General features: G+C 39.2%; 2 protein-coding genes across 2 annotated transcripts; one reads left to right on the top strand and one right to left on the bottom strand.

The window, feature by feature from the left end:
* Positions 1-26,468: 26,468 nt before the first annotated feature.
* LOC310923522 (F-box only protein 15-like) lies at positions 26,469-51,274 on the bottom strand. Its single transcript, XM_083885491.1, has 10 exons — positions 50,743-51,274; positions 47,302-47,415; positions 45,296-45,400; positions 41,531-41,764; positions 41,071-41,280; positions 39,150-39,279; positions 36,786-36,868; positions 35,498-35,643; positions 29,973-30,097; positions 26,469-26,765 (listed from the first exon to the last, which is right to left on the bottom strand). Exons 1-10 carry the CDS (start codon positions 50,760-50,762, stop codon positions 26,496-26,498), a joined length of 1,437 nt encoding a protein of 478 aa, XP_083741617.1. The 5' UTR covers positions 50,763-51,274; the 3' UTR covers positions 26,469-26,495.
* Positions 50,761-60,069, top strand: LOC310923521 (mitochondrial import inner membrane translocase subunit Tim21-like; the record flags this gene model as incomplete). The annotated part of the gene is made up of 7 exons (XM_083885490.1): positions 50,761-50,861; positions 52,663-52,850; positions 54,016-54,078; positions 54,179-54,276; positions 55,556-55,629; positions 57,414-57,519; positions 57,614-60,069. 7 exons carry the CDS (start codon positions 50,761-50,763, stop codon positions 57,704-57,706), a joined length of 723 nt encoding a protein of 240 aa, XP_083741616.1. The 3' UTR covers positions 57,707-60,069.
* Between the last annotated feature and the right edge of the window lie 12,020 nt (positions 60,070-72,089).

Below are 72,089 nucleotides of genomic sequence, written 5' to 3'. Positions count from 1 at the left end.
TGCACTAAAAGGTGTTTTAACTTACCTCAAATTCTTTGCACAATCGATCCACAATCATCTGAGTGCTCACTGAAGCTTAGCACTGTACTTTTTTCCATTGATTGCAAGTGGCCTGTTTGGTTCCCTAATATGTGTTACAGTGAACATTGTGCTCAGTAGAAAAGGCTATTTGTTGGCAGTGTCTAGCTATCCTAGAAACTGTAATACAGTCACAAGAGGGTATGCTGCTTCTGTGTTTCCTTTCAAATCCTGGGAAAGTATAAATGAAGAGTTTAAACTGAGCCCATGCCAGGCATCTACGAGATAGCAGGAAGAGCTTGAAAACCGATATGAAACAAGAATGATGAATTAATTACAATTAAATACCAAACTTGGAAATAATTGTCAAATCAGTTAGAAAACCTGATGAAGAAGGCATGAATGTAAAGGCCAAAGAGACAACTTCTCCTCCAAACAGTGGTAAACCCAGAGGCAGAGAACAGTCACTGTGGAGAAATAGATGTCTGCCATCACCACCAATGCCTGTGCTTCATTTACTAGTTTCAAATACTTTTCAAATACTTTAGCAAAATCTTTTTTTCCTTAGAAGGTAAGAAAAATAGTAGGTGCAAGTTAATAATTCACCTCCTGATAAGGAGTATATCCAAGTAGATAAAAGCCAAAAAGTCTTTGATTTGTATTGAATTGCAATTAATTTATAATGAAAAAATAGATTTGTGTGATTCTGTTATTGGTGACGAGAAGAAACAAGGTAAATATCAAATCTGTCTGAACTACAATATTTTTTAAACATTTAAACCATGTCCAAAAGAGAAAAGTAGACTTAAAAAAACCCTGTCTGTAAACAACAGCAACCATTTCAACATATATTTTAATATTCCTTCCAATGACATTACTTCCCCCAAATCAGTAAGCAAGTAAGCAACTGTGTAGCCTTTGGGGTAAGGTTTTTATTTGTTTTAAACAAAAAAGATTCAGTAGCCATTAATTCCTCTCAAATAAGAGGCTTCAGGAAACATTTTCTTTATAGATAAACCTAAGCAAAGAGTGGCCAGAATTCACTGCAATCAATGTTGTTCTTGGAACTATTTGAACTCAAACTATTTAAGGTAAAATTTGCATGCTACTTCAAATAAATAGACATAGCACCCTAGAATGACACCAATAACAAGAAAATAAAACAGCATGGTCTAAAAAATTGATTCAGGAGGGTTTGACGTACTTAGAAAGTGCACTGTTACCTTGTATCTTCCCTACCAACTGCAGTGATCTGCTGGATAATGAATCCAAGTGAAAAACGCTTCATTTATTTCTTGACTAGGAAATGCACAGTTGTCTTGAGTTCATGCAAAAACATTTTCAAAGAAAACCCCAATAAATTGGAATGTACGTTAGTCGTTCTTATTTCTAGCAGAACAAAATGAATTTCTGAGTTTAATTAAGCTTAAAAACACAATGGTTTAAAACAATCTACTCGTATTTCTCATGCTTCCTTCCTTCATCTCTCACAGCTTGTTTTGTGAGGCTAAGAAAATCCTACACTCAGAGAAGACAGAAAATTTGTAAATTATTGCTAACCTATAAGAGAGGCTATCTACAACTTCTTTCAAAAGATGCTAAGTGTTTTTCTCTGCTTTTTGCAAGGAAGATTTCCATTTCATTGTTTATTCCTAATGATACACAGGGCCTGCATCTGGCACTACAAAGATGCCAGACTGCATCCACAACACCTTCCTGGAACCACTGAGCACTAAGATTCAGGTCCCCAGCCAGCTCTCCAGTGAAGAATATGCATGTAACTTCAGAAAATAAGTAGTGCATTAACACTTCAACAAATGGCCTGTGTGCTTAGACATGGTGGGCACATGCTGTAAAATCAGATCACCAGTTCACTAGTATCATTTAAAAGTAGCAAACTCTTTTTATCTATATGCATATAGCCATGCTTGAAGGGCAAAGACAAAAAAAAAAAAAAAAAAAAAAAAAAAAAAATCACTGCAGTAGTCATGTATTTATTGTACTCACTATTTAGAGTAGGAAACTTTGGAAGACTTCAATTCCAAAGAAATTCAGGGTTTTGTTAACTTTCCTAAATTAAAGTATTTTTTCACACTTTTTTTTATTCCAGAATCAGAATTAAATTCACTAACTCAACACAGCATTCATTCTTCTTGAAACTGCAGATATTGCATACACTTATATTTCACCCTCGCTCTAGTTGCATATGTCACACAATTATCCACTACAATGAGAATGACAGAACACAAGTACAATATTCTACTGTGTGCAAACACTGAATAATACATGGCTTCATTGTTAATCCGCTGTAATGATGTTTTTGAGGATGTTTATTCTCATCTCTTTTCATCCATTCAGTGGTGTATGTATTGGTATCAGAGGACTCACAGGGGAGGCTTTAAATATCAGAGGAAATCAGGTCAGTGTCTTTCTCCTCAGAGAAGCCCTGAAATCAGAGGTGTTGCAAGTATTGCTTGAGAGACTCAAAAGAAATCTGCAACAGAAGGCAGTGATAGTGGATCCTCCACAGACAGCTCCCTGACAACAAAATGAGCTATTAAATGAATAGAACCAAATTCAGCTTTAGAAGCCCTACAGTGAAAATGGTTAGTGGGAGGGAGAATATTCTGTCAAATAATCATTACAGGCTTGCTCTAGCCTTCTGCTCTCTCTAAAGCTCACTCTTTTAGCCACTGTCAAGGGAGAAAAATAGAAGAAAAAAAGACTTCTCAAAGACAGCCTGCTGAAAAAGACTTGGACTATAGTCAAACAATTCATTCCATGACCACGACCCTAATGTCTTTAAATACACATCATCTCATTTTCATTTTCTTATTACCAGAAATTATTACTTTTGGAATAAATGCTGTGCAGGGATACAAATTCTGCCTTTGGCTGATGCATTCTAAGGCATTAGATTTGTGTCTTAAATGTCATGGCATAGCTTTACCAAAATGGTAACTTAGTTCAAAGAGTTCATTACAATTTAACAGGTATTATAGTAAAAGCTGAATAAACAAGCAACATTAGTACAGGGTACATCAGTATTGCATGATGAAATATTGTGATGCATGAACAAGGCACTACTAATAAGATCAGGAAATCTAGATATCGGATAAAGGGGTTTTGCCTTAGGCTGTTTAATAAAATACAAAACCCACGCTACACTCTTTAGCTCAAGTTTACATAAGCTGATAAAAAAAAACAACAAACCACACAGGAAAAGAACAAAATCAAGCAGCAGTAATGCAGTTCATGAAGGTCTGAGAGAAATTAGGAGAAAGTATTTACAGGCTCTAAGTATTATATGCTCTAAAATAAAAAAAAAGTGGGCTCTGTGATCAGGCCAGACTCACACTAAAATTCAGCCCAAAGCAATGTCTTGCAGGCAAGTCCTGCACTTCCACTCTTATTGGTGAGAACAGCTGAGAGTCTCACCTAAAACTTTAAAAGTGGCAATTCTGCAGTTCTTTTCCACCTCAGAAGGCAGTTCTGCCATACTGTCAAAGAAACTTCAAAGCTGTGTGTCTGTTTACACATCCCTTTCACACCAATGGTTCTCCTGCATTTGAGCAGTGCTTGACGATTCTAAACCCAGTAGAAATGCTGCCACCACAGTGACTACTTTACAAGGGCTGCAGGAGGTAACAATTTAGGATATGCAAGGCCATCAACTGATTGTTTTATATTTAGCTCCAGTAGGACATTGTAGCAACATGCTGAGTCACAGCAGTTACTTTCCAAGAAAGTACTTTCTTAACTGAACATTGTTATGCTTTCAAAAGTCATAATGTCTTTTTTAATAATCTTGTAAAAGAAAAAGTGGTTTCTTCTTTCAAAAACTACTTCCAACTGTGAGAATGTGTCATGAATTATAAATTCACTAGGGTAGCTGTAGCACAAAAACCAGCCCATATATATTCTTTCCATTCTTGTTTGAAAATTTATTACCAGCTTCTCCACAGGTACCTTCCAGCTTACTACCTGCTCTCCTGTTTCCCATAACTAAACCAAATTCACAAGACAGATATTTTGTGCCATGAAAAAAACTTCACCTTGCATGTTAGTTGAAGTAGAGCCTTTTTTTTTTGCAGCTCTGTAAGGGCTCATTGCAGTGGGCCAGGATTTTTCTAATTCCTTTTAACTTATCTAAAATGTAATATTCCATTCCAGTGATAAAAAGCTTAGTAAATCAATATAGACCAAGTGTTCATCCAAAAACACCCACACCCTGGAAGCTATTATTTTGGCATTATTTTTTTTTAACCTAGCCTTGACAATTTTGGAAATACCTCCCCAAAAACATTTCACAACTGATGTCTCACAAAAGCCCATGAGAAATTTGCATGTTGTGACTTTGGAATTAACAATGGATATAAATAGTACATGTCCATCACCTCTACATCTGCAGTATCCTGGCATGCCCAACTTGTCACTCAGAATGCCTTCACTTCTAATTAATTTTACTCAGACACAAAGCAAACTCATCTGGTCAAGTTCATAGAAGAAAAATACATGCATTTTTAAACAACCACCATATTGCTGGGCATGTAGAATATTTCTGTTAGAAATATTCTTTTAGAGGTTTAGAAACTTCAAATGAACTGTTACAACATGGGCTTCCACCTAATACAGAAAACAACAGAATACAGACGTTTCACAGAATTCAACCAGGGAATGTTGTCAGAGAGAGATTTTGAAAGCTCTGTCATGTCCTAATGCTGAAAAATGTGGATTTTCTCTCATTAGCCATTCAGGGGCTTCTTCCAGCCATCGGAGGTGCAATTAAAAGAAGGCTCTAGGGGGTAGGAGCAGGAGCAGGCAAACGGATGTGGCACATCTTTGAGGGCGTGGCACAACAGTCTGCAGAGACAGGGCAAGCAGGCAGGGTTGCAACCATCCTCCTGCTACCAGGGTATGTATTTTGTGTTGGAGCTTTGTTTGTTTTTAAGTTATTTTTTATTTTATTTTTTTCAGCAATGGTCTCCAAACAATCAAAAGCCATACCTTATAAAAGTATCAACCCAAACAGAACGCCCTAAGAAGGATGCATCTATCCAGATCCGTTCCTGTAAGGAGTGTTTGAGCCTGTCAGCAGCACCAGGGACAATGCAAAATATGCCTGCCTGGAGTGCAAGGTGAATGATTTTTCTGTTGGCTGAGCTTAAGGAGGAAGTAGAAAGACTAAGGGGAGTAGGGAAAGTGAAAGAGAAATAGACTGGTAGAGTTTCACCCTTCAATCCCTGAGAGAAGCCCACTAGGAGTCAGAGGACTCCCATGCCTCCTACTATCAGGCAGAAGGACGTGACCTAGTAGATGAAGGGGAGTAGAAATGGCTCCCTACTCACAGAGGTAACAAAAACTCCTCCTAGCCCCCATCACCTACCCAGGTGCACTTCAGAATATGTATAAGGCCCTGGATCCTGAGGGTCAGACAGATGACATTGAAGAAAATAATGGAGAGCCTCCCAATTACACTTCATCTGTCAGATGGATCACTACCTCTATAACTAACCTAACTGACTCCCTTCTGAGGGGAACAAAGGACCCTATATGCTGCCCAGACCCATCCCACAGGAAGGTCTGCTGCCTCCCTGGGGCCCAGGTACAGGATATTACTGAGAAACTTCCTGGGCTGATTTAGCCCTCTGATTATTACCAACTGCTGAAACTCCAGGCTGACAGCGATGAGACTGAAAAGAAGAGCACTAGGGCAATTAAAAGGGACTTTTGGGCACTGGGTTGAGCGGTTGATGGGGCAGGACCACAGGTGGTGTTCTGCTCCATTCCTTCAGTGGCAGGGAGAAATGACGAAAGGAACAAGAGAACCCACATTATCATCAAGTGGCTTAAGGGCTGGTGCCATCAGCAGAATTTGGGGTCTTTTGATCATGGGGCAATTTTTATAGCACCTAGCCTGAAGCTAGATGGGCTCCATCTATCTAGCTAGCTAGCTAGCTAGCTAGCTAGCTAGCTATCTATCCAGGGCAAAAGGATTCTAGCCCAAGAATTGGAAGGACAGGTTTAATTTAGGTTTAAGAGAGGACTTTAAACAAGGTTCAAAGGGGGAAGGATATGCAACTAGGTTCTCCAGAAACAAGCCCAAGGGTGGTAAGCCAGAGGCAGGGGTGAAATCAGCAGCCCAGCTGAAGTGCATGTACACTAATGCATGCAGTGTGGGTAACAAAGAAAAAGAGCTGGAAGCCATGGTACAGCAAGAAAGCTATGACACAGTCATCATCACAGGAACGGGGTGGGACAACTCACATAACTGGAGTGCTGCACTGGATGGCTGCAAGCTCTTCAGAAGAGACAGGAGAGGGGAAGAGATGGAGGGGTGGCTCTTTTTATTAGGGAAGCTCTCAATGCCATGAAAATTAAGATTAATGATGATGAGGTCAAGTGCCTATGGGTAAGAATTAAGGGGAAGGCCAACAAGGCTGACATCCTGGTGGGAATCTGTTACAGACCACCCAACCAGGATGAAGAGGTGGATGACTTATTCTACAAACAGCTGGAGGATGATTCAAGATCACCTTATTCTTGTAGGTGACCTTAACCTGCCAAATAGCTGCTGGGAACCCAACACAGAGAGAAGAGGCAGTCCAGGCGGTTCTTAGAGTGTGTGGAGGAGACCTTCTTGTCACAGTTGGTGAGCGAGCCTGCCGGGAGGGACTGCACCAGACCTGCTGTTTACAAACAGAGATGGACTGGTGGGACATGTGGTGGTTGGAGGCCATCTGGGGCACAGGAATCATGAAATTCTAGAACATTCAATATATGGTGAAACAAGGAGGGGCATCAATAAAACTTAGACACTGGACTTCTGGAGGGCAGACTTTGGCCTGTTCAAGAGACTTATTTGGAGAGTACCTTGGGAAGTAGCCCTTAAAAACAAAGGACTCCAGAAGAGATGGGTGTGCTTCAAAACAGAAATCTTGAAGGCACAGGAACAGACTGTTCCTATGAGGTGAAAGATGAACCAATGAGGAACCAACTGGCCTGGATGGGCAAGGAGCTTTTGAAGGAACTAAGGAAAAGAAAGAGGGTGTATCACCTTTGGAAGGAGGGTCAGGTATCTCAGGAAATGCTTAAGAGAGTTGCTAGGTCACGTAGGAAAAAAGAGAGGCAAAAGCCCAGTTAGAACTCAGCCTGGCCACTTCTGTGAAGGACAATAAAAAAATATTATTTTAAATACATTAATGAAAAAAGGAAGAGCAAGGACAACCTCCATTCTCTATTAGATGCAGGAGGGAATTTAGTAACCAAAGATGAGGAAAAGGAAGAGGTACTTAACACCTTCTTTGCCTCAATTTTCAACAGAGGCAGGTTGTCCCCAGGACAGGTGTCCACCTCGGCCGGTAGATGATGTCAGGGAGCAGAACAGTTCCCCTGTTACCCAGGAGAAGGCAGTCAGAGAACTGCTGAGCTGCTTGAGTGTTCATGAATCTAGGGGGCCAGATGGGATCTATCCTAGGGTGATGAGGGAGCTGGCAGATGAGCTGGCAAAGCCTCTTTCCATCATTTATCATCAGTCCTGGCTCACCAGGGAGGACCCAGATGACCAGAAGCTGGCCAGTGTGACACCCATCCACAAGAAGGGCCAGAAGGAGGATCCAGGAAACTACACACTTGTCGGCCTGACCTCGGTGCCCAGGAAGATTATGGAACAGATCATCTTGAGTGCCATCACATGGCACCTACAGGATGGCCAGGTGTCATGTGCCAATTATTAAAGTTATTAGAAATGCCTCTGCCCAAATTAAGGTGAAAATGAGACCATATGCCAGTGACAATAGTATGGATTTTATTTAATAGGAAATATGAGAGAGAGAGAGAAAAAGCAAGAGAAAAAAAATAGAAAAGAGGTGGTGGGGGGGGGGGCGGGATAGAAAGAGAGTGACAAAGACAGAATAAGGAAAATATCATCACTCTGTAGATCCAACGATTTTCCATTAATCCTCTCCAGATGGTCTTCCCCTTGGTGAAGATCCCCCCAAGAAGCATAGAATTAGATGGGTATATATACACTCAGGCCAGGTAGGAAAACCCAGGCACCACGCTGGGAAGGGGGAGTTTGTCATTGTCTCTTACAACAGACTCTGAGTTTGTTGTATCACACGCAGTTCTGTGGCACAAGGCTTCAGGAATGATTCTGGGGAAAGCTTTGGGGGGCCTCTGATGGATCATGATACCCCCTCAGCTGCTTCTCACATGAATGTCCCATGGATGTGGCCTTCCTGGGGTGGGGGTTTTACAGTAAGGGAGGATGGGTCATTGACTCTAACCAGAAGTTACACCCGCAACCTCTTCCCCCCATGCCTGTTTCAGGGGGAGGCAGTGTAAACCTGCCTTTTGTGGGCTGCGGTTTCCCCCACCCTAAACCAGACAGGAGAGAGTTTCTGTTGCATTTGGCTCTCTTGCAGATGCATTCCTTTCCCTCAGCCATGTTCATTTCTCCCCAAGCCTGAGATGAAGAGAAAACTCTTCATCTAATCTCAATAGTTTGACTTACAGTCCAAAGTTCTTCAAGGAGGTTTCTGTGGTTGTAGATTCTTTATACAGTTTTTGCTATAATGAGCAAAATTTTCTACCAATGTTTAAGGCATGAACTATTTCAGTCTCTGACACCGAGGGAATCAGACTCAGCCAGCATGGATTTAGGAGGGGGATATCATGCTTTAACCAACCTGATCTCCTTTTATGACCAGGTGGTCTGGATGTGGGAAAGGCTGTGGATGTTGTCTACCTGGACTCAAGCAAATCCTTTGACGCTGTCTCCCACAGCATACTCCTAGAAAAGCTGGCAGCCCACAGCTTGGACAGGAGCACTCTTTGCTGGGTTAAGAACTGGCTGGAGGGCCGGGCCCAGAGAGTGGTGGTGAATGGTGCTGCATCCAGCTGGGGACAGTCACCAGGGGTGTTCCTCAGGGGTCTGTGCTGGGGCCAGTTCTGTTTAATATCTTCACTGATGACCTGGATAAGAGGATTGAGTCCACCATCAGTAAATTTGCAGATGACACCAAGCTGAGAGCATGTGTCAATCTGTTGGAGGGCAAGAGGGCTCTTGTAAAGGGACCTGGACAGGCTGGAGAGATGTGCAGAGTCCAGTAAAATTAAGTTTAACAAGTCCAAGTGCCGAGTCCTGCACTTTGGCCACAACAACCCCTGCAGTGCTACACTGGGACAGAGTGACTGGATAGTGCCCAGGAGGAAAGGGACCTGGGGGTACTAGTGATAGCAGCTGAACATGAGCAGCAGTGTGCCCTGGTGGCCAGGAAGGCCAATGGCATCCTGGCCTGGATCAGGAATAGTGTGGCCAGCAGGAGCAGGGAGCTCATTCTTTCACTGTACTCGGCACTGGTGAGGCCACACCTTGAGTGCTGTGTCCAGTTCTGGCCCCTCAGTTTAGGAAGGACCTTGAGATGCTTGAAAGTGTCCAGAGGAGGCAACGAGGCTGGTGAGGGGCTTGGAACACAAACCCTGTGAGGAACGACTGAGGGAGCTGGGGTTATTTAGCCTGGAGAAAAGGAGATTCAGAGATGACCTTATCACTCTGTACAACTCCCTGAAAGGTGGCTGTAATCAGGTGGGGGTTGGTCTCTTCTCACAGGCAACAGCTGACAGAACGAGAGGACACAGCCTTAAGCTGTGGGAAGCTTACCCACGGGAAGTTTAGATTGGACATCAGGAAAAAAATTCCTCAGTGAAAGAGTAATTGGGCACTGGAATCATCTACCCTAGGAGGTGGTGGAGTCACCATCCCTGGACACATTTAGAACAAGACTGGACACGGCACTCAGTGCCATGGTTTAGTTGATCAGGAGGTGTCAGGTCTTAGGTTGGATCTGATGATCTCAAATGCCTTTTTGCAATGAAGTTCATTCTGTGATCACCAAAGAAAAGACAAAGCTTGTCATACTCACATTATAAAGTATGAGAGATTATAGTCAAAGTAACAAATAGTTAAATAGCAGCTACAGTATATTGCTTTGAGCAAAACTTTATAGAAAACAGGAAGTCTGTAAGAAAGTCTAGCTCTGCTAATATTCTCATTTAAAAATCAAAATTCGTTCCACTTTCCTCAGAGTAAAGTTTAGTATTTTCTTGAGGATACTTGGTGTTTATTTCCCACTCCAACTTTGTTAATGAGCTATATCTGATAAGACCAAAGTAAGCAACTGTAGCTTCTATATTATCAGCTGTGACTGGACTCAGATGTTTATAGAATCTGATTCAATAGGAATGTGCAAATACTATGGCACTGCAGAGCCTGGTTGCAGTACAGCTTTTTTTCTTTTGCCAAAGACTGGGTCTCCAGTGAACCTCAGGTCCAGCTTAAAGCTTTCAAATACTCCCAGAAGTGACTACAGATTAAAATACAACACAGACAAGCACTATCCAATGAACTGTGCAGATCATGGCTGTAATTTCAGTCTGAAGGACAATTTAGCATGTGTAACATCAGTACTTTTGTGCAGTACAAGAACTCAAGAATACAGTGGCCTAGCACTTCATTTCCCTGACACACTGAGACTACTATATTATCAACATAATCTACATTGTCCTAAGTAACGATATATCAGTGCCACCTTAAAACATTTATACACAAATTACTGTATTTTTAGTATAAACTAAGAATTATTGAAGGAAAAAGTCATGATGCCTAAATTATGAATCTGCTCAGAAATCAAAACTTCTAGAATTAGCACAGCATTTTTGAGACTAAAATACTGGTTTGTGCTAGAAGATTTTAAGTCCTAAACTACAACAATTTTATTTTGCTTGTTTTGTTAAAGACAAACTTTAAGCAGACCTTCACTCCTTGCTTATCAAGAACTTTTATTTGTTAAACATCAAAGCTTCTGTCAGTCTCAGTGGTGTGAGCAAGGGAATAGTACCAGAAATTGAAAGAACTGAAAAAAAAAGTAGTTCCTACTAAAAACACTAAAGAAACTCCATTTGCATAAAAATAGGATAATGTAGGAACACATATCAATATTGAGATCAAAATTCTAATTCTGCAGAAATATTCTGCTTAAACAATAAGATCTGACAGGAAAGGTCAAAGAGCTAATGAAATAATAGAGCCTCAGGATGGAAATAATAAATAATACACAATTTTATACATTATTATGCAGCTTTATACAACAAGGCACTTTGTAGAAGAATTGATCATGACACTACATGAGAAAGTCGTAAGCCATCAATCTGGCATCAAAATGAGGGATTATCATTTATTTGGAGAATATTCAGATGTGACCCACATAAGTGTTCTGGGAAATGTAGTATAAAATATCCTCCAGCTAAAGTATTAATGCTGAGGTGAAAGTCATAGAAGTCATTCTGAAAAGGTGAGTAATTGCCATAAAGAGGAAGAACTACTTTTAATCATTGCAGCTACTTTTAATATATTTACATTCTAAAAGGCTCTGCACAAAATACTGGACTAAAATATGTACCTCTTATCAACAAACATTTCCACAAGTTCACTCTTTTTCCTCAACTATCATAACATAAGAATGACAAACAGAAAAATACATGTCATCTGCCTGTCACTGCACAACTCCTGCAATTAGGTTCTAAAACCACAAGGTATTAAGCACTATGAGAAATCTACCTCAATACAAAGATGTTTTTTTCTTTGCCCATGCTAAAATACTCATTTTAATTGGAGAGAATTGTTGCCAATGCAAATAGAGGGTGACAAATACAAGCGCCAAGAAAAGATTAGTTGCACTGATGTCATGTACATTGTACTAGACATCAATATCTTTTTTTTTCTCCTCCAAGTCAGACTTCTCAGAATCTATTTATCTTAACAAGGCAGAATTGAATAGCTGAACAGGTTAAATTAAGTTGATCTACTTACATCAAAGTATTTTTTCATTCTGACCACCTATATTTTTAAAATGTCAAAAGCACCTGCATGACAATGGCTTTTTTTTTTTTTTTTTGGATAGGCAAAGGAGCAATTATGTTAGCCATTTTAGTGTAAAGCAGTACCTTGCAAAAACAAAAAGGTAGGGTTGAAAAATGTTAAATGAAACCCTGCAAGATAAAATTCTGTCTTGACATTTCAGAAAATGGCAAATTTTAAGACGTGACAACCATCACCCTCAACTACTCCTTACAAAGCTACTTATTTTAAAGATTCAGGATAACTCAAGTATTTTCTGTGAGGACTCCATAACATCTTGAAGGCATGAGCATCAGAAGCACAGTGACACAGGAAAAGTTAGCTTACAACAGAGCCTGGTCACTTGATAGGGTGACTGGATGTAAACACTGCAGTTATCACAGCCTTGAACCATGCTTATAACTACTTTCTTGGAGTTAACTTCAGATCAGCTTTTATAAAACAATTTCCAGTCACCTCCAGCTTCATCATTCCTCTTAAAGGGGTGGTTTTGTCCTGTGGATCCCAGAACAGAGATATACCTCAGGAAGTGGCAAAATAATCATCTGTACTCAATGTGTGATGTAACAGCATATTCCCTATGCTTTTAGAGGTAAACATGACTAAACACAGCTACCTAGGTAAATAAAGCTGTCCAGACAGTGGAAATGGGATATTATTAATATAAAACAAGAAAGCAATTCTTCTTCCCCTCTCTAGATTTTGCCAGACAGGGAAAAGATTACAAAGTAAACTGAGAAAGATGCACTACGCAGTCACATTCTGAAACACAATGACTGCATAAGAGACATTATTAGATTATCTCCTTTAGAGCTGTGATTTTTGGCTGACAGATGACTGTATTTTCATTGAGTCATCCCCCTAACTCTGATGCAGTTTTTTTGTTTTCTACAAATGCACCTTTTTCCTGCTGGCCAAAAGCAGTCTCTTTTGTGTTGCAGTTTTATCTTTATTCCCTGCAGTGCCTGACAATGGGTTTTTGAGACAATATTGTTTAAAACGTCTCACGTAGCGCAGTAATTCTGAGTTTGCACAAGTCTATGTTGTCCATATCTATCCATTTATTCAAACACATACCAAAAGCAGTAGGGTGCACTAACGAGATCCAACTGAGTGTGTAAGAATGTTATTATAATTCCCCTAGAATAAACATCTACTGCTGTGAACAATTCAAAGTCTTTAAATGCCATCAGCATGTGAGAAAATAGAAAATTACAAATCAATGTACACCACAGATTTCAGTGTATTTTCCAGCTGCCAAAATAAATTACTCTCATATGCACAACAGAGAACATCTGAAACAAATCAAGCCATGCAAATGCCTGATTGAGTGAAGTATACAGCATGGAGAGACTCCCTAACACTGGAACACTGAGTATGTCACTTTTTGGAAGCAGTGCAGCCAAACAACTATCATAATTCAGTACTGCTACTACAACTATGACTACTACTACTACTATTTACAGTAATATTTATAATCTATTCTTGAGCATTTTCTCTAGCACCATAATGATTTATGACGTTTCCATCTTATCAGAAATTTGCTGCTGCAGTGCACATCTCGCTTTTTATTTCAGAAAATAATTTATTTCTTACTACCTGTTAGAATCATCTTTAAGCTATCACAAGCATTGCATACTACTTAAGGTTAATCTGCTTACTGCAAGTTACATCCATTATGCCATATTATTGGGCTTCAACATAAACTGGACTATTCTTGTCCATCACATATATGAAATATTGTATAATTCTGTCACATTACTGCTGTGCCTCATTTAACCTCATCACATACATAATACCCTGTCCCTTGGCTACCTTCAGATGCTGCATATCAATTTCAGAATCAGTGTAGCCTGTAGATTTAATTCCTTTTTTTTTTTTTTTTTTTTAATTCTGGAGGAGGACTTTTTAATAACATCTCAGAATGTTTACAAATTTTCAGCCTTGGGGCTGCTTTTTCTTTTAATCCAATTATTTAACATTTCATTGTGCACTGTGCAGATCCATTAGAAGAATACCCAAATTAACATTTTGTTTCCAGTTCCTGAATTGTATCAACACAGTCCTATACCAACACATTAGCCCTGTGTTGCCACAGCTATACTTTTCCTCGAGGCTGCACACAGTTCTACAAATCCATACTAAGGAACCACTTTGCCAAAGGTTGCACTGCCAAAAGTTTAATACAAATTATGAGATTTTCCAAATCCATAATAAAAATAACACTTGGGATTACTCCCCCAAAACTTTGCCTTTTTGAGATTTTTAAGTGAAGCAGAACAATTCCTGAATCTATCCAGCTTCACGTGGTACAGAAAACTGAGCAGTTCTAAGGGTGAACGAGACAAAAAAAATGTTATGATATCAAAGACAAATATCTAAGTCATTTGCAGAGCATGGATGATGAAGAGTTTTAAAATTTATACAAATTGTTGGTTCACTTCAGATGAAGATCTGCTGGCAAAAGAAACATTTCAAAGCAATCGCTTGCTTCAAATTAGCTGAGCAACCATAATAATGAAACAATAGGAAGTGAAATACAAAACACTTTCTATGCAATACCTAGAAGCAAAGTTCAACTCTGACCTCTCTTAAACATTTTACAGTGGAACCACCTCAACTCTTCCACCCAAAGAAAGTTTCATTATATATCCCATAAAAATTAATGCAGCAGGATATAGAAACACTGGCATTGACTCAGGTATAATGAAAATAGGGAGCCTGGAATAGAGAGGAACTGCCAGAGGATAGATGGATTGCTATAAAAAAGCTGTTTAGAGCATGGCGCTGAGTAACACCAAAGTCACAGGCTCAATCACAGGTTCAATTCCAATAGAGGCCATTCACTTGAGTTGGACTTGATGATCATTGTGAGTCCCTTCCAACTCAGAATATTTACTGAAATCTGTGAAAACATTATTCAAGACAAAAATGCAAAATCCCCAGAGTCAACAATGAGTGTGCACTAGAACTGCACACTCAGTAAGTGGCTCTTCAATGAGTGACTCTAGGGCAGTGATAACCAAGCACATATCACCAAATAATCCTGACCTACAAACTAAAGATTGTTCACCAGTGCAACCCTACGGGGAGAGCATTTACGTAACCACATGGGGAGAGCAGAAAGGACATTTGCCTGACTACCCCTGGGTTTACTGCTGCAGTTTCAGGATACATTGGCTGAAAAAAAGAAAATGGAAAAGGACATTAACACTTTGCTTTGCCCAGCTAACCCAGAAAAATTGGAGCAGCAGTTCAGCTACTTTTAGAATTCCTCTCAGCATCAATTTCCAATCATTAAACTTCACTGCTCAGGGGAAAAGAAGTGTTTTTCAGAGATACTCCACAAAATTACCCTTCTCATAATAATCTGAGAAGGTAACCATTACAAGGAGATGTATTTTACCATTCATTGTATTACATGAACTGCAGGTGCTTTAAGACAAGATCAATGCATCCTACGTAATGCTACAAAGATAAAAAAAATTTCCAACGAACACAAGGATACACCTTCTCAAAAACTCAATGAGGGAAACGTGAACACGGAAAGTAAGTTATGTATTGACTGAACTTCAGACATTTCAAATGTGCGCTCACATATTTAACTATGCTTATCACTTAAGCCCTGCTGGGATCAAACCCTTTCCCACAGATATGCTTCTGTCAATATTCTCACTGAAAAAACCCCTGGGTCCTGAGGAAAAGCAGATGGTGAATTCATTCACAAAAATCTAAACGAGATGTATGCATAGATACTCAAAGAGATTTTGTAGAAAACACCTTTCAATTCACTGTTTAAAATTTAGTCAAAGAAATTCAATATAGATTTCTTTCATTATCAGATAAAATATGCTAAAATATATATAAAATACTTCTAAAATTTCAAGGCAGCAGAATAAGATAGGCCACATAACTGAAAAGCAGGCAACACAGGCATGAACTGCTTGCATGCCAAAACCTCTCTCCCGACAGTTAACTGAAGAAAGTAATGAACCTGCAGGTTTCTACTACTGTGGAGTGGAATTTCTGGATGATGATCTAATTTGATTCATCATCCTTACTATCTCTAAAAGCAAAGCTGAAAGGACATCACTGGGCAGCTACTTGCCTGTGTCTGAAGGTGACACTCCCAGGGTGAAGTTGCTGATACACCCCACACCATTCTTGACCCACTTAGAGTATCTCTGCCTAAAGGAAGTACTTTCCACAGCCTTACATTCACTCAAAATGCAAACTAAGAAAAGCATCACCTATAATATCAACAGGAGTTTTCTAAATCCAATGAATAAAATTAACCAATTTCAGTGTCAATTACAAAATTCCTTTTAAGCTAACTCATTAAACTCACTTATGTGCTCCCATTAAATTCCCCTTCATGCGAACCTTTTTTAGTGGCAGGAACACACAGACACAGACACAGAGAGTCTCAGAGAAGTTTCTTGACTGTTACCATGCATGACAAGCTTCAGTCTGACCAGGTTATATACACCCTGCCAGAAACCCACCCAGAGTGTGGTTTTTCCTGGGAGTAGTGGGTCTGTGAGAGGAAACCCATCCTGGCTGGGATGCCAGACAAGGTCACTTTCCCGGGACTGAGTGTCTTTGACATTCCTCTTGTGGAAATGATTTTCCTACTGGATACCTTTTAGTGATCCTTTGGGCAAAGCAAACCCAGGCACCCCCGAGTGAGAGGGGCTTGGGGAACAGAAGGGGGAATGTTACTGCTTTTGTGTACCTCCATGACAATCAGGAAGGTGCCACAGAAGCTAAATAGAACTTCTTCACAAAAGCATCCCATCTTTTATTCCTTCCCTATTTCTCTCTCTCCCCTGTTCTGCTAGATGAGATAAATCTCACATGCCTGTGTGACTTCTCTTGCTGCCTCTCAAAGTTATGGAGTACAATGTGAAAATGAGCATTAGTTGAAGTTTCAGGGGAAAAGTGATGGTTTATGATTTATGTTCTTTAGAGAACAGATGACTAGAAAGTTCACTGTATCACTGTTGCCAGATTGCAGCTATATATTAAATTAATGTTTCAGTTCACATGTTCCTTACAAATGGTTGAAATCTGTTCCATAACCTGTCCAATTCCGCCAGTAGTAAGAAGATGCTACCCAAGTGACATACCCTGTATAAATTTTACTGTTTTAAAAGTTTATATTATACTGCAATCTTCCGTCTCTCAGTTGCTGTAATCTACTGGGCAGCTACCGTTGTTTTCATCAAGGACATCTGGAATTGCCCCCACAACTGCTTAAGACAGCTCCACGCTTGTGGGAAGAGATCAAACAAGATTTATGGTAGTTGCTATATGGCAAGACAATTTGCCTGACACTGATGAGGCTAAAAGAGATAAGGCAGCTCCCAGCAGCAAACCTGCCAAATAATTCAGCAGATAAACTAACCCCTCCATGAATCCCCTCTATGAATACCACCAGGATTATGATAAGACAAAGGCAGAATCTGATGTAAGTGTAGGAAGAAACAGGTAAAGAAGCAAAAGTAGTAGAACAAAATAAGAGAGAAGAGGTAGGGATTGAAGTGCAGAACTTTTTTCCACCTTCAGCTGCAGCCCTTATCCATGTTGTTACATACAGTGATCTGTATCTTGCAGAGTCCTGCTGCGGTTTCCAAGCTGCAAAGAGTAGCATATGTTGGCTACATTTGTTGTACCAGTCCTACATCACATTCCCTGAATTCTTATGAGTGGCTCACAGCAAAGGAGATGGGTTGTTAGCAACACAAATCACAGAAAGGCTTGTCAAAAAAATCCATCAAATTACTGCTCAGTAAACTGCTTCTCGGCAAACTTTGCATTCTGAGAGATATGCTGGAAATAAAAGAAATTCACCCCTCCATAAGGATTACAACAGACCAGTGTGTTCCATGGGCTATCCAAAATTACTTTCTGCTTCTACTCAAACTCCTTCACTCTTTTGGGACTTGTCCCACAACAAGCTCTTTACTCTACCTTGATCCAAGAAAGTTCATGTCTAAGGCTCAAAAACCTTAGATGTATCTCACCTGCTGCCATGAACCTTAGCGGAGTTCCCTGTTACTACAGTCCTTTGCCACCTTCATGGGAAAGAGATACCTGAAGGAAGCCAAGGCGGGGGGAAACATTCCTTTTCCTCCAAGAGCAAAACTTTGGAACTTGAGCTCTTCAGATGAAGTAAGTCTCAGCATACCACAGGAAACATTGGTAACCTGTGTCTAAAAGTTCTTAGGTTTTGCCTACACTATAACCCCTTAGTTACAAAGAAGGTCTTTGCATTCTCACACCATCTTTACAGGAAATAGGAGGAAATGAAAGTAGCAAGCAAGCATCTGCAAGACAAAGTCATTCAACAGAAAGAGATTACAGATGGCCAGACCATCTTATCTTAGACCAGCTATTTAGGTGTCTTACAAAGCACCCTAATAGTAGAAAAAATGAATGCTTAACCTGCAGGTGACCTTATACAGGTGCCAGCTGCTGCCTGTGACAGAAATAGAGTGAACCGTCATGGGCCATTTTCTATGAGCAAGGCTTTGTGTGCACACCAGTGTATGTTCTGCACCACATTGAAACAAGAAAAGGGGAATGAAAGGATTAGATTGCTCTACACTGACATGCCGGGAATGTCTAATGCTTGGTGCTTCCACAGGGCTAGAATAAAAAATCACAAAGGGAATAAACTAAGAATTGTTTGCTACAATGATGTGACATAGGCCTCCAGAGAGAGAACGAAAAAACCCCCAAAAAACCCAACAAACAAACAAACAAACAACGAAAAAAAACACACCAAAAAAAACCCCACCAAACAAACAAACGAAACAAAAGAGAGAGAGAAAATGTGGGAAGTAGGCAGGAGACATAGACATCTTGTAGCTTAAAATCACATTGGGGTTTTGAAAAAAAAAAAACAACTTCCAAAAACTCGGTCCTTAGAAAAAGATTCAAATTGAAGATTTAAAGGAGGCAGCAAATTATTTACAGAGAGAAAAAGTTAATATTACCTGTTCATCAGTTTTCACAAACAGATACACACATCTATGCTCTACCTAAATAAGAATGTCTACACTATGAGAATATTAATCTAACAAGTGCTTGACAGAAATACTTTATAATTATTCATTAGGGATAAATCAACTTCTGTTATTATTCTTTTTAGAACAGAATAAATTACTTTTTTGAAGAGGAATCTCAAAGAAAGCTACAGTAGCTGCTACAACATTTGGATGGTATACAATGCTTTCAGTAGACTAAGTAATAAATTTGAGGTAGTCTAGTAAGTTTCTACAGAGATTCTGGGCAAAAAAAAAAAAGCAAAAATCAAGACTGTTTTTATTTGGCTATCCATGTATTATTTGGAAACAAACCATTTGCTTAAATAGAATTTTCAACAGTCAAGACAAAACTATCAACAGAAATCAAAAATTTTAAGCTTATTCTTCCTGAATGTAATTTTTCCAGCTTCACTTCAAGACAATTTATTTGAGCTCTCACAGAGATAGGCCATTATAAAGGGCATCTACACTGGAAATCCTTACTGCTGAATTAGTAGGAATAAACATAAAGAGCTAAGCTAAAGCTCCAACCAAGACTCCAGTTTTAATAAATCCTGGAATAAATGTCCCATGTAACACAAATATGGATGTGCAGTCTGACTTGCAGATGGGACTCTCTTTGGATTTCAAAATTTGCAGACATTTTCCTCTTTGCACTGTAATATCACAGTACACAATTTGCACAAAATCACTGCAGGTGCAAAATGAGGGACCAAGGCATAACAGAAGAAATAAAGGAGAGCTCTGTGACTGTAAATTTAAATTCCACATATAAGTGCACCGAGTAGCTAAAATGGAAAGCCCCACATACATCAGCAATTATGCTCTACTTGCAAACAGTGATTGTGGGGAGACGCCAGAAAAAAGCTTCTGCCTCTCGAAAGTGATAAACTTTGTGACAGTTTTTTTCCAGTTCTGCTTGCTGGCTAATGAGAATGAGGCAATGTACTTATCAGTAATGGATACATTCTGAATCCATGTTTTTTAGAAAGAATTCACTGCAGGTTGGCTCTTAACAGAACAGAGCTGCATAAAATAATGCAGCAAACTTGATCACATACTGTTTAACAACAAATAGGTTAACTACCACCTCAATCAAAAAGAATACCCTAAACCAACCCACAGACAGAGGTAACCAACCCACAGACAGAAGTCTCCAGCTGCATGAAACTGGAGTCCCAGTCCTTATGATTGGGACTCCAGTTATGATCCTTCAGAAATACTGAGGAATATGGGTAAGAATCCGTGTGCTCCACAAATTCCTACATAGTTACAAAAACTAGTGAAAATTGAAGGCTAAAATAACTGCCTTCTGCTTATGCTTTGAGTATGTAAGTTGTAAACACGAAATTCTGAGTTTCTAAAAAAGAGCACACTATCAATTACTTCTACTGTTTTTTAAAGACAGTCTTATTTCCAATTCAGTCTTTACCATGTGTCCTAAAATATGTGAAAGCAGGTGCAAAACTTGAAATTAAAAAATTACTAAGTAATTGTATTACACCATTACTTGTTCATTACATGTCTCTTCAGGATGGCAGAAGACTAGTCTTACAAAGTTCTGCCTTTCCTCACACACAAGTATTCCATTAATTACGCTGCAGTAGAATTAAAACTGAAATTTTAAGATCCTTATATACATGTCATTAGAACAAAGCATGGTGGACATGTGGTATAGTTGCGCTGATGAGGGTTTTTTCTCAAAAAATTTGTTTTATTTACCATCTCATCCAGGTAGCAAGCCCAGAATAAATTTTTTTTAGTTACAGAGTACTTTACTATTCTTTCAAAGTTTTTCTTGAACATTTTCACCAGGTACACATGTGCACCTGTCTTTGCACATTTCTATCAGAAAAGGTGAATTTGTAAACCAAGGTATCAAAAACAAATGAGAAAACAACGAACAAAGCAGCACTGACAATCACAAATAAGAATAGCTAACTTCATTATTTCCAGGTTTTTCCAAACATGGAGAGTTTTCAGTATACTAAGGCTTTGGGGGTTTTTTTGTTTTGGTTTGTTTTGGTTTTTTTGGTGGTTTGTTTTGTTTTGTTTTGTTTTAATCTATAATCTTTATTTTCAGATTCTTCCAAACATCAAGTGTTCTGAGAGGTAGAAGAACTATAAAAGAAAGGCTTCATAAAATCAGGCCTGCTCTATTAAATTAATAGCTAGCCTGTCATCTCTTCTAATCGTAATTAGGCAATTTTCAAGTTCCCACTAGAAAACAATCTTGGTATGAAAAGTTCTTTAACACGACTACGTATTATTGGGTTGCAAAGTAAGTGCATCTGTGTAAGCAATAAGATCTGTTCCATGAGGAAACAGATAAAGGAAAAAAGTAAACAACCTGAATCTTAGCATGTACACACAAATCACCTTCTGACCAAGAAATGTAGTAAGAAAACAACCAGCCAACAGGTGTTGCACACGAGGTCTGTGAAAACTGTATGAAATAAGTGATGTGAATAAAGAATTGTCCTTTCCCACATGAAGAAAATGGAGTCTCAGCTAACTTATTACAATAATCAAGAGGGGGTTTTCTGCCCTATTTCTAAGTATATTGTTTCTTTGGTACAGAGGAGATATTGATGATTCTGAGCTCTGATATGCTAAGCATTTGCATTAGCTTGAGGGGTTTAATGGTGGTATCTTTTGTTCAATGGTTAAATACTTTCCAATCCCTGCAGATTAAACTGTTTTATAGTATTTCAGTGAATAAACAGGGCATAACAGGATGATTACATATTTTTCTCTACCTTGCATTTTTAGGGTAACATTTCATCAAGACAGCTGAATTTAACTTTATGACTCATTCAGGATGGAAATAATTGTAAACACATATTCTAAGTGGCTTATATGCAGAACAAAAGTAATTCCACCTATCAAGAGATGATCAGTGTCTGACTCAGAAGCACATTTCCCTTCAATAGGTTCATCTCTCTTCAACTTAAACCCAGAAAAATAACTTCCATTTTAATTTTCTTCAATATATTTAAAAGCCTTACAGTTTTAAACTTCATTACAAACCCTTCTACAACTGGAGTGGCATTAATGCAAAGTGTCATTACTCCTTTTTCACTAACATTTTTAGAGGCACAGACTGAGAAAAAAAATTTAAGCCATTTTAGAGTCTGAGAAAGAATAGAATAAGCAGTGCTTTGACATTCAGAATGCTAAATTCCTCACCACACTCAACTCCCTAGTCATCCTTGTTGCCACCATTTCTCCCTCTAATTTATGATGGATGCAAGAGACAGGAATTAACTTTTCATACTAATGTCCTTCCAACTCACTACACACAAACAGACATTAAAACACATCACTTGTTCTCATTTTAACTTCTTGAAACACTATTTTTCTGTACAGTTTCTAATGCAATTACTTTTGAGCTCAGATCCAGTTATCAAAACTTAGATACAGCAGATCAACTGAGCCATAATAATACACAACAAAGGCAAAAGACCAAATGCTTTTACCTAAATCTCCTTCCAACTGTTTGAATACATTGAACAGTCTGGTAAATACAAGGTAGGCTACTACATAACTGTTGCCAGGCAGTAAATCATTCAAATATACCTAACATATAAAACTTGATCACTTGCCTAGGTTCTTAATGTGAAACAGAATTAAAGCATTTCAGCCGATGGTATCCTGTTCCAGAATTTCTGTTGAGCACCCAATCCCTAGTATCAGGTAGCCATGTACCTGGGGGGGAAAAAAAAAAAAAAAAAAAAAAAAAAAAAAAGGAAGATATGTACTTGCTTTTTGAGGCAAGAACTGACAATGAGAACAAAACATGGTGTTGATTTCAACAAAATCAAGACTATACCTAAACACGAAGTGAGATGAATGCAAATCAAAACACACTTCCTAAAGAGGGAGAGAGGCCAAGCAGGGAAAAGCAAAGTCAATGCAACTATCCACCATACAGTTGCTTTCCACATTAAATCAAAGGTACCAAAAAGCACATTGGAACTGAAATGTATTATAAAAGCAATTGCAAAAAAAGGGAAGAAAAAACAAAGCAACTGAAAGGCCAGTTGGAAGAAAAATACTGCGATTACTTGCCTATGCTACAAAGACTTCAGAATATACAGCTGCCATTAGCTTCCCACTATAGTAAGCCAACTGCAGTAAAGAACACTCTGATTCCAGAGTGGCACTCTTAAAATTAAAGACAATTGTTCAGATGATATAAACCAACAGTTCCAGCTTGTATCAATGGAAGATCACATTAAATGCCAAAAAATATTAATGAATTGCTCATTGAAGACATTTTCTCTTTAGAAACACCTCCTAAAAATATTTTTGTAAAAAAAAAGAATACAAAAGCATTTAGGTACACAGTAGACATCTGGCAAAACAAGGATAAATGGCAGGATTAACATTTAGATGTAACTCTATTAAATGACAACTCCTTTACTGTTACAATAATCTAATGAAAGCCCTTTCACTAAATCACTCTTTCACACTGATTCCTTTTCAATGCAATTTGAACTCCTTATGTTAAATGAGCACTATTATATTTGCACTAAAATAAACATAAGTACTGTTTATATGCTTGCCTACCATGCAAATCACCTTCTAAAAATATCACATTTCTATCTGTTGCAGAGTACTTAAACATACACATTTAGATGTTGGTAGGGGCTGCTCTATTTTTAATTGGATGAGTTGGTACCTGAAGTGTACAGATACAAGTAAAATCTTTAACTGCAGGTGTTCATACTTCCTCTCACAGAAATTGTCTTACTACTTGTATAAAGGATAAAACTACAACAAACACATTGTTCCGTCTTCAGTACGTAACACAAAATTATTAAAAGCAGCTGCAAGAAATCCTGAGGCATTAAAGAAAAAACGTGCTATAAGGCTTATTGTCACAACCAGTTGTGACATGACCAGATTTCAACTGGTGTTTCCATCTTTCCTGCTTGTTCTAATAATTGTCTTTTATACAACAAGAATCTTTTACTGTAGAGTGCAACTCACTCTTATCACCTTTTGTACCAGGTATATAAAAAGGAACTTAGAAGACTAGATGATTTTATCAAAGCATCAGTTTTTGGAAGAGATGCTTTCTTTCACGAAACGGACCACTGCAGTTGACCTAATGTAAACCCTTTCCTCTGTGGAGGTTCTTATCCTTTGTGGAGGTTGTGGAGTGTATATCCTTACCTATATAATGAAAAGAAGATGCAAATTGAAGAAATGGAAGCTTCAGTTAAGGCATATGTAACTTACTAGGTTTGATCATACAGGTGGTACCTACTGAATTTGTGCAAGTTAAAACCAACTGAAATCAAAGAAGTGGCATAAATATGGTATCAAGTTTAGGTCCATCTGAGGCCTGTTTCAGGACACATCCTTCATCCTTCATATAATTATAGTCAGTGAAGATACAGGAGAATAGCTCTGCAACAGTTGGGTCCATTTTTTAAGATCTTGGAACAGTTTGCCTGGGTTTTGCTGAATACACGTTGTTGAACAGCAGAAATAAGCCAGCCCAGCAATAACCTGAGGAAACTGCTCTGCCTTGTATCACCTTTTAGGTTGACAGAGCTGCTAAAGACTTATTCTCATCCCAATCAATTCAGTTAGTAAGCTTTCAGGCTACTAGATTAGCCTGTCAGGGGTAGGGACAGCACATTCTCTTTTTTCACTTCCAATAGTGATGCCAGAATTTTCTATAAAACATTCAATTGTATAAAATACTCAAATACTTTATAAATTGAAATTGCTTATTAAAGGAAGTATTTTACTTTTATTAAAAAACCTCTAAACCCAGAAACATTGGCAATACAATAAAAATTCAGCTGGAATGAACAGCGACAGACCTCTCACCATTTGATGGCTGCTGGGTGCCCATTGACTTTGATAGCTTCACAGCAGGGAAGAGAACATACTTGCACATTTCAAAGGAACAATATAGCCAGAATAATTCTACATTTTTGTTTACAAGCTTAGCAGGAAGGCCAATGCCTAAGAAAACTTTAGGACTGAGCTACCATTTCCTTGCTAAAACTGGTATCTCAAACGTTAAATTTGGGCAAAACCAAATATCCAGACTGGCTGCTTGTCTGTGCAGATCACTTTCAGTGTCCGTTGTTCTGGCATTCATCACACCCAGCCCACATGTTAAAACCTTTATATCACTTCAAGGGATCCCTGTTCCCATCAGCATCCAGTAAGAAAGACGACAAAATGCAGCTGATCATTCTTGTTCTGGCTAATGACCAAAGGTAGAAACATTTCCACTGTCTCTTTGGGTAAAGTTAACAAGGTGAACTAGAACGGTAACAGCCTCAGCTTATTGCCTTTGAAAGTCAAATTAACATACAACTCTGTGGCTGTAACATCTATCTACCTCTGTAGCATGGAAGACATGCTTACATATAAACATTGTACAAACCAATTAACGTATGTAAACAAATAAAGAGTATTTATTTTTAAGGAAATCATTACCATAATAAAGTCAGAGCAGTCAGCTATGTAATTGTCCCTGACAGGTAATGACATTGGACTCTCAGTATCGTGTAATTTTTTGTTTTGTTTTGGGTTTTTTTTGTTTGTTTTTTTTTTTGTTTGTTTGTTTGTTTGGTTGGTTGGTTGGTTTTTTTGTTTTTTAAATACAGGAAGTAGAAAATTTGATCCTAAACTTACTCCAAGGAACTGGAAAGACCAGGCACATATATTCAATTTTCAATTGTATTCATATTGTTAGATAAACTATCAGATATACATTGTTTCCAAAACAACTGGATGTTACATAAATTCAGTATGAACAAACACCAGCTGAGGTTAGCTTATAATTGGGACACTTACTCAGAGGCCAATATGTGAGGCAAGTATCTAGGCTCAAATCAGACAAGGTTAGAACATGGGAAAACAGAACAAACAGGAATTTAAAGAAACGTCATAAATAGGTTTTACACATTACTTCCTTAACAAATGCCTTGACTGACATATTTTTCAAACCTGACTTCCCATCTACCCTTTCAATCTTTTACTAAAATATATTTAAGTGACGTTTTTCTGGAAAAAGCATTTAACAAAGCCTGTAATTTACCAGTAATACTCCAACAAACCTGGAGCAAACAGCACACATGCTGTTTTATTACTAAGCATTAAAAGTCAACGTTCTCAAAACCAGTGCAGCTTATGTAAGGTAAGGCATCTCCACCGTATGGCTCTCAAAAGAAGCAATTCCTTAATGACAGTAACATGTGTCTATAAAGAAAAAAACTTCCTAAAAATAATTTAAATATAGCCAGCGAGAAACAGACTAATGTTCAACAGAGAAGAAAGCCTCTCACATAAATCAATATGTCTCTTTGATCCCTCAGTTGCCTATTAAAAAAATTTAGGCAATTGCGCTTATTACTGGAAAATTTGCAGTCTTGCTCGTTGGTGTCAATCTTAAATATCAGTTTGTGTTTTTTTTATTGTGGGAGAGTTGTTTGTTTGGTTTTTAAAGCAAGGAAATTAGTGACCTAATTAAGTCAGTAATTTGTTCCATACCAGCTATTTACCTTTTTGGTGCTTACATAAAGCACCAAACTGACCACAATATATTCCTTGGTTTCTTCCAACCACACAAACTCAACACAGACTTTACCCTCTGAATCTGCATAGTCTGCAGTATAAATATGACCCATGTAGTCATAAAGGCCAGATGACTTGGTAGACAATCCCATGTGGACTGGAGCACTAAAACACCAGAAGGGCTTTCCAGTTTCATCCAAGAGAGTCAGATCCATCACAAAGCAGTCCTACAAACACAAGCAGAAGAGATTATTTCCCCATGGCCCAGTAAGTAGATCTGTCCCTGATGTTAGAAGAAATATAAAGGGTTCAGAGGGTTTTGTACAAAGGTTAAAACCTCAAAATAAAATTGATAATGGTTCACTGACCTATTGCAAGAAATACTTACTTAGAGGTTTTCTACAGAAATCAAAATTGCAACCCACAGACATGAAACACTGCAGTACAGAAGGTACCACTGCCAAACCAAATCAGACATTATTTCTTGAACATTTTTCAGCCCTTAACATCTGTTTTTCTCAATTATTAGTTACTTTACCATTCAAATGATTATAGTCCCTTCAATATGAGTAAGCAACCTAAGCTTAATGTCAGTTGCTAAACTTGTGTGAATGTAGCAATGTTTGCAAAGATACTCAGGGACCACTCAAGGCAGAGCACGCAAAATTACCCTTCCAAGCCAGCTGTATACAGTACTTTTTGAAAGGCTCACAGCTTCAGTTCCCAAAAAGGTAATAGTAATAATCCTGATGTAATTCCTCCTCTTACAAATTCTTGAAAATATTTCTTTACAAGATTACACAACTAGATAATTTAAAAATGTTAATGCCAATTCTTTTGTCTTTGCAAACTGATAGTTTCCCATATCCCTTAGAAGCACAGGAGTTGTCTGTCATGGTTAGTATCAGCTGTTCCTTATTCTCTTGAGTTCTGAATCACTAAATGAATCAAATTATCTTAATTATGTTGTATCTGTGGTCCAAAAGCAGAAATAAACCAAAACCAACATATTCCATGCCAAAAAAATTCATTTGGAATGCTTTATTTCTCTGTACTACATAGTTGTGTTTCTGTTGCTCTAACATTGCTTTCACTATTACTTTACTTCAATCAAACAACATAAGGGCAGATGGCACAAACATGAGGCAGTATGATACACACAGTTTCCCTAAGCCTTTTAATGCAGACTATGCTGAAAATACAAAATTCAAACCAAACCTGATAATGATGGTATCATAAACTTATATGAGCTACAGAATCACTGGAAACCAGAAAGAATTACAATTTTCTGGTCTGACAACTTGCATATATAAGGCCAATTACAAAATGTAAAGTGGGATGGTGTTGGGTGGTGGGATGGTGAGGTTTCCATGCATTTCCTTCCTGGTTCTAGTCAGGATCAGGTTAATTTTTGCAGCAGCCAGGAGGTAGCGTGGCTAACACAGTGACATTGTTCTATACCACCTCATCTCATTTCCAGGAGCAAGGAAAAGGTTTTCTTCTCAGTCAGGCTATTGTGGCATGGTCAGGTTGAGTTCCTCCCTTCACATGCATGTTTGCATGTTAATCACTCGCCTCTCTTGTACCTTCTTATTATTAATTTTGTTGCTGCTACTCTCCATTTTCTTCTCCCATTGCTGTTTCCAGTAAACTGCTCTTATCTCAACCTTTACCTTTGTGCCTCCAGTTCTCCCCTCCAGCTCAGCACAGAGCAGAGGAAGGGGAGAGAGCCAGTAGAGAGTGTGATTTGGAGTGGTTACAGTGAGAACATTAAATTGGAGAATACCATTCCTAAGCCATGACAATTTCCAACTATCTGTACTTCAGCAATTAAATTTTTTACTAAAAAACCCAGAAGTGCCAAGAAAGCTTTTGGGTTTTTTGGTTTTCCTTAAGAGTATTAAACAAAATTCAAATAAATTCCAAGTACTGGAATGTCCTACTTCTGTGGCTGATGTTATTCGGCCTCCACACATTTTAAGAATTTTAGACACTTATGGTAAAGACCACAGTGAATTCAACCCATGGCTATATGCTGACAAATTCTATCTGTCACCCCAAAATGAGGCATTTAAAAAAATTGTATTCTTTATTTTGTCGTAGAAACAAACACTCAATATAATTTATGCCGTATGCACATAGGAGGGAGACTAAAACTGAAAAACTAAAGACTACAGCCACAGCTGTTTCCTCTGTCAGATAACTTCCTAAATTCTTATATACTACTCAGGAGTATTTTCATGGAAAAAAAAAATCCTGCCAAGCAGCTGAATCACAGATTAGACTCGGGTTAAAATCACAGAATGATTTGGGTTAGAAGGGACTTACATAAGTCATCTAATTCCAACTCCCCTGCCTCACCATGCTCATCATGGGCGAAAGAATTTTTTTGCCTTTTTTTGTCAATGTCCAATTTAAATCTACCCTCTTTCAGTTTAAAAATATTGTCCCTTGTTTTGTCAACACATGCCTCAGTAAAAAAGTCTCACCTTATCAAACAATATTTCATTCCACATCTATACATGATTGGCAGAAACAGCAGTTTTATTAATTTTGAGGGTCTTTTCAAAAGACGTGCCAAATTTGAAATCAAGTGTTGAACTAAGTGATTTTTCAGTAGTGCTTAAACTACATTCATCAGAATTTTTACAACTTCTGAAACATTCACGCCGATAAAGTACATTTAAAAATATGTGCCTTCACCACTATTGCAAAAGGTACAGAAATAATCTGAAGCTTTGTTTGAAGTAACTCTTTCAGGAATTTTATCCAACAGAATGTGTGAGCATTCCTCTAAAAAAATAAAAAGTTAATCCAGCTGACTGATGTACCTGACTGGAGCTAGGTGCTGACTGTGTGGATGTGGTCTGTAGTTTCTCCCTGTGGCCACTGGCATTTTAACATTCCCCAGCAGTTCCTAACTTTCACTGCATACACACCACAGAACTGCAGAGTATTTCCCCAGAGGTTCAAGGCTTATTGCTCACAAACAAACCCCAACCAACCAACCAACCCAAAACAAACAAAAAACCACAAAACAAAACAAAAAAAACCAACCCACCCTCACATCAAACCCAAAAAAAGCCCTCACAAAAAGTACATCTGCAGTATTTTTTCTTTTTTTTTTTTTTTTTGTCCAGCATTTACAAGCAAGGCTGGTCAGCCACAGCATCTTTGCTGAGTGGAAAGCACTGGAGTGATAACACACATTACATGAATGAGTCTAGCATGCAATCCACACACTATGAGAGAAAGCAGAAAATGTTTTTCCTCAAAATTCACTTATTTTTTAAAATATTGGAACACAGGTCTTTGTCTAGTAACAGACACCTTCTACATATCAAAAAATTGTTTTAAAATTAGCATATTTAAGATGCACAAACATAATTCTGTTTTGAGATAAGCATTTCCACAAACAAAAAAATATTTCTGACCTTTACATTGCCTTTAAACACATCTGTTTCCCAGCATATGCCAAGTGTCCCAGTAATAGGAAAGTGCTTCCTATTATCCTTCAAGTTTACAACTCTGAGCCTCAGGTATCCATTTTCAATGTCACCTGAAAATATAAACAATATACAACATTACAGCAGTATAAATCAAATTCAGTCCAAGTACGCTGTAAATGTTCTCCTTTTCATGTCTTTTTCATCTCACTCACCAATAAGAAACCCTGCCATACACCAACAGCTAAATATCAAGCACTTCATAGAGGAATTAAGTTGCAGTTCGAAGTTTGATTCTGTGATCCACAGCAGAAATAGCAGCTAAAAATTCTTTTGTATTTTTTAGCATAAAAATAGGAATGGCACCTAAAGAACTTACACAAGGATGCAAGGAGTAAATTTCATATTCAACACTTCCATCTCTAACTGGAAACTCAACCCAACAAAAAGGGTATACAGGTAACAATTTCTCCTTAGAAAGGATATTGCATCATTTAAATTGACATGCATTATGATTTGATTTGAATCAAGTTTTTAAATTATGAATTTAATTTTTTTTAAAGTAGCTTTCCAAAACTCCTGGTTCTTGGGGTTTTTTTGGCAGAACTACTATGATTTGTGATTTTTTTATTACTACGTATATCCATATTTCTTTGGTATCTCTTCTCTCAGAAGAGATTGACTTTTTTTTTTTTTTTCCTTTGCTATCAGAGGAGGAACCAGGGACTCCAACATTCTAATTATAAGTTTGGGAACATTATAATGAACACAATCTGACTACAAAGAAAAGTGAAAATAAAAGCATCACATGACACAAGCAGATTTCTTGGTAGGACATCCCTTAGACAAGTTTCCTTGAACAAGAGATTCTCTCTCAAAAGAGCAAAACAAAAGCACTAGAGACCTCAGTACAAAAAAGAAAATATCTAGGACTTGCAGGAGACAAATGAGAAGGGCGAGAAGGAATTCCCAGGAATATAATGCCTGTCAGGATCCAGTAGCAGGTCCTGGATGGTAAGGTAACAAGCTAAGGGACTTGCAGAGGTTTAAGATGGAAGTGACAGAGTGAAAAAGGAAGTGTTTTGCCTGTGATTCTCCTTCGATCAAGCTGAAGTAGCAGCATGAGGCCACAGACAGAAGAAGCAACATCAGAAAGGCTGGCTGTGAGTTAAATGGCTGCATCCAGCAGGCAGTGCCAGCAAAACCTCTGCTTGGTGGCTGCTTGAAGCAGATCGTTAGAGGCAGTGAAGGAGAAAGAAAGCCCACACTTCAACACAGAGGCCAAAAACTTCTCTGAACTGGTGCTGTAGAGCCAAGGCACAAACCAATGCTGGAAAGGCATCACTCACCAGTGGGGAGTCCAGAGAATACTTACTCTGGGGAGGAAGCAGCCCAGCACATGACAGAGAACAGCAGCTGCAGGTTTTTCAATACAGACACTGTCTGGAATAGGAGTGTGAATACAGTAACCAACGTGACCATGCCCAGGAAATATTTTGTAGGAAATACTTTGTATGGTTGAAGGAAAATGCAATCGTCCGGACCATGATACCCACTGTCTTTGCAGTGAAGTGCAAAAGAAATCAGTGAGAAAAATGTAAGCAGAATTCGTTTCCAGGACCCAGCTCAAAGTAGAAAAAGGGCATTAACTTGATACCTGTCCAAATGGTTCAGTTCCAAAACCTCAGTAAATCAAATTCAATGACAAAATGTCATTCAAGGTAAAAATATTTTACTTAGTTTACTAACTAACCACTGAAAGACCACACTTAAAGTTGAGTTTTTGAACAAGATTTGAAAACATCAGTCAACAAGCATTTTTTTCTAAGATGACTATTTGGTTATCCACAATTCCAGTCTGAATGGAAGTGGCCATTTCTCTTACTCATTCAAATCAAATGAAGTTTGAATGGATTAAAAATGGATTGAAAAAAGCATTCTGCTAATAAATTAATGAAGCCCAGGACATCACTGCCACTGCATGACATTAATACACCACTGCTAGATAGATCAGCTGGCTAAGGTGTATTATAGTTACTTCTTAACTTTAGCCAGAATGGAAATAGGCAACAGATCAAGAATCTGAAGGCTAATTATTCATGGGCTGGTTAATCCAGTCTTTATATATGGGTTTTTTTAATATAAAAGCTCCATTGCAGTCTTTATATTCCAGAGGAGGGAAAAGTCTGCCTAGAAACAAGCAAGGAACTGCAGGCTAAGTACTGAAGTCTTCCCTTCCTCACCCCAGTCACATAAGAAAATGAAATTAAAGGACAGAACAAGCTATGTTAAACATATGAAGAGAAACACAGAGAAAGCAAATTGGACAGGGCTTTCTTCAGCCTGATCCAGACTTTGTTTCATTGTCCCCTTATAACATCTCTAGTCCTTGGTTTATGCAAGACACGCATAGCAGCAAAGCAGCAGAGTAAGTTATAGGGAACAAATATTTCCAAGTAAAGGTAATAAAGAACATATATCATGTAGACAAACTTCAGGGGAAAGAAACAAATAGACCAATAGTTCCGGAGTACTTTTTTTAGCTAAAAGCCAAGGAAGTTTGTTTTGCTAACCAAGCCTTTGTTGCAAATTGTCATTTGATTGGTATTTTCAGAGGAAAAGCTGTGCTTAACACTAATTCTGGTGCCAACAACCAGCCTTAAGACACTGAAATGGTTATTTAAACTTGCAAATTCAAGTTTAAAAAAAACTTTCAACTTCAAGGTCAAGCAAAACATTTCAAAAGCTTGATATGAAATTTTACAAACAAATCTTAAAAGCTCTCTAAATACACAAAAATCAACTCTCACATTTTGCAAGCACATCACATCAGTTTACATCAACAAGAAATGACATTGAAAAGTCAAAGCTTAAACTACCATGTGGGTACAAAGCTGTGCTTAAAAAGTTGAAAACCTAGGTAAATACACTTCAAAAGTATTTATTAAGAAGCTGGATTCATAGCTTCTGGGAGTCTTCTGGGAGAAAAGCCTGTCATACCTTCCTGAAAACAAGGAAAGTTTTCTAAATATTTTCAATTCAGTTACAAAGTATTTAGCATATTCACCCTACACTATCTGCCAGTGAGACCATATTGCCAATTCTGTTTACATGAAAAGGAGAATAAAACAAAATGCTAAACCCCAGCCCAAACAGTGGCAAACCAGCTAATTACTGTAATGTAAGTATTAATAACAGAAAAAAAATCTGAAGCCATATACACTCCATCTACTTGGTTCAATGAAGTGTGACATAACTTTTTAAATTTAATATTAAGAATTCTGCAAAAAGAATTGCAAACAGAGTAGCAAAATGAAGCTCAATACTAATAGACACTAACAAAAAGCAGATAAATATTAATATTGAACAAATAAATCAGTTATTCTGCAAAATACAAATGGGCATTCTCTGGTAACCTAGGAAGGCCTAGAGCTCCCTAACGAAAACCAATAAATAAGTAAAAGAACAGTATAATAGCTGACAACTGATCTGTGCCTCAAGTTGTAGAAATTGCCATGGGCATGTCTATAATTTAAAATAAAACTGGACTCAGTAGAGAATTTTCAAAAATAGCAAGACAAGAACATTGCAGACTTCCATGCTTCAGAGTCCTCCCAGAGGAAGGGACAAAGAATATTATTAGAAGGGAGCCTAAAACCAAAACACAAACCAGCAAACACAACCAGTCTGGACAAACCTGGCCACCACATTCAGCAACACCATGTTCACCAAAATGAGAAAAATGAACAACAACTTAGAATGAAAAATGTGAGAGCAGACAACCATATGCTGCATCACTACACCATTTCAGGAGGAAGTCAAGCATTTTCCACAAGGAATTATTGTGTGAGCACATGGAAGGGACAAGTTGACAAATGAGCTTATTGTCTGCAGAACCATGGCTTCAGCTGCCTGATGTCCTGTGAGACCAGAATCTGGTGGCTGTCACACTGCTGAAGGTCACAAAACCAGTAATTCAGAAAACACTCGTGAGCATAAAACAGATTCTGTAACTTGCAAAGTGAGATGGCATCACAACTGTAGCTCAGGGACATTTCCTAAAATTTGCATAAAGATCAGCTTATCAGCTTAATCTTTTGTGGAAGTAGCTTCTAAGCAGCAAGAAAGTGGTATCAAGAAAGGAAGTATGCCACATAATACTTTTTCTTGTGCAACTGTATTGCTAGGAGCATAACATTTTCATTTTAGAAAACAAAATATGACATTCAGCTAAACCAGAACAACCAACACAATTCCAAAAACTCAATCCTCTTGCCAATTTTGAGACGTTTTGGGGTTTTTTCTGATAATATAAAGAGGATTCTTGTACTACACAACACTTCAGGTAAGATTTCTTGCTACATGCGTAGACTTTCACTGAAGTTTTAGCCGTAGAATTATTCATTTAGTTTAAGCTTGCAACTTTTCTGGAATCTGAAAAATGTATTTCAGGTATATTTCAGGTTCAAGGACTACTACACTCCACACTGCACAAGGCTGCCATCTAAATGACAGCTCTTGGAATCACCAAACACCAACGAGAAAAACCAAACCAAATCACGGGGAAATTCTGTAGCCCGGTAAAAGCGCTCACGTCTGACAACAGTGCCCTCTACTGACCGAAAAACAACATGTTCTGCAATCCGCACTGCTCAGGAGTGTGGATAAAAAAAATTACTGCCGATACAAAAAAAAATTATTTGGGAGCAATAATTAATTTACAGTACTTAATTCTAAATTAAATTCATGACAATGTCTAATTTTAATATTTTAATCTGTCTCTGCTTACAGAAAGACAGCTATGTAGCTGTAGGAATTTATGCTGAAGTTATGTCAAAAGAGAGATCACACATGTATTTTTCAAAACCTCAGTACAATTATGAATTTGGGCTGTATGAGAATAACAGGGATGGTCAATCACGTCTCATGGAAAGAAGTGCTGAAAACAGAATGAAGCAGCAGTTAAAAAAAATGACTGAAATTGTTTACCACACAATGACGAGATGCCAGAACAGGCAACCTCAAGCTCACCAAAAAAAAAACTATAGATCTTAAAGTTCACAGTAACTTCTACAAATTTATCTATATTTTCAATCTGTCTGTGCATCCAAAGTATACTCAAGGCGAATTCTACAGAAATAAGCTTCCAAATTGTACGAGGACAAACTGTCTCTCCTTTATAAAATACAACTGAAAGAAACATCAGCCTGCACCAAGAGCTATGCCACCGCATTATTAATGCAGCAGAGAACTAAAAGAAAAGACCCTGACAATCTGAAGAATTCAGTCCCAGGCCTGACACTATAAAAATGTAACAATGGGCAGACTTCTTACAGAGCAGCCTTAGGATGCCACACAAAGCACCATGCAGATATAAAGAAACCACACAACTAACAGACATCTTACTCTTAAAATTCCATTTCAGTTTCACCCCTTAAAAGAGAGAAACTGGATACAAGAAGGAAAGACAGGGATCATTTCTAAAACAAACATTATTGTTCTGTCAACTTTACGTTTTCTGCAGAAGAGGCACTTGAATGATCCACACAGGTACATGCAGGTTCTGCCATGAAGGTCAAGATGCAGGTTGTACTCATGCAGTCCATACTCTGAGTCAATATCATCCAGTAAAGGTTGATTAGGTGGAGGAGTATATTGACTTGAAAAAAAGAAAAATAATAGAATTTAGCAAGGGGGAACATGACTTAATAGAGATGTAACATACAGCCCTACACTGAGACTGTCATCTTAAGACAGTTTTGAAATCAAACATCTCTAGTTCATCACACTTCTTTTAAACTAATACAGTGTCTAAAACTGCTGATCAGCTGTTCAGCCCAGCCAAAGGGAGAAAATATGGCAGTCAACTTTAAAAGGTACATCTGTTAAACTTCAAAACACGGATTTGTCTTCAACAAAGAAAAAAGCATCAGCTTAACTACAAATCTAAAAGCCCACTAGCTCTAGAGACTTCTCTGAAATAGCAAATATTGAAATTATTTTGCCTGTGCCTAACTAAATAACTACTGCACATAAATGACCTGAAGTGACCACATGCCAGAGGCAACTGAGCAACTTCTACACAGGATCCAATCTGGTACTAAGAGAGAAGGTGTTAAATCTTACATTCTGTGAGAGAAGAGCCACACTGAGTTATAGTGGGCATTTAAGACTACTGGTAGATACAAAAGTATCTGACTAGAAAGCGGAGTGGCAAATAAATTCCCCAAATACTGTTCTAAAGCTAAAAAAAAAAAAAAATTGTATTTTTAAACAGTTTATAATGTATAAACAGGTATTACATTATACACTGCAATATACACATATACAAACACTTAATAGGAAACCCTGCTACTCTCTGAATAGGACTAAAAGATAATTGCAAGCACCTCACCAGTTTACCAGAATTTTTCTCCCCTCTTACACAGCCAAAGATTACTTCTCTACTTCCTGAAATGTCTCCCTCTTTTCTATCACTGTTTCAGATAGGAAGAGGAAATAAAAAGACTGCTTATGAAAAGGGAGAAAGTATGGGCAGTGTATTTCTAACTTTCTCAATACAGCCAGTACTAGTACACTTTTTTAACTAAATTATCTCCACAATAGCATAACGATGGCAATATTTTAGTATGAAAATGCTTCTACATTTTTGTATTTACTGTAACTGTTGTTTATATTACACAAGAATAGTTAATTACTGCCTAAACATAAGCATCTTACCAGCAGGCAATTTTAATTGTAAAACTCAAAGCTTTATTCAAAAGGTTATCTTTACTTCCCACAAAGGAAAACCAAACTTACACAGTAGCAGAACCCAAAATGCTTCTCTCAAGAAGTTGATTATAATGAAGATTCGCCATAACAAAAGCAATTTCATTTTTCTCCTGAAAAGTTAATTAAAGTATATGTATTTTTATCTGGAAATTCTTTTTTTCACAAGGTCTTTCTGAGCATTAAAATTCATAGATAAATGCTGCCGCTTATTACTCTGCCAGTTACTGTAATAATGTTAGTAATGGCTTGCTTTAATACTTGGACTCCTAAAACCTTTACTGTTTTTTCACAAGAGTACAGAATATACATAAAAGATTACAGAATTTCTGTATTACAGGGAAAGAGAGGGAAACTACCTATGTCTAGGCAAAAATTATGAGAGCTCCAAGAATTGCCCCTAGCTTCTAATAACCACTTTTAAAAAGATACCTAAACAAAATCAAACTGCACTTACTCCCAACTGCTGAAACATCAAGATTATTTTCCCATGTAAAGAACTATTTCCAAAGAGGGCTAACATCAGTGAGGAATACAGAATTATTCAATAGAAACTGTGAATTTCAAAGTAAAAAACATGTCTTCACCAGACTATTTAGTCCTAGGAAAACATTAAAAACATAACCTTCTACAGATGTCTATACAGAGAAAACATCAATGCGAAAACTAGAGACAGAGGTATATATTTACTTCAAGAACACAATACTAGGATATCAAGTTTTTTTTCTCTTTAAATGCATTTTTTTAAATCCTGCATTTCCAAACACAGAAGTCAATAGGAAAATAATTCCCTGCCAGAAGTCTATTACTCTCCTGAAATGTGGGCAACTACTGTTTTCATCTCTCTGGGTTACCAGAAAATGACATCCTCTATTCAGACTTTTGGCTTTTTAACTGCTCCTGTATTTTCAAAGTGCAAAATTACAGCTATAAAAGATTTAACTAGGGAGATCTATCAATCTCATAATTTCTCAGTCTTTCTCTGTCCAAATACCAGAAGGCCCACGTAACCTGCCCTTGGTTTCTGTTATGCAGATATGTGCAAAAAACAAGACGTGTGGCATTTACAATTATTACACCCACTGACACTTAACTACCTCATATTACTCTGCCTACACAGAGAATAAGAACTGCTGTTCAGAAAAGCAAGCAGGGAAAATATACTGGAGTGAGGCACTCGATTCTTAACAATGATGTGAAACTTGGTTATGACTGAACCATTTCCAGGTGCTGAAAGATCTCTCTTTCTGAGTGTGGATGGGGCCAATGCATGAGCAAGACCAGAGAGCCAACAATACAGGGGCACCCATCTACAAAACGTCTGAAGATAAGAGAGAAATGGCTGTTCACTTAGCAGAGATTTTCACAGACTGAAACAACCAATAATGGGTTTATGCCAGTCAGGTTTTCAAGTTTTCCAGGAAATGGATTTTCACTCTTACCTTTAAGTAGGAGTGAAAGAAATAGTCCTTCTGCACTTTTAAACATTGCCTCTGGCGATTGTGTACATTTGAGGCAGCATGTTTGCAGCTGGAGATTAGACACAACTTTGAGGAACTGCTCACAGCCTCCCTTAGGAAAGTTCCAAATAACCTAAGTCTACATCAAGAGCATGGCTGAGGGGAGGAAAAAAGGGCTACCACCTCTCAATTCAGACCAAGAGCAGAACACCTGAAACAGGCCTCCATAGCACCCAGAGCTACATAGCCACAGGCAGACACAGAGGTGCCAGTGCATCCCATGCAAAGATGCAGATTCCTTCTGAAGTCGACTTCAGATGTTCGGCACTGCCCTCTAAAGACATTCATGTCTACACTTACCCTACAGAGGCTAACTGCTTAACCTAGACTCTTAATACCAAGAATTTAATACCTCCAAAAGGGCACCATTTACAGCATTCCTGCTGCTGGAGCAGGATACAGCTACCTGGTGATGTAGATTAAAATTAAGTTGCTATGTGGGAACTCATCACTTTGAGTGGCATGGGCAGGTAATGGCACGAATCAGAGGAAGAAGCACTTCTTTTCTCAAACCATTCCATTTAAAATTATTCTAGCATATCAAACTTGGGCATGTGAAGACTGTAAAATAAATAAAATTGAACACAGCATCTAATATGGAATGATAGATAACTGATCTCTTAATTAGAAGTGGATTTTTAAAAAAAGTATATATACTCCTGTGACAGCTCTTCAGGATACAATAAATCTTCCACTTACTGTCCCTACATGTGTTTTGTGGTTACTAGTTTAGACAAGATCTTTCAAAATCCAAAGGGGAAAAAAAAGGAAGATTAAAAAAAAAAAAGCCCTCCTCAAACCCAAACTACAAGCCAATTTTTTTTTTTTTTTCATTCAAATCATAATAAAATACAGAAACAAAATGTTATCTTACCTTCCAAATTCCTACTAAGAGTCCTGGACTCAGACTGAAGAGCTGGACAAGCTCATCAGCACCAACTGCGACACTACTTTCAGTCAGGTTGCCAAGAGGGTATTCAGCAATCAAGGAAAATCGACGAGGTCTTTGAAAAGAACATACAGAATGAAGTAAAAAGGCTGTGTCTCCTTATTCATGTAAAAGTTCAGTTTAATTTCATTTTTAACTGTAAAGTCTGACCAGCAGCACATGATGAAAATGGTTTTGAAAGCATTTGCCATGCAGAATCATAAACCATACATTTGAACAACCACAGTGTACTAGCAGGATCTCAACCCCTAACAAGAAAAGAAATAAAAAACACTATGATCTTCTAAAACATGCTTAAAAAAAGAACTTACGTACTTGCCCAATTTTTCAAGATACAGAATTACTTTATAACTTGTTTTTCATACTCTATTGATACTAGATGAAATCACTGAGAAGCAAAATTCAAAGGAAAGTATCAAACTGTACATATAATAAATTAAAAGTATGTGCTACAGGAAGCTTTCCTTTTTTAGATTTTTTTCTATATTTTACCTATAATTAAAGCCATTAGCTCCAAAAAAATCTTAAATATAAGTTCATGAACACTCTTATTAACTAATGATGCATTTTAAAAAAGGGCAGTAAGTAAGAGTTTGCATTACCTACTCAGAATGAAGAAGTCTTCCTCAAATCCTTTTCAGACTCAGGCTCTTACTATATTCAAAACAGTTCCTAGACTTCCACATAGTATCACTGTAATACCACCTACAATCAAACACTGAACACTGTCTGGGATGGGGCATCCACAACCTCCCTGGACAACCCATTCCAGTGTCACACCACCCTTACAGTAAAACATTTCTTCTTGATCAACATCAACCTTTTCCATCTTTAAGTCAATCAGGCCTGTCCCTGCACTACTGCCTTATAGTCTAAACAATGACATACTGAAATTGGTGAAACCACTGACTTCATCTCTAGTCACAATTTCTAAAACTTGTAACTCTGTGAAATAAACACATCAACTGCCTGCAAGCTTTTTTATTTTCTACATATGAATCATCATCTCGGTAAAACAACTACATTTCCCACATAATTTGACTGCAAGACTTGTTCAGTTAACTTTATACAAAAGGCTTCTCTTGATTTATTTGTTTTATAAGTATATACTCTGCTTATGGTTGAAGAACCAGATGTTTTGTAGGTGACCAATTCCCTCTTTTCAGAGCTCTATGGCCAGGGGCTTTGTGTAAGAAGCAGGCAGCTGACTCTGTACCTACTATACACACAGGCCCAGATGTGGGCAAAACTCCTTGACAGCAACCAAATACCTCAAATAAACACTTTTCATTTATTTTTTAGAATATAATGACAAAAACCACTGTACACATGTAAATTAAAAAACAAGGGACATGCTGTGGACTGTGTGACTTCATATGCATGTACTGAAGACTGCACACATAGTTAAACATCAAGTTCCCTAAATTCATATACACACCTACCAGACAGAAAATAAATTTTAACAACATAGAATACCTGACTGTAGCCACATAAATACTGATTAACTCTTCCAAGCTAAATTTCTCACAATAAAGTCTTCTAGATTTACATTTTTCTTTCATGCTCTAGGGCTTAGATTCAGCTTTCCAAGTCAGGACCTATCAGCCTGCATATCACATGCCAATTAACCTATGAATTAATGCCATAGCTTGCTGGATTATACTATTTCTACTATTCCTCTCTAAAAAGCTCTACCAAAGAGAAGAACATAGAAAGAACTACTGCGGGGAGGCTTTCAAATGAAGGGTTAACTTATTGAATCAAACAAATGTCAGATAGGTCCTACAGACATATTATCAATCAGTTACACCCAAAAAGTCCTCAAAAATCCTATATTAAAACTCACCCATTCTTGCTGGGAGGTCTGTTTTGGTCAGGAAGCAATGGTGTAACTCCAAACAGTTTTAGGGTTGACAGGATGTCCAAGCATGGCCAGTCTGTACCATACCAAAGTATGGTAACAGATGTGTCCTTAAATGATAGTTTTGGATTCTCTACTACATGTTCTTTTCCATTTTTGTCCTTTAGAACAATTATCCAACTCAAGCCAGAGACTCTGTTATTTAGGAATTGAGAGGGGAGAGGAGTGTTTAAAAACAAATTCTCAAAGTGATAAAATTTAAACTATGCTTTCAACAGAATTTTTACATTTCTACTAACTGCGACTCAGTTTCAGTCATTTATAGATTATCATTGTATCATTCCATTATGATATACATTTTATAGCTCTAATTCTATACTACTCCAAGCCATTAATGTTTTGTACATTGTTCTGAAGTAAATCTTTGTGACAAGGCATTGCTTACTTCATAGCTTCTTTGGTTTTACATGGAAGACCTGTGTAAGGATCTAGAAATTTAACGAGTCGCATTACTCTAGTCTTGAAGGCACACGTTTGTTTGAAGATGTATTCTTTCTTCCAGTACCCAGGCTTTTTATCATGTAGAGCAGCACGGCCCAAAGAAACAGCTTCTGTTTGTTTAGACTTCATTTTCCATTTTGGTTGCAAATAATTGGAATAAAGTTTCAGCCAAATTCCACTGAAAATAAAAATAGAATAAAGAGGAGTAAATTTCAAGAATAGTCACTTCATTTTTACATGCACATCTCAGCTACCACTGAGCACAGTGTTAGCAAAAAACCAGTCTTGTCTGTCTTCTCAAAAATATGGGATCCAGGATGAAGCTCTGTGACAGCACAGTCAGTCAGCAAGTAAGTGAAAACTGATAAAGGTTAAGCAGAAATTTTTGAAAATTCCACCCTAAAACAATGATGTGTCCTCCTCATAGAAAATCAGCTAGTGGAAAAAGTGGTTTAATATCTCCTATTCAAGAAAGACCATCTGTAGACTTCAAGTTTCTCAGTTCAGCTGAGGAGGACAATTAGAATCACCTTTGTTTGGTGGTACTAATGTAATTTCAATCCTTTCTGCACTCTCTTTGGAAAAGCCCAGAGAAGACATGACTTTCTGAAGTCAAAGAAATATGTGACTGTAATGATGGGTTCATCTCTTTCATGCCAGGAAAACTATTAGTTCACATTTCAGCCCCTCACACCCCAGTATCTCTAGCACACCCCAGTATCTCTAGGACAATTCACAGAACATTGAGTCCAGGAACCTACAAAAATTCAATCAATAATCTGTGAATATAGGTTGCCAATAAGTTTTCTAATTTTGAAATGCTAGACACACAGTGTACATAACTGCACTGAAGAAAATTACTAGTGAGGGCAACAAATAGTTGAGACATTTTCTACCATTTATCGGCAAGGCTACCAGTTCTCACTTATCCTCAGGCAAACTTACACTAGCATGTATGGTATGGCATCTTCCCTTCTCCTTAAAGTATTCAAGGACTAGATCCATCCCACACTGCCTCCTACCCATCAAAAGCATTCTCAATTCATTAGCTACTGAGAATAACTCCCCACATATTGAGAGCCAGCTCTGGTTATTGATGCAAGCAGACCCAGGAATTTCGCAAAAACCTTCCAGCCTGCTGCTCTGCAGATATAGACAGAATTCCCCACTGCCATTTTTTAAGACAAAAGTGTCTAAAACACACAGACCAATAAGTTACCATAACTGGTAAAGGTGGGTTCACAGTCAACATGAGTTTTCAACCTTCCATTCACCAAAAGCAGAGTGGGAAGGGTAACATAAAGAACAATCCCCATAACTGAAACAAAGTTTTAAAATCCTTCTACTTTAAGACCATAAAGGGTAGCCAAGTTACCAGACAGTATAAAAACATTTCTGATGGAGGGGGAAAGTTCTTTTTTTAACTCCAAAGCAGTTTAGAACTGTCCAGTCATGAAAAAAGGAGAGATGTCCTTAACATAACATCACATGGGGAATTTGAGCTGTGTATCATCCAATTGGTCTTCACCAGCCTAAAACACCCAGTAAAATAACCTCCTATAAAACTTTCCTGATAACTAGAAACTCCTTCCCAAAAAAAGATATCCTTTGATGGAGAGAGATACTCTGCATCTTACTGTATGATGCTGAAAAGACAGGGCTTAGTACTAGGCATTTCCTGCATTTTGAAGTTGCAGGCTCAGGCAATTTAGTTGACTGAAGATAGACTAAGGACAAATACCTACCATGTTCATCCTCACTCTCAGAAACATATTGCATCTTCCTTTCCCAAAACAGTGTTGGGCAAGCAAAGAAATTAGTTCAAGAAACTCAAAAATTCAGCTAGGGCAGGGAGACAGAGAAGAAGATGAAGGAGGACTTGGAATCACAAGTGTTTAGGAAGGTATCACTTCCCCTTCATCCTCAACTTCTGAAGAAGTCAGGGCAGATAAATCAAAAAGGCATCCAACAGGGAAGCACAAGTTTGCCTCTTTCACAGCAGAATACATGCCCTGCCCTTCTTGCCTCAAATTGTTAATACTCATCTCAAGGTCTCTTACTGAACATGACTACAACAAACCAAACAAATCTTCTACTGCTAACTCAGATGCCAGAATCAGACACATCATCATCAGTCATCACTTGACCACAGTGGCAAAGACTTTGCCCTGTGCTCTCACTTCCTCTCACACAAGCACGTTCTGCTGGTGATCAGAATCCTCAGGCCTTCACAGGCAGACCATACCCATGAACTTCCCACACTGCATGGTAGGAAGGCTGGAATATCCCATGCTGTGACAAGGAGGGTACAGAAAGGGAGGGTCATAAACATTTCCTTGTCCTCAATAGTTACACTGGAGAGACATCAGTGCCAAGAACTGTTCAAGTGAACAGCCCAAAGACAAATCACTGCATTAGGCAGCACAGACATAGCACAATGAAAGACTGATGGTCCTGTTGCAACAAGGACAGCTCCCTGTACATCCAGGACACCAGAAATATCCTAAAAACCACAGTCAGATTTGTCACAGAAATATGCAGTGACTCCCATTAAAACTTCTGTTCATTCACTGCAAGATTCAGGGTCTTGAGAAGGTCCAGGAAAATCCATCAGGAAGAAATTACCTGGTCCCCCCTGAACCAGTCAGGCTCCTAGATAAGGGAAACTAACTCTTTCCAAAGTCTCATTTGTGCACGCACACTAATCTCTATTGAGATTAGAAAATGGAAACAGACATTGTCGAGATGGAGACAGATGAATCATCTTCCCCTGGACAGCCACAGTGATTTTATCCTGCTTCACCATCCTGAAGTGGAAAACACATACCAAGATTGGTAATTTGTGTCAACTATGCAATTTTTATCTACCCTCAAAACCTAAATCTGGATTACAGATCTTCCCTTTAAACTCATCAGTTCTAAAGGTATTAATGCCAAGGTAAACCAACTAATTCACCACACAATTTTTAGTAAATAAGGGAGAAATAGATTCATACCTGGTACAGCAACTTCCTATAGAGGAAGACATTTTCTCATTCAAACAACACTAATGCAGTAGAATCCTACAAAGAAAAGGATGCCCAGATCCTAGTTATCACACACCAACCCAAGTGTCTCCTCTTTACCCTTTCACAAAATTATCATGATATTGGTTGGAGCAATTTATGAACTCTGTATAAGCAATCCTTATTAAAAAACGTGTCGGTATTTATCTTTGTCTCTTTTGTTCTCATTTAGACGTCACCAAAGAGTCACAAACAGAGCAACAGATAAAAACCACTAGTGGATCATTTGATTGAATCAATTCCTCTTCAAAAATCTAATGAAAGAATAAAGTATGCAGGACTTCAAAATTGTCAAAGCTACAATTCCATAAAGCTACTGGCAACACACCATTAAGGATCACCTGAACCGAAAAGTTTCTGCAGGTCCATGTGAATACAAATAAATATATAGAAATTTTAAAATTAAAAAAGTGCTAACACCAACATTTCAAAGCACTGGATTTAGTTTTTGCCTCATAACCCCCAATAAACAACAGGCCCTGCACAGCTAGAATTGCATGCAACATGTACTGTACGCTGTGCAGGGCAATTTCAGCAGAGTAACTGCCCAGAGGTGCTCTGGCATCAGAGAAACTGAACTGGAAAGACTCATAATTCAGGTAAACACAACTAGGGCACAAACTGAGACCTTCTCTCTTCCTTACTTGTCATTGGCCAACTCATAGAAGCGTCTATTCACACAACCAAGAGACAGTAGGGACACAGCATCTAAATAGGAAAATATCTTCAGCAGCATTTCTGATGGCATGCTAGAAAAGAAGAGAAAGAGGAATTCTGTTAGACTTGCCTGCAAACTCCAGAAATTACAATGGCAGAGAATTTTAATTTCAAACCAGACAAAAACAGAAGAGGTGGAAAGCAGCAGGTTGTAAACAGATGAAACAAAAAATCACCTAAAGAGTTAAATTGTGGAGTTTGGGCTGTAACTTCACTCTTTGGTATGTGGCATTTGCCTAAAATAATTCATCACAACTTATTCCAGTGGCACAGCACGATTACACAAAAAGTTGTAAGTTTGAGGTTTTATTAGACTTTGTTAACTTTAACTATGTTTGATATGAAACTATCTCATTTAGCTTCAGTTCCTTACTGCTTGTACCATGATTTTAACCACAATTCCACAATCACCAGCATTTGCAAAACTGCAGATACATTCACTCTCCCTTTTGACTGCCGCGTCTGGCCTGAGAACGCACCAGGACAGAAATGTCCTAGTCTAACAGCAAGATCATGCTCTACCTCATCATCATCTCCAAACTGTACGTGCTCAGGGGTCTTGTGCAGTTTTCATTTATGTCAGCAGAAAGATGTGAACTTCAAAGTAAGAGCCAAGTGATATCCTGAAAATGCCAATGTCTCTGCATCTGGAAGGCTGCCTGAAATGCAGGAGCCAGTCTAGGCATGACAAGCAGAACATACCCTGGGATTGAGCCAAAGTGATTTTTGCATTAGCAGACATGAACCTCATACAATTTGAGCAGTAGCTCATAGCTGCAGAGTTTAAAATACACGCATTTTATACTCTTAATTTTTTTGAGCATTGAGTATGGCCACATCAAAATCACTGCTGAAAATAAAAGGTGCTGTGAAAGTCAACACCCCATCTGTGCCTCTTGTCCTTTTACTACGGGGTTATTTGCAACACTTGTTGATTTATGACACTGTTTCAGAAGCAGAGAGCTTTAAAGGGTAGCACAACAATGCCAATACCTCAATGTTTGTATTAAACTCACAATCTTAGTTACATTGACATAGAAATAACATGCAAAAACTTGCACTGTTATTATGTGAAATAACTCATAAACTCTAAGTCCAAAGCAATTAGTGCACTCATTCCAGAGACAATTTAGAAGTGATACCTTAAAAAGCTGCAAATTAGCTAAAATAATATACTTGATCCAGAATTTTCAACAGCAGTTTTTACAGCTGTATTCTTTCTCCTTTGAAGGAAGCTGATTTTTTTTTCTTTTTTCTCTCACTATCACACCAGTCAGACAGCATAGAGGTGCTGAACTGGCCATCCAATGCAAAACAGAGAAATCACTACACAGTAGTGATCAAATGTATAAAACTAATTGCTTTTTCAAGTAACATAGTCTTAGAATATTTTTTGTAAAAATGTAACTAATTTTCAAAAAGAAAACAACTCATAATTATATTGAAACTACTCTTTCACTGCCAAACAGCAAGAGAAACATTTACCTTGCAGTAAATATGCAGCAGCCAGTAATTCCTCCCTCCTTTTATCCCAATCCACCATTCTCAGCCTCTCCATACACTAAGATACACTTGATGACAACCAATAACCAAGAGAAACACATGAAGTTTAATTCCAATCTGGCTTTTATTGAAGTAATAAAATAACAATTTTTATTCTCAAGGAACAACACTGCCCATGACTTCCAAAGAAGTTGCTGAAGGCTTCACATGGCTTGGAAAACCTACATAATCCTTATGAACCTAGCAAATAACACAAAGGAGAACCATGCCAGAAAACATTAGAAGGTGAACACAGGATCCCAAAGCAGGCCAGGAAAGAAAATCTTTTCAACTCAGAATATTTGACATAGAAATCTCCAAGATATGAATACAATTACTGCAAGCAGTCAAAAGGCAGTTTACAGGGTGACTTACTCACAGACATACTCACCTCTCAAAGCTCATGTTTCGTTTCAGTTTTCTGGGAGGTGTCAAATACAGACTTTCAATGCCAGCATTTACACTTTCAGAACATTCCCCAGGCCTGGCAGCAAAGGTCCTTAACCTACTTGTAAGAAGGAAAAGCTGTTAACACATATTCACAAAATGAAGAAATACGCATATTGCGCACACCTAGACACAACACTTCAACCAAGGCAGGATGCAGGGAATACACCACGTGGCAATCATTATGATTTGAACAATTACACCCAAGTTAAAATACCTGGCATCAGGAAGATTCAGATTTAAACTCACAGCTGTCAACCCTGTGATTGATCTCTCACAGCAGGCAAAGGCAATAATAGTGTTGCTGCTCCCCCAAATCAGTTTGAATCTGGTAGAGGTTTATTACCCTTAGACAGCTGCACCCCTGTGGCCACTACAGCCAAGCTCCACTGAGGCCCCTGCAGCAAGTCAAACTCACTGATTATTCTTCTGTTTCACAACATTACTCCAGAGACATTTTTGAGCCACTCAACTTTGCTAAGCGATTAAAAGATACCAGATAAAAACAATACGTTGAAACTTCCTCAGAAACTGCTGAGGTTCAAAAAGAATTTGTATCCTTTCAAGCATAAACAAAAAGAAAGGAGATTTAACCCATGAAACAGAGAGCAGCTAACAAGGTCTAAGGGATGTCTAGGTGTTAGACAGACAAATTACTTGTCGGTAGAATTGCTTTAGTAAGGTTTATAGCTTGACACGCTTCAAAGATTTCAGATGTAGTGAGAGGTTAACAAAGCTTGGGAAGAAGGATAACCACTGAGAGTGGACACAAAGAATGCAGAATTTACAGGCCAGAGGGATACCTGGAACAACTCCCAAGATAAGGAAGAAACTATTAAAGCCAACTCAGCAATTGTGCTGAAATCAGCTACAGCTTCCAGAAATGTGAGACTGCCACCACTGACTCAAAAAAGAGAAAGACTGAGCATGCAAACTAATCAGCATGAGAAGCAAGAGAATTGTTAACCAACAGAAGATAGAAAATTAATTAATAAGAGAATTATGTAGCTTGTAGCCAAGGAACTAATTCCTTCCTTTGCTAAATGCCACCCAGCACTGTGCAGAACTGTAAATACATCAAATAACTCCATGTCTGGATTGGTCTCTTGCACACCATGGTGAAAGAACCTGCTCTGGCAACATTTCCACATCACAGTTGGGATAGAAAAGGAAGAAACTTTGCATATTTCTAACACAAATTCTTACAATCCAACTGCTCACAGATTTTTCCAAGTTTTCTGATAGAAAGGTCTTTGTCAGCTGTAATTGCAAACAAATCCTATCATTAATCCACAGAGAAAGATGGGGACAGAGTTTCAATCTTAAACCAAATCCTTACACTTCATACCCTCGGATGCCACTGAACAAGCAGAGCTCCCCATTCACTGCATTACTGACGCTTTAAATTGCCAGCAGATTTCCAACACCTGGTCAAACCAGCTCGGGGTTTCTAGGCAACCAATCCATATGGGGGGGAAATAGCTAATTTTGAAGTATATGGTTATCATATACATTTAATAAGTTCTTGATTTAAGATTGATTTATGCTTAAAGAAAAAAAAATCAAAATAAATTAACAGCGCTGGCCTACATTGTCAACTGTGCTATGTAAAACAAAACAAAAATATCCAAGACACTTTACTAAGAATTGTTACAAGCTTAACAAAAAGACATGCACATTTGAGCTTGGGTGCTAACCAACTACATTAACAACTACAAAAAAGTAGTCTTGTAATAAATACAATCTGGAGATCAAACAAAGGGTCTTACTAATGTATCATTATCAAAAACACTTAGATGATGAGGCCCTAAACACTTAGATGATGAAGCAGTAACAAACTGCTGTTAAAGGGATTTAGAGACACAAGTTGTGTTCAACAGCAGCAGAGCCATCACTTCTGTATGTTCCAGGGCAGCACATCCCAGGCTATTCTGCCCTAAATCCATGCTGAAAGCAGAGAGTTTGGGCATACTCTCTAGGGACGCAATTTCACAAACTCCAGGCACAGAAATAATTCAGATACGAAGCTGGATTCTGGATTTTAAAATAAGCTACCTTGGACAAGCATAAACTGCACAGACTGTCCTTCTTGCTCATTTTAACCACTAACCTCTCCCTTCTTCACTCCAGGGAGAAATATCTGAGGGAAGAAACACTTTGCCCATGGGTGCCTTGAAAACTTTAATGTAATAGCTATTGTTTTTGTAAGCTTCAATTTTAAAAAAAATCTGCTGAACTTTTGTATTCGCCAAAACAAAAATATTCTCAAGGTGTGAAGAAACAAACAGCAACCGAATCCATAAATTACTTTTCAAGTACTGCGTGTGCTAAGATTTTAAATTAGCATTAACAAAATGCTTTTAGGTTGCATTGACACAGTTTGGGCAGATTAGCCTAAGATGAAAGTCAATGACAGCTGTTACACCCCCTCTTTAGAGACTTCTAGAACTGAGATGATCTTACTCAAGAGGCACAACTTCAATTGCTTTTTCATTAGCTTTCAACCTGTGGGGCTCACTTTTCCAGTATTTTCATTTTCATACCCTATAATACTTGCAATGTGCCTTGGTTTTTTGATGGTCAGCAAACAATTGTCTTCTGAGAAACATTTCAAATGATGTACACAAAGTTTTAAGTAGTGAAAAAACGTGTCTCCTCCACCTCTGTAAGCGTATGCAGGGAAAAAGAAAAATTACAATGATGTTTTGGATGGGTTGGTTGTGGGTTTTTTTTTTTCCTTCAGCTGTCTATTTCAATTTAATTTTTAAAGGGTGGATATTACCCCAATCCATTAGCAGGTTGAAAAAAGGCAAAAAAACCCACCCAAAAAACAGCAGGGGGAATGAAACTGCTATGAAACCTAAGGCTGTAGAAATGGGTTAGCAGAAAAATCTGTTTTCTCAACTTTGCCTCTAAGACTGATGCTTTAAAATTTTGAAAGCCTACCCTGTACTGTAAGAATTATGGTAATCACACCTTCCACAGCGAAACCCTCCTATTTATCACAAAACCCAAACTACCCTGGACGTATAAAGCAGCCACTAAACTAACTTTGTGGGTACCCATTACAGCATCTCCTCCAAGCTGAAGGACACAGAAGTTTAGGCTCCCCAGGCAGGAAAAAAAGTGTTAACCCCAGGCCTCTGTGCACCTGGCAACACCAGCGTTCTCCACTGCAAGGCGTCCACTGGGCCAGGAGAGGAGAGTACCATGCCCACAGCCCTCGCCACGAAGACTCGAGAGCTGGAAACCAGAGCCGTGCAACACGTGAAATAAGTTTTTCAGAGGAGCAATGGGAGCTGAGGGAAAACAATTAAACCCCCCTCCCCGTTAAAGGTGAAGAAGGCCGAGCGGGCGGCCCCGGGCCGGCAGAGCCCACGGTTACCTGCCCCGGCCCGTCGCCATGGCCGCTCCAGCACGGGACAGCGCCGGCCTCGCACCGCCCGCGGGGAGGGCAGGGAAGGAACAAGGGCAGCCACCCCCCGGGGCACGCCCTGGGGCGGGGTGGGCCGGAACGGCGGCGCCCGGAGCGCTGGCTGAGGGCGGGCGGGGCCGAGGCGGGGCCGAGCGGGGCCGGGAGCGCTGGCTGAGGGCGGGCGGGGCTGGAGCGGGGCCGGGCGGGCACGGGGGAGGCGGTAACGGGGACGGCGGAGGTGCCTGAGCCTCGCCCCGGCTCCACGGCGAGCTCCGAGCTCTCGGGCACTGTGGGCTCGGGTCTCAGAATCACATAATTAATTAGGCTGGAAAATACCTCTGAGATTACTTTACAATTTATGACCAAACACCACCACGGCAGTTAGACCACAGCACTAAGTGCAGATTCCAGTCTTTCCTTAAACACCTCCAGACCCGGTGGCTCCACCACCTCCCTGAGCAGCCCATTCCAATGTCTAATTGCCTTTTCTGTGAAGAAATTCTTCCTAATATCCAACCCAGACCTCCCTAGTACAGCTTGAGGCCATTTCCTCTTGGAGAACAGGCCGAGTCCCACCTTCAGGCATTTGTGCAGAGTGATCAAGTCCCCCTGAGCCTCCTGTTCTCCAGGCTAAACATCCCCAGCTCCCTCGGCCACTCCTCAGACTTGTGCTCCAGACTCTTCACCAGCTCCACTGCCTTTCCCTGGACACACTCCAGCAACTCAATGTCCTTCTTAAATCGAGGGTGTCAAAACCGAACACAGTACTCTCAGTGGTGTGGCCTCAACAGTGCCTGATAAAAATAAAATGTTTATCCTACAATGTAACAGTGGAAAGCCACCTCAGTGGCACGTGGCACCTTTCCTCCCAGACCACCTTAAAAACGGAGAACCCGTTCCCATCAAGGAACTCTCAGGCGCCGCGCCCCCACCCCGGGTCAGAGATGGGGCGAGGGAGCCGCAGCGGAGCCGCCCGCCTCAGTGGAGCTCCAGCCGCGGAGCAGTCGGCCGTCTGGCACGGGGAGGTTCCGACCCCCGCCGCCACCGCCGGAGCGGAAAGGAGCCGGCCGCTTTCCCCCCCCCAGGCTCAGCACAAAGAGTTCCAGCCGAAGAGCAGCCTGACTGCAGCCGCTCCCCGTGCCGGAGCGGAGAAAAGAGCCCCGGCCGCCCCGTCTGCCCGCAGTTGCCATGCTCCCCGTACGAGCCGCCCGCAGCCGCCACGCGGTCAGCCGCCTCGGCCAGATGAAGCGTCCCCGAGCTGGCCGGACCGCTGCCCCGCTTCAAGAGAAAAACCCCACACCCGCCACGTTCCACCTCCCACCGCACAAGCCCGGTCCAAACCCCCACAACGTTGCCGCCGCTGTGAAGCAGCGTGAGACCGAAACGCCATTGCTGCGGCAAAGACTACCACGTGGCCGCAAAGAGCTTCAAGTGCCCGCCCCGGTGATCCCGCATGCAAATTAAAGACTCCAAAAGAGTCTCGGGATGAAATCTGACATAAAAAAACCCTTATCAAATAAAAACCAAGTAAAATTAAAACAGATAAGAACTAATACTCAGCCGTGTGGACCCTGAGGAATCAGAAGAGCTAATTTCTCCGGTTTTGCTTACTAGCCGTAAGTTAAAAAGACCAAACCGGAGATGAGACCACAGGAGAAAACAAAGAACTGTCAGGACTCTGGGGTTGCTCCCCAGGCGAGGGCCAGTCCTCCAGCTCTGTTGAATTGCATGCAGCAGAGCTGATAAAGCCCTCCTCCTCCACGGCGACCAAACCCCTCGGGCAAATATCAATAAGAGCTGATTAATAAAGGCGTTTATGGAGATTAGTATTTTCTCCGCCCATTTTTATTCATAACAACTGGGGGCTCGTCCGGGATTGGCCACGCCCAGAAGAGGACCGAGACGGGAAGGCGCCGCCCACCTTGGACCTCCTGGACAGCTGCTGCTCAGGGCCGCCCGTCGGGGAATCGGGACCCAGGCAGGAGGGCTGAAAGCTGCAAAGCCTGGCGGCGATAGCAAAGATGTGTCCGTGCAAAGGGCACTGAACGAGGAGACGCTGGTGTCGGCGGCTCAGAAAGGTAAGGCGCAGGATGCTGTACGCTGCTCAGCTAAAGTTTTGTAGTTCCAAACATCAAGTATCTAGGAAAAAAAAAAAAATAAATCTCAGCACACCGAGCCGGTTTCTTTTCGCATCATATTGTTTGGAGCAGCTATTACATTTCTATATATGCGTTGCACAATCAGAACAAATTATGTGATTTCTTCTAAATAATCTGTGGATTTAAGTAATTATCAGGCACAAGGTGTAGCAGACTCTCATTTTCCTTTTCAGAAGGAAAACCTATCACATGCAGCCTGACTGTAGGGCTGTTGGGATAAATTCACCTCCAACCAAATCGTCACTACACGTGATGGATTGCCTTCACTCATTCACTTCAGTGAAAAGTGATTACTGCATAATTAGCCTCAGAAAGTTTAAGTACTTTGAAATGATTTACAAAAAACGCCTTCAACTAATTAGAAGACTGCAGGAGAAATAGTTACTAACGTTTCCTCCTTAACTTGTACTCCACTAAAATGCACACTGCCACTAAAAGATAGTAGTCTCTTTCCAAATACTCAAATATTTTGAAAGAGAGACTCTCATATGACTTACTTTGAAGTATATACTGACACTTGTACTTTAGATCAAAATTGAAAGATAAAAACTAATCAAACAGCAGTTAGTTTTGTTAATAAATAAAATATTGTTTTGGGGCTAATATTGCCCCTTTTACTGTTCTATTGATTGCTAATTCATAAAACCGGTTATTTTCAGTGTGTGTGACTTTTAAGCTTTCACTTTTTTATTTTTACTTCTTTTCTTTGCATAAGGATTGCAGTGATTGTGCGTTTAGGTGGTAGTGTGAATACTGCAGTGCTAAATGCCTCATTAGTTCCTAAAAAATCTAGCTCTCATGTACCCAAGAAGTAGCAGTCATTGCTACTTTGGATCTTGCAAACATCTGGCAAACCGAAAGTAATAAGGCTTAACACTGACATGTAAACATGACCTGTACAATGTAAGAGATGTTCCTTGGCCTGTTTTACAGCAATGTGGCATTATGGAAACTGTTACTGGAATTTTTTCTTCTGGTAAAACGTTGTTTGAACTACAGACTAACAGAAGAGCATTTATGTAAGAAAGGCATACAAGTGTTATCCAAGGCTGCAACTTATGTGTTATTATCTTTTTTATTTCAGTGAAAGAAGCTGGAAGAGACTTTACCTATTTTATTGTGGTGCTTGTTGGAATTGGTGTTACAGGTTATTTTTTTTAAATTACATTCTTTATCAGAAGACACTTCTCGTTAATTCCATCTGGTTTCATAAGTTTTCATTTCATCTGCTGTTGTCTCTGTTACAGGTGGCTTGTTCTATGTGATTTTTAAAGAGCTATTCTCTTCTTCTAGTCCAAATAAGATCTATGGAGATGCCTTGGAGAAATGCAGATCTCACCCCGAGGTTGGTTTTTGAACTTCAGTCATCAGTTTGTGTTTCTCAGTAGTTACTGCCTTTCTTCAAGTCAAAACTTCACACTAGGAATCTCACAAGCTACTTGAAGACCCGTGTGGTGCTTTAGCAGTTCTGCCAGTGCTTTTAGCTGGGATTGGCTGGGTCAGCTCCAGAGCAGAGCCTTCGTCAGGACAGGTCAGTGCAAGCATTGAACTAGCCTGCTAGAAGCCAAGTGAGTGTGCCACAGCATAAAAACTGATGGAAATACAGTCTGTCTTTCAGAGCCTGGGCTTGTGTCACCATACAGAAACTCTTAGGGACTTACCTAAGTGCCTGCTAAATATAGAACTTGAATTCTCCATGTCAGAGAGGCAACTAGTCCCACTAAGTTGTGTAGATCTAACCTGCTGCCTTTTCTCAACACTCTTACTCTATTGTGACACTTCCCTATGGTTCTGTCATTCTGTGAAGCACTGCACTGATACCCAGGAATTGAAATTCTTCATTTGAAGCACAGTTAGCATTCCTTTGGCTAACAGGAAAACAGGCAGAGAACAGTCATGGGATCACACAGTCATCATAGCTAGGTGTAAACAAAAAAATCAGTGTGAAACTAGATTTTAAAAAACACTACTTCAGACAAAACATCCTTCAGAAAAGATTGTAGCAGATGCCTTTGAAGGTAACCTAGAAATGAAGTGACAAGTCGTTGCTCTAGTAACAATAAAAAGACTGCTTTGGAACAAGTTTGTAGAATTAATACTTCTTTCCAGTACTTGCACAGTAAAACTTCTCTTCTTCTAACCAAATTTAAAGTAAGTTTAAGACTATGTTGATCTACTCTGATTTTATAGATCTGAAAAAAAAAAATTACTGAATTTCTTATTCAGTCGTGGTTTTTAGATAATAGGAAGGGGAATGCATTTGCATTTTAAACTTTGAAACATTCTCTTGGAGGAGACATAGGCAAATATTTTGTGCTTTTTTTTTTTCTTTTTACACAAAATGTCAATTTCCACATCTTCATCTCAGAGAACAGTACAAATAGAAGATATCAATAGGATTTATTTTAGGCATTTAATACAGAACTGTAAAAAAAAGACTGGAATACAGAGGCATTTTTCTTAAACTCTTTTTTTTTCATAAACACTCCTATTCTTGACATGTTAGATTCTCCAGGGGCATTTTGTTAAAAGAGGGTGTATTCACAGCAGAGGCGTGAGCTGATACTGGAATACCTGTTTGTATGTTATCCCTTCTGACAGCTCAAACCTCTTTTCTCTTGTAGATAATTGGTGTTTTTGGTGAATCTATCAAAGGTTACGGAGAGGCAACAAGAAGAGGAAGACGACAGCATGTCAGATACCCCTTGGTGTTTGCCCCATAAAGACATCAGTTTCTGCACAGCAAAGATATTTTTGGATCACAAGTTAGTTCTAGAGTGATGAACTGTATGTAACATATCCTGTCACTTTTGATCAAACATAGAAGTTTTTTTGCAGTGCCTCTTGTGTGCCATATATCACTAAGTACAGTGTACATATAATATAAAATGCCAATTCTGAATGCCTCAGAACAAGCAATGGTCATCATGGTAAACATAGAGCTCTCCAGAAAATGGGATGAGCCTGAAAACAGTAGTGCAGAGGCCTAGGCTTGCATGAGGAGAGCAGTAATCTGACAGAAGTTTACAGTCTGAAACTATACTGAGCTGATACACAGGATGCTTTTTGGTACTTGAAGCAGCATCTCTACTGCATATTTAACAGAACGTCTATCACCTTAACCTCTCATGAGTGTGTCTTTTTATTACTTTCCTTTTAAAAGAAACAAGAAAACTATTTCTTACAAAACGTAAGTCCTCCCTGCTTTGCCTTTATTGGGTTATTTGGCAGGAATATATTCAATGAGGTTTCATATAGGATGAGACACATAAGCCCAGACAGAGGTTGAACCATGAAATTGAGATTCCTTGTTAGGTCTGAGGAAAGTGGCTTTTAATCATTGAAGCTCTATCTCTTCACCAGACTCAGTGAAAAAATGTTTAAAGTAAAGCTGCTAAATGAAATCAACGTGCACAAACATCTTGAGCACCTGTCTGTAAATAAGTAAATGTACTATGAATCAGCTTTCCTAGTATTTAATTTCCATTATTTTGAATGACTAGTATCTTAAATAAATTTTTGAGATGAGAACTGTGTAAGATTGTAGAGTTTGCATCTGCAGTATAAGAATGATCTTAAATGTCTCAAAAATCTACAGGGTTTTTTTGTGTATGAATACCCTGAATGTAAATTTACTGCAGTAAGGCTCTTCTTTCATATTTGTTCTCTCTACCATCATGTCACTTTAAACTATATTGGAAGTTTATTTCACAGTGTGTACCTGGGCATGACTGATGGACATAAGAGATTGGTGCTAAGCAGCAGTTAATATTTTCAGTAGGAAACATAAACCAGAACTCTAATGGGGTCATTAGTTTCCCAAAGTGGTCACTTTGAAAGTGATGTGCTATTTATTTAATACTTGAGCGCAACCCAACTCCAGTCTGAATACCAGCATTTAGGTTGGAGATCTCATATCAGTGCCAGAGTTACACAATTTCAGCAGAACAAAATTATTGCCAAAGTAACTTTGCACATAGTAAACTGTTTGTTTTGATGTGGTTTAACCAACCTAATAATTAATTTGAAAAAATATGCTGTGTGTGTTTCGGTTTGATAACTTAGTTTAGGTGCCTAAAATAACTCTGGAATTCTTGGTGATGTGGGGTCCCTTTCTAGATGTCAGGCTTCAAATCTGGGGTTTTTTAGAATTAATACAAGGCATTTCCATAGTCTTCAGCACTGGATTGCTTTTCAGTTTTGAGGGGAGGACTGAGGTGAGGACATTTAAGCATTTCATCTCTTAATCCTCAGCAGCTAATTAGCTCTTCTAACTCCACTAGTCCTTAGGCACTGACAGTAAAGCTTGAGAGGAGCAGTAGAGAAGGAACCCAAGGTAGAGTAAGGACACCACTGGAATACACTTTCTTACAAAATAAGTAAGCAACTCCTCTAAGTAAGTTTAAATTTGAAGTCTTAACTAGCATATAATCTGTATTCTTGCTGGGTGGTTGGGTTTTTGTTTTCTGTTGCTGTTTTTAGTCACATTGAATACGTAAAGGACGGACTGAAACATATGCGTTTGAAGTTCTATATTGAGGGCATTGAATCAGGGAAACAGGGAACGGTCCATGTGGAAGTCAAAGAGGTATGTACAATTGCTTGATACACCTGACAACCTGACAAGTCATGAATTTAAACTACCAAAGAGAAAAAAACACTCTGAATTTTTTTCTTTGCAGAATCTTGAAACAGGAAAATTCAAGGTTCACTATATTATTGTGGACGTTGAGACCTATCCAAGAAGAACCATTGTTATAGAAGACAACAGATAGCCAACGATCAAAGCTGCTGCCTTATCTCACATTGGATAATGATGTTGTAGCCAGGCTACACATGAATTGTGTGGTGTTGCCAATTGTGTCTCACAGCTTCAGGGCTGTGTTATGGGAAGTAGCCTCTCAGGACCTCCACTAAGGACTTTTGATAATAACAGATAAGGGATTTAAAGTGAAACCAATGAAATATAGCAGAACTATCATGGAAGATATTCTTGACATAGGAAAATAATGCCTCCTAATGAACAGTCTAATGATCGATAATACTTCTGCACACCCAAAACCTGAGTTTTTCAAGGATTTAGGTTTGGATGGGGAGTTTTTTGTCTTCCTTGGCTTGGATTTCCCACTACCACTGCAATAAAGAAAGAGGTAGTTTAACTGTAGACAGAACTCTACTGTTTTCATTTTGGATACCTTTGTAGTAAAAAGGTAAAGTAAGAATGTTAGTGATGCAAAAGAGATCTAGGCATGTAAGGGTAGGAATGGTGGAGGCACACACACCCATGGCAAACAACTGAAGATAAACACTTTAATATTGGTGTCTTCTAAATAAATTACCAGCAAGCAGAACATCACTACCATCTGCTCTTTCCGGTGTTTGCCATGCTGCTCTGCATGGTTGTAGCAAGGTGGGGGTTGGCCTTTTCTCCCAGGCAACTAGTGACAGGACAAGAGGACATGGCCTCAACCTCTGTCAGGGGAGATTTGGGTTGGACATCACCTTCAAAATGTTTTGAAAACCACAATATTTAATTTAAACTTCTCTTTGCCACCTTGTCTGTATCTACATCTGATAAACACCTGTGGTGTTTATCATGGCATCTTTGATCCGTAAAATGTTCCACATTATTTTCTTTTACTGCCTGCATCACCTTGCTAGCTGAGATTTACCAGGATGCTTCTTTATATTTCATGAATGAGGGACACAGCTGTGAAGGACATAATTTCTCCTGTGTTGTGAAAAAGCTGAGAATATTCTTGATAAAATTAAGACAGAAAAAGTAGCAGAAGAAATCCACCTTTATCTGACCTTAATGTTCTTAATTTGAATGAATTACAAATACAAGGCTCAAATGCTTTCCAATCTCATTGCAGGAAGCTTTTTGTAATCTTTTTTCTAGGAACATCTCATCAGTGAAGAAAAAAAAAAAACACTCCTAGCTTTGTTTGTCAACTTTCTACTAGCTGGATACCTATCACCAGCAAGATTATTTAAGCCTCTTGAAACTTCAGGAGTGTTAAAGCTTTTTAGAAATATAGATTGTCTGCAGAAATAAAAGTCAAACATTTTTTGCTAACAGAAGTCTTATGTGAACTGATTACTTCTTTCCATATTTCTCCTGAGGCTGAAGTTCTCTTTGTGGACTTGGCTGGCACCCATGCTTACAAAGCTTTCTTAAATTCTGTTTCATACAAATGCATCTATGGAGACACTGTAATCAAAATTAGGTGAAGATTAGTTGAACAAGACATTTGGAATACTGAACATTGATCTCTTGTGCAGTATCATCTTTCCTGGTGGTAGTTTGCACTGGAGGGGAATAGCTGTGTTCACTGAGTTTAAACAATGTTTTAGAACACCGCTTTGGTAATTCCAAAGAGTGTTAGCCTCAGTTTTCCATATGGAGCTGCCCCTGCCTCACTGGATCATTGTACTACCAGAAAGTCGTGCAGAGATCCTTCTCCATGGCAGAGCTCAGTGTTCCATCCTCTCACTGGAGGCTGTTAGGCTGGGGAGACAGCAAAATAACTGAAAGATTCACCTTCAGTTGTCGGTAAACACAAGCAGTAACCATTTCACTATTTCCTTTTTAAAGCTCTCACTTCTTTTTCCCTTGGGAAAACAAAATTACAGCATCTGCCAGTTACTTTCTGAAGTAAATGTGTCATGTTATTGTTACTCAAGTATTGGGGAAAAAAATCACTGCTAGCAAGTCAGAGCCAAAGAAATTAAGTTTTCATAGAAATTAAACACATTTTTCAGAGTTCAGTTTTGATTGTTGCAGAATAAATAAAAGTAGTATTCTTAAAACCCCTCCTTTAGGAATCGGAAATATGTTACTCACCAGTGAAAGGTTGTTTTTCCAGAAACACTGTGTGGCAGACTATTCAAAATGTCTTTTAAGTAGGTGTACAACTTGGTCTTAAGTTTCCCATCTCTACATTCATTTTTGTGGATGCCAAACCCTATGTATGCTTCATAGGCAGCCAATATCCTTAGAGGTGGTTTATGGGAATAATGTTACTGTGTCATCTCTATGACCTGTGTTTGATTCTAGATCCTGTGTATACTTGCTGTATAGCAACAAAAAGAAAATCCCTCTAGGAAATGAACTGAGTGGAAACTTTAAAATATCTATATTAAAAAAAATCCAAACAGCAACAACAGCAGCAAACAAAAAATAAATAAATAAATAAATAAGAAAATTAAATAAATAAATGAATTAAAAAAACCAATAACAAAAAAAAAAAAACACTCAATAAGCTTTGATAAACAGAAGCTCTTGTAAAAAAAAATGAATGTAGATTGGGAAGCAAAGGTGTTGTTGTGCATGACTGAGTTTAAAAATAACCTTGTTACCTAAATATTTCTTGCACAGAATTCAAGTTTCAGCAACTGATTTAGGCAATGGAGTCATGATCTTAGAAATGGTTGTGAATAAATGCATATCTGATACAAGAAACTTCAACAAACTCATTTAACAAGCGAAGAAACAAACAAGACAGGAATGTGAGTAAGACAATTACTGTATCACGTGCCAGATGCAGAGATAAAAAGCCAAAGAAAATGTGCTGGGAGTTTGCTTTCAGCTTTCACTTTGCTCTCAGTCTCATTCACTATCACAACAGATGCTATCCACCCTAATACTTACAGGATTATTCCACTGTGTATATTGTCAGCAACCAAACATTGCAGATTATGCCCAAAAATCATCAAGGACACATTTTGAACCCAAGCCCACTTTTATGATTCACTCCAGCTTGTAAACTGACAGAAGTCAAGCTTAAAGGTGACAGGGCTCACAACTGGTCTCTGCGTATGGGGTTGTGAAGTCTGTCTGAAGATCTGGGGTACAGTTGGCACTGGAAAAACAAAAGTTTGAAAGCAAAGCCAAAAAATTTGAAAGCAAAAAGATCTTCACCCTCTTTTTTTGAGAGGGGGAAAAAAGGCCCTAGAGAGTCCCTAGAGAGATGTTCACTTGCTCCAAATAGGAAATAATAGAACTCCAGTAGAAATTTTCCTTAGATATCTGGGAATGTATGTTGTTATGGTATACAGTGATTCCAAACAGTACAATAAATAATTGAACAGCAGAAGTATTTGATAGTTTTTCTTAGTAAATTCTCAGGGTTTTTTATTGTGTATGTGTTCTGTAAAATAATGTACAGGAATTCTAGAAAAATGTGAATTAATACCATCCTGTATTCAAATTCAGTCTATTTATATTTTTTAATGATATATACTTAAAAGTTGAAAATGTAGCGAAAATGTTTTGCAATTTAAAGGAAACAAAGGAAACAAAAAAGCTTTTTGGAATTTTGTTCTTCTTGGGAGAAATATGCTGTATTTGATTCCCTTCCTCTATATAGGTTATTGTAGAACATTTGTAACTCAGCTAATCAAAAATATTTATCACAAATACCCATTTCAGTAAAAGAGATCAGTGTGGAAAGCCTCTGTTTGCCTCTCAGGGTTCAGTATCAAACTACTGCATTTCGTTTTAATATCCATGTAAAAAAATTCTGTCAGTTCTGGAAAAAGCGTAGTATGGGAGGGATGCCCTCACCTGCTCCAGCCCGCAGCCACCCTGCAGCAGATCAACCTTGGCCAGCACCCAGAGCTGCTCCCCCCACAGCAGGATGGGGGTGGAAATGGGGACCAGCAGAAATGAGAAATCTTGGGGGTTGTGAGCAAGACAGGGACATCACTTGCCAGTTAAGTGTTGCAGGTGAACTAAACTTCAAAATGAGCTCAATTTATTGCCTTTTGCTGGCCAGAGCAGCAGCGTGGGCAGTGTGCCGCAGTGGTGAGCACTTAGCAGGGCTGGCAGCAGTGGTGTCTCGACTTCCAGATCACGTACAGGCGTCTGCCTCCACATCTTAAAACCTTCCCGTACTGTGCTGGGAAACCTTTTCAGGATAATCGTGTTTATCCAACCTCTATTTAATTACAATTCCCCTTTATCAGAATCACAATTATCTTCTCTAGCACGAGTTGCTGTCTTGTATTACTCCCCACAATTAACTCTATTAACCTTTTATCCAAGCACATTTTTACCCTTTATGGGAACTGGGTTGTTTTTCAATTTCAATCCTAATTCTTCTTTTTTTCCATTAAAAACATAACAATCTCAGCCATAACAACATTTTATTACAGTTATACACGTACTAAATCATGGCTATATTCCCTGAGATGTGATTTGCTTCATTAGTGCTACAACCTCTGTAGAGGAGCTGGAAGTGAATTGCTATCTTGTATGCTGTCTGGGACCATGCATTTTCCTGTGTTTTAATAAAACAGAGACAAATCCCAGTGTCGGAGTGCAGATTTGCAAAATGCCACCAGTTGCTTTTTGGTGTGATACCTGGTGAGGTACAGATGCCCTTGTCTCCTCTGTGTGGCTGCAAAGAACCACATTCAGGGGTCTGACACTGGAGTTAGGATAATAGTGTTGGGGAGAAATAACTGAGACATCTCAAGATTTAAAACAGCAGCTTTCTATCAACTGCCTTGAGCATAAAAGCCTCATAATCTACAACTATTTTTCCCTGAAAACATCTATGCAAAGTGTCCTGCTGTGCTAACTTTTTTGTATTTTTCACACTTATTTTCCTTGAATTTCTCTTTTAACACCTTTTTTTGTGGGGACTCCTTCCAGCATCTGCATGTATTTCTCTTTTCCTTCAAATTACTGTGTTTAACTTGTGTGTCTGCATGTCTCTCCTTTACCTATATTTAATTTAGCAGAATAAAAGCTAATCTCCCTCAACTTCTCATCGTAAGATATTTTCTAGACCCTTTGTCAGCTTCATTGCCCTTATACATATATAGACCCATGCATAAAAACATTATAAATATATAATGTAGAGCATATATGTTGCATAATATATATTACACAGATTTAAAAAAATACATATCTCCATACATGTATATATTTATGTTCCTGACTTCATCTTGAAAGCTTTTCAGGTAACATCAAAATAAACCAGCTTCTAGGGCCATTCCAAAACAGACACTTCCCATTACTGACCAAGTCATGTTGCAGAGCTGGTCTCCAGAGATGGTCCTGAGAGCACTGTGATCCTCATAGGAATGGAACAAACAACTCTTGAATTCTGGGTGGTGGGTCCGATTGACACCTTCATTTTTAGCTGATATCCCGCACCCCATCCAAGCGTTGGATGACTGACAGCTACAAAAGCTCCAGGTATCTCTCAGTGGCAAATACTTCAAGGTGAGTTATGAAGAAATTAGATAAGCAAAAGGATGTGAGTTGTGCTAAGATTAGAGCCAGTCAATTCTAATCTCTTCTGTACTGAGTGAATCATGATGGCAATTCCTTCTTGATAAGCCATCCTGCATTATAATGGTAAAGGCCAGTAAAGTTGTCCTGCCTTGCTGGTAGTTGTCAGCTTGTCAGCCTTTGGGATGGGATTAGAAGTGGAAGTATGTGAACATGGCTTTTGTGCTTTTGTAAAAACACGCATTTTTCGTGTGGGAAGTATCCTAAAGCAACCATCAATGTCACAGTCAGCCCCATTTATCCACAGGCGATAGCTGTCATGCTGTACTGCTCCCACAAGGGATGTGACATAGGGACTTCCTTTTCCCAGAGGACAAGCTCTGTGCGTCCTAAACAGTGTTCCTGCATAATGCCTCTAAAATAACTGTACACCTCAACATAAATACCAATGCATACACAAAATCAAGGGAAAACTAATGCTTTAAAAAAATGAAACATGAAGAAAACAATATGGATTCCATGGACTGAAATCAATGTTTTTACATTTAGCACACTTCTGTGAACATTACCAGGTAATGCTGTAATCAGTGAGCAATCTTGCTCTGTGAGAGGATTAAATACTCTGCTATGTGCCCATTTGGATGTGGTTACATTGCTGTCCCTTGTCACAGAGTTCAGGAGCAACCAGCACATACATATCCATGTTGAGGTGATTGTGATGGTTTTTATAAAGGGTTTTGCTGCTGTGCCAGCTGGTGTCCTGCTCATGGGAGTCTCCAGCTTTCAAATGGCAGACGTCTGATGCTTTCTAAAAATACATTCTCCTCACCCTTGGAGCCCCAGGAATGGTTCTTGTCTAATTCTTCTCTAATTCATCTCTTCTTAAGGCATAAGAAGCCGTTTGCTGGTTGGCCTCTTATTAAGCGACCAACTGCAGGCAGGTCTTTCAGACCTCTGCATACCACACATGTCCCTCAGAAGCAATTCCATGCAGATGTCACTGGATTTTAAAGACCAGAAATAACATGGGTATTTTTGGAACAGCCTGTACATTACCACTGCTTCATACAGGGTTATGTGCAAATCACACTTTCACACTGAAATAATTTACTTAGTAGAAATAAGGACATATTAGTAATGATACAGATTTATTTTTTTTTCATCACACAGATAGGTAGTGAGCACAGATGGCACTCAGAAAATACTGATTGTATGATAAATTCTATCACCCTTCTCTTCTGTGGACCAGGAGTGAGTATTGTTGTCTTTTTCTCTGCTATAATAATCACTTCTTGCAAATGTTGTGAGAATCAGGTAAGGAACTGAAGCTGCAGACAGCCTGGTCAGGTAAGCAGGTGAAAACAATGAGTCTGAGGACCCCAGAAGGATCAATTTTCAGAAACCCTTGATTTCTAAACACATTTCAAGTCAGTACCTGAAACCATTTTTCCAGGAAGAAGATTTCATCACTTCTGTCTATCAAAATGATGAGTAAAGAAATTGTTTGATAACGTGTCACAACATTAGGGAAACAAACACTATTGACCTTTATCTCAAGCCATTCCTCCAAAAAATCCATTGTTATGTAGGAAGTTTCATAGTAAACTGAGAATATTAGCACTGATGATGAAGGGTGGAAGTGTCCAGTAGCCCAAGCCTGGTATTCCTGGACATCCCACATGCCTGCACTGCAATTAATCTCTGGTTTTAGTGAAAACATCTTCAGACTTGAAAAAGAACGTGACCAGAAGCAGAAGCTCAGTTTTAAACTCAGGTTAAAAACAGCAAACAGAAGAATTTTATGCATAGCAGAACAAAACTCATCACTTGAGGACAGAATGAAATTCTTTATGCATATGAAGAATAAAATATATTTTATCCTGAGCTGGATGCAGCTTGCTTATGATGCAAACAGCAGGCACAGTCCTATGTGCACATACATCACTCTACATTATAAACAGCCTAAAAGCCACAAAGTTGAAAGCAGATCTTGATTCTCACATAATAAAAGTAAGAGATGCTGCAGGAAGGATTGAGCTTTCCTGACACTGGACTGGGAACTTATCAGGAGATAATAAATAATAGTATCCTAAGCTTATTCACCTTCTCCTTTTTTTTTTTTTTTTTTTTTTTTTACTTCCTACAGCATTCCTTCTGCAATCTTTCTGGATTTTAAGAAACGGCAACAACCATCACTAAGTCCTTTAGCTGCAGGGTATGCAGCTCCCTCAGCTTTTTCCATAATTTGTAGTTTAGCACCACCTTCCTAGACACCAAAGAATTGCAGCTTTGCACTGCCAGAACATTTGGCTTGAAAGCCTTAGAACAAAAAGGAAAGTGCAAAGAAAGGTAGTTTGTAGTAAAGCATTTCTCACACCCAGCAAGTGTTTTCCATAAAGGGAAAGTTTAAGGCTCACCCCTTAAGGTAAAGAGCCCAGATTGTTCCCTACCCTTCTGACAAGGGTTGGCTGAGGGCCAAGAAAGAAGCATCTATTGGATCTTGTCACTGTTCTTCAAACCCTCTATCCCTCTCTATTGGCTCTAAGCCAGGTTATCCCTCCTAAAATATTAAGAATTTAAGAAAGAGCACAAAAGGGAACTCTAGGCTTTTCAAGGTGTGTTAGCAGGGTGTCTGAGGTTTCTCAGGTGCCTATGCACAACTTATTATTTGTTTTCTGCAAAGTTTGTTATTTTGTTATTTTTTCTTTATTAAACCTTTTGGTTTACAAAACACCTTCGAGAAGCAGTCTCACTGAAATTAATTACAGGCACTTTTCTGCCAGGCTGGACCCTCAGAGTGTGAGGCAAACCCACAGTGGTTATTTCCATATCTGTTTTAATTATTAGACCTTTTTAACAAGATAGCATCCTCTGTCCTCATCAACTTTTGCAGTTCATCAGTTTTCAGAAACCATCCCACAGACCAGTGCTCCCTGTAGCACTTCATTTATGGCCCTATAGCTGCGGCTCTATGCTGTCATAATTTCAGGGCCCATCGCTTTTGTTTCCAAGTAATGAAAACTGAAGTTTCTAATGTAAACTGTATTTTATGCTGAATATAGTGTGTTTTAATGTTTAAAAATGAGCTTGTGAATGCTTGATGTGAACATGGTATTTTCACTCAACATTCATAGACAACAAATTTCAACTTCTTTTCTGCAGTTCATGATAAATAGCTGTTAAGGAGAGAGTTTTGATGTCTCATTGAAAAACAGGATTGACAATGGTAGTCTGTAGCCTCATAGTACAAAATATAAATATTTTCTTCCATAATCCGAGGAGTTGCTAAGAAAAATGGTAAAGGTGACAGACACATGGGTAACTGACCTGCTGTGGTGTCAAAGACAAATCCATACCTCAAAGAACATTCATGCAAAGCATGTAGATTTTTTTAAAAATTCATTATTCAATTTTCCCTTTCTGTGTGTTTCCCCAGCATGTCCTCACTTGCATGGGGTATGACCAGGATCAGCTACCCAAGAATAAGCTTAATCACAAAATTACCTTACAGTCACCCCCTGCAAAACCTCCTTCTACACTGAGCTCCTTATCTTGTGACCCAGAAGCTGCAAATACCCACCATGACATGACCTGTTTTGCAAAATTCTCACATATTGATCCCTGAAAACAAGCTAGAGGTCTGTGTGCTTGGTAATTGGCTTGGTGCTTCCCATCAGCACTGTATGAGGAAGTCCCAGAAGGTGCTCCCTAGTACGTTGTCACAAAATTCTGGGTGGCACATCACCATCCTCTCTCAGTTTGGGTGATTCAGGTGATTAAATGATTAAAAGTCCTTGGCCCTCTAAAAGCCCCGAGTCGCGTCACAAGGAAAAAAGCGGAGTCTTCAAGGTCTCGTTTTCAGGTTTCTCGTGTTGTTTATTATTTGATATCTCAAAATTTTTCTCCACACCAGCCAAGATCTGAACAGTGACTGGGACACCAGGCGACTGACTGCTGATGGAGTGTCGCTTTGCTTTTATACAGATAACTACATGTTGGTTATTTACAATTTCATACCAATGCCTAGTGCCTATACTAGAAGGGTCATTTCTACTTTGACCCAATCGTCTCAGACTACTTTTTGTCATCATCACCTCAGAAGATGGAGGAAGAGGAAGAAGGAGAGGAACTCAAGGAACCACCCTAATTCCTCCATTTTGTCCCTCCACTTACCTCTATTCTAAGAACCCCAAAACTACTAAATTTTTCATCTTGTGATGTGCTAAATTATTGTTTTCACACTTTTGTGGTTTGTAATTCCTCTCTCAGTGTTGGAAGCCTCTCCCATGGACTAAAATCAAAGCCAGTGTCTTCCTGGGCTCTGTGCCAAGGTCTCCAACCCCTGTGGACTGGCTCCACACCCTCCTGTCCAGGGTTCAAGCTCCTTTCCTCGGATCCCAGGTCATCCAAGGGGATGCCCTGGACTCCAGCAATCCTCCCTATGATTCTCTGGACAGTCCAGTGGCTAAGCCGCTCACTGCCATGTTGGACACTGAAGCTCCATCCCCTCTTAAGCCTTTGCTTCCCTCTACTTTATTCACCAACTAGAAAACACTTCTGTTGTTGGGGAGACCTTTTTGGCATTTTGTTCCTTCATTTCTTTGCCTGTGAAATTACTCAAGTGTATATATACACGAGTATATATACACTGTGAATATAAAACAACACCTCATTTTTGTGTCTTTGAGGGAAGAAAAAACCCCATGATATTACATATTAAGCAACATTTTCCCTGCTAGGTATCCAGCCTTATATCACACTTTCCCAAAATCAGTACCTCAGTGGCAAATTATTGCAGTTTTAATTAAGTCAGTGAGTTGAGAAATGGGCACTCATTTAACATCTGCTGACTGTGGGCAAAAACACACAGAGAAAAATAAATGATAAGAAAGGAGCTGTAGGTGTCAGTCTTTAAAATCTTCCCTGAGTTCCACATGTGAATCAGGTAAGGTTGCTTCAAGCAACCTCAAGAAAATGCATGTGAATGAGTCTTTTAAGGTGTATTAGTTTAATTTCTTTACACTTTTATCTGGATATGCTCATTCAGAATTTAAAAAAAAATCCTAAAGTGGCCCTAATTTAATTTATTTAATTTCCAAGGAGAACTAAAGCAGATTGTATTAAGGAAACTGAAATTCTGGGTAGGAGCGTCTGTGTTATGTTTTTAAATGAGGTTTAATTCTTGACTTTTCAATTCACATCTTTAATTTCCTGGGGCTGCATTTCCAGTGCAGCCCTGAGAAGCCAAATAACAAATACATTACTGGGAAGAGTGTCACGATAGTGTGCAAAGCTAAACAAATATATATTAATTTTTGTCCTATTTAATGGATTCTACAAATATTTCCACATACACTGCTACTCAACAGAGGCAACTGCATGAGCACATGCAACTGTATGTTCATATGGCACATATTTTTTATGCTTCTGTTAAAATTTGAATTTTACTATAATTGTGCCTGGAGTTTGCATAGAAAATGTGTTATATAAGAGTATTCTTATATAACACATATATCATATATGATATAAATATCATATATGATATTTACCTTCACAGGAGCTACTCATTTTTATGCAAACTTGCCAAGTGTAAACAGATTAGCTCCTATTCAGCAGGGAAACTGGTTTTAGTTGTCTGTAATTCCCTGGCTGTCCAGACCTTCTCAGACACCAGTCATTATCTCTAAAACCTCTCTGAGATTCTCCAGTATCAGATGCAGCCCAGCCACAGTGTAGGACAGGTAGTTTAGTCAGAAAAGCCGTGGGGTGGACTCAGGGCATCATGGCATTTTCCAGTCACAATATTTATATCTCCTGTTCATGAAGCTGATTTTGGTAGGCTCTGGCTTCTCTTTGTAAAACATTAGCTCTGTAAGTGAGTCAGCAGGTGTCTCAGAAGTATTAGCACTGGACAAAAAAGCCCTTTACAGCTGTGGTCCAACAAAAGTCACAAGCACAGCCAGCCAAGTAGGCAGTCGCCCTGGGCTGATAGCGCTTCTTCTTCCTCCCCATCTTCCTTCACATGTAGCATTGCTGGCAGTGCCAGAGGCCAGCAGCACCTGGGGACTCTGAGGTATTGTGAAAAAGGAGCCTGGAGAAGGATCTGTGGGTTGCCCATGAGCAGGAGTTATGGACCTCAGTCACTTTGATTTAATGCTTTTCTTCAGTATAGTCTATCTCTTCTCGTAAGTGACAGATGAGGAAGTCAAACTATTGTGAGCAGGGAGATATGTCTGGTGAAGACATTTGTTTGCCAAGCAGTTTTCCATCTTTCAGGTAAGTGAACTTCCCAATTAGCTCCTGAGCATGGTATTTGTATGAAAATCGTTCCATTAACGACACTCTCTTTGTCTCCAGCTGCTGCACTTCAAATTTGATGGCATTGTGTGTTGTTAGAAATTGGAATAGAACAAAAAGCATACAGAGAGAACAGAAGGCAAACAGAATTAGCAATTATTGTTTGATGAATACAAAGTAATAGCGCCAGCTATAAAAGCTGAAAAAGTTGTGCTTACAGTTGCTTAACAACTTGGAATTAAATTTTACACAATGAGCATCTGTTATCAGTTGATTTTCCCCCGTACTCCAAAAGCTTCAGTCAAGATAGTTTGCCCATTTTTGGGGCCAAGGCTGAGGAAAAAATATGTCACTGCTTTTCCTCTGCCTGATGTAAAGTACCAAGACCTTCTATCAGCTCCAGCAACCTCAGATTTGAAGTAGGGATTTGGACTTGCCTGCAGACAGTTTGTGCAGCAGAAATCTGCCCTTTTATTCTCATGAAAATCCAGGTAAACTTTTCCAATAAATAAAAAAGTGATGATTGCACTTGTCTGCTTTGCACAGACCAAATGCCTTGGGGCACCCAAGCACCTCTGGGTGACCATGCCCCATGCTGCTGGGTCATATCCATGTAGATGTCCTGCTGGGCAGCAGAAGATCCCCTGGAGCTTTGTAAATAGCCTTTCTCCAGCATCTCACCCTTTCCTACAGCATTTAGAGCAAGCAACAGGGAATAGCCTTTCTGTGAACTGGAGGGCAACAAAAGTGCTGAACAGCTATAAAACAAGTGTCAGAAAACGACATCAGAAAAGAGCCAGTTGCAGTAAGATGCTGGAGACATGCTCTTTGTCTCTCCTGGTCTGTCACAACAAAATCTAAATGTGGCTTTGGGTCATTCCTTCAAGCTGTAAAAAGCATTATAGTCATCTTCTGACTTATGGTGAGTGGTGGCAGAAAGAGAGGTTGTACTGTGGCTGCTTTGGACTACACATTCATTTCAGAGTGATTCTAAGGATAGAATTAAAATGCCATAGTATTTCTACAATATCTGAATAAATCTGATTCTTGTCTTAGTGGCAGTTTTAGCTCCATGGCTTTCTGTGTCCACAGCTATTTAGACACAATATAAAAATATTGCAAGAATAGTCCATTCCCCAAAGTGGAGCTAAGCTAAGAAGTGAAGAACCCAATGGAATGCTATATCTTTTTGGATGCAGAGGGCCCCAGAGCACCCACAGTTATGGGGATGACATCTTCCAGGAATTCAAGGAGCCAGATAAGTTTAGTCAGACCTATGTACTGTGCTCTGCCCTAATATGTGTCTACTGGTGGCAGGGAGGAGTGCAACCTTTCTGCTCCTAATGCTCGCTCTCCATTTGCAAAATACACACCCTGGGGCAGCTCACTGTGTTGGAAAGCATTGCCTAGAATAGGTAGGTCTCTGGTGTTGAAAATAAAACAAAAAACAACTCTTGGAAGGCATTTGAGTGTTTATTGAGGGCGGGAGCCAGCAAAACGCCAAGCTGGCTGCAGCACTCTGCCAATGTGCTCTGCCAGTGCAGCTTCCAGCTGGGCACTGGGGCTCCCCTCTGGGCCTGGTGCTGTGGCAGGGGTCATGTGAGGGGACCGTGTACTCTTTAGAGTGGCCATCTGCTGGCACCGAGCACACGAGCAGCTGGAACAGCTGCCTGCAGAGCGAGCACATCGCACTCTGTCTGGCCCAGTGCTGGATGCAGGCAGAGCAGAGCCCGTGGAGGCAGAAGGGCACACAGGCCGAGTCCTTGACATCTTCCAGGGAGAGGGGGCATTGATGGGCTCCTCCAGGCCTGCCTGTGGCACCTGCCTCATGCTGCTGTTCTTTGCTCCTGCAGGTCTGGCTCAATGGTGCCCAATGTCATGTCCTGCCAAGAGAGACATGCAAAGTGCTGGAGCTTTTCTGGTGCTGAGAAAAGAGGAGCAGATAAAAGCCCAGAGAGCTGTGGAGGACACCCAGATGGATCTCCTCAGCAATTCCCCAGCTTTCAAGCCCCCTCAGGCAAGGTGCCTGGGGCAAACTGTGGAGAGCTGTTGGGGGGACATGAGGGGAGAGCTGGAGCCTCCAAGCCCCCAGAGCACCGTGCTCTTCACCAGACACCAGCTGGATTAGCACAGGGCGTGTGCCTTCAGGAGGTGGTCAGAAAATCTGGGCAATGTTTGGCATGGCTGAAATCCCTGGTGCTCTCGTGGTATGTCTGGTCCCAGGGCAGGCAACAAGGATTCTACACAGGCCTACACAGCTGAATAGAGGAGCAAGAAGTGCTGGAAGTGGGTTTGAACCTCGGGGTCTATGTGTCATGTGGGTCCAGTGTACTAAAGATGGAGACCCAGAAAATAGGCACCCCACACTACAGTGGGGGAGCCCTGGTGAGCCAATGGAAGGAGCACCCCAACTTAGCTCTTCCAAGGGCTTCACTGGAGGTAGAAGTGCCTGACCCTTGTCCCTGAAGTAAAAAGCTCTGAGATGACAGTTGAGGTTGGAAGGGACCTCTGGAGGTCACCATGTCCAAGGTCCCCACTCAAGCTAGGTCAAGATGTACAAATACAGGTGTTAGAGGGACTTGAAAGTAAAGAATTAGAGGTTTTATCTCATTAAA

Source organism: Zosterops lateralis (genome assembly GCF_965231275.1).
Source record: "Zosterops lateralis genome assembly, contig: HAP1_HAP1_SCAFFOLD_84, whole genome shotgun sequence".
NCBI classification, from domain to species: domain Eukaryota; kingdom Metazoa; phylum Chordata; class Aves; order Passeriformes; family Zosteropidae; genus Zosterops; species Zosterops lateralis.
Note: the sequence above shows the minus strand (reverse complement) of the source record. Positions and strands in the feature narration are given on the sequence as shown.

Coding starts and splice junctions, on each gene's coding strand:
- LOC310923522 (XM_083885491.1), bottom strand. CDS start 50,762: ATGGCGACGGGCCGGGGCAG. Junction 41,765..45,295: donor TATGAGTTGGCCAATGACAA/GTAAGGAAGAGA, acceptor TTTTATTTTCAG/TGGAATTTGGCTGAAACTTT. Junction 41,281..41,530: donor AAAACCAAAGAAGCTATGAA/GTAAGCAATGCC, acceptor CCTAAATAACAG/AGTCTCTGGCTTGAGTTGGA.